Source organism: Cuculus canorus, chromosome 11 (assembly GCF_017976375.1).
Source record: "Cuculus canorus isolate bCucCan1 chromosome 11, bCucCan1.pri, whole genome shotgun sequence".
NCBI classification, from domain to species: Eukaryota; Metazoa; Chordata; class Aves; order Cuculiformes; family Cuculidae; genus Cuculus; species Cuculus canorus.
Window position 1 is genome coordinate 7,560,355 of NC_071411.1, and position 72,089 is coordinate 7,632,443.

At 40.3% G+C, this 72,089-nt stretch overlaps 1 protein-coding gene across 1 annotated transcript; it reads left to right on the plus strand.

Annotated features, from left to right (window-relative positions):
• The first annotated feature begins 25,054 nt into the window (after window positions 1-25,054).
• Window positions 25,055-42,869, plus strand: TXNRD3 (thioredoxin reductase 3). Its single transcript, XM_054076909.1, has 16 exons — window positions 25,055-25,230; window positions 30,342-30,402; window positions 31,934-32,043; window positions 32,228-32,341; window positions 34,133-34,205; window positions 35,088-35,207; window positions 35,629-35,771; window positions 37,107-37,222; window positions 37,331-37,556; window positions 37,787-37,879; window positions 38,319-38,395; window positions 39,140-39,296; window positions 39,502-39,609; window positions 40,837-40,932; window positions 41,198-41,332; window positions 41,611-42,869. Exons 1-16 carry the CDS (start codon window positions 25,108-25,110, stop codon window positions 41,671-41,673), a joined length of 1,815 nt encoding a protein of 604 aa, XP_053932884.1. The 5' UTR covers window positions 25,055-25,107; the 3' UTR covers window positions 41,674-42,869.
• Window positions 42,870-72,089: the final 29,220 nt, after the last annotated feature.

Below are 72,089 nucleotides of genomic sequence, written 5' to 3' on the forward strand. Positions count from 1 at the left end.
AGAGGCTGCAAGAAATCCAGGTCTAGGTCATATTTTTACATTGGTTTGGGTTTCTTCCTATCTATAGTTGTCAATGGTGCAGTGGGAGGTGGTGTAATAGCACCCTGCTGCAGAGAACCTGGTCCACAGCACTATCAACTGACATGAGAGAAATGCAATGGGAGCAGATGCTTTTGGATGGGGAAGAGCTGGGCAGAGCCCAAGTCCTGAGGAACTTGGTGACCTGGAAATGAGGTGACAATCACAAAATACAGGTGTCCACAACTGTCATGGCATGGATCTCTGCAGCAGATGAAGAGAAGGACAGTTTAGCGTGCATTACCTAGGAAATGTGACATTAAAACCATGACAGTAACAAAATCAAGATATTAACAAGGTTTATCCACAGGTTCCTAGTGGAGAAAGAGCTGGGGCAGAGCTCATTGCCTTTGCACTCCTAAACCTCCTGAATCAGGAGGTAAGACAAACCTTTGAGGAGGAGTCCTTTGCACAGAATGTATGTGGAGTATGAGTGGGGAGAAATTCAATGACAAGATGAAGCTGTGGCTTCGTCTGCTGCTCAAAGAACCTCAGCTTTGCAAAATCACATTAGGTTCAGCTGACACAAATATTTGGGAGAGAAAGAGGGTTTTTTCTAGCTTTTTTTTTATGCCCTTACTGTTTTGCTTACATCTGATTATAATCAGGATATTGCCAAGTTTTCTAGACTATTATTTTTAATTCTCTTGTCTTTCCTCTCCAACTCTCTGGCTCCCTTGACCTGTTACCATAATGCACTTGCAGGGAAAAGCAATTGTGGGAACTCTCGGCCTCTCTGCATTGTGAAGGACAGGACTATCTCTGGGCTGCCATTCATTACATCAGCCATCGCTCAGCGAAAGCACAATTTGCTGCAAACCGATAGCAGCACGCTGACACTTAGCGGGATGGGAACGTGCTCCAGCCTGACAAGGAACAATCACACACTGCATTAAAGGAAGAAAGGGAACAAGGGGGAGAGAGGAAAAGAGGTAGAGAAGAGAAGGGGAGAAAAAGAACAGAAGGAATGGTTAGCTATTCAGAAGATGCCCTGTAATTTGAGTGTCAGTACTAAAATGTTAGGTCAGATGTTTTGATTGAATGTCAGTAGGAATTGTATGCTAAGGAGTCATGCTTCCCACTTTACTGACAGTGCAAACTAATGGGAAAATATTCCAAAGTGACTGATTTGGGTGACAAGACTCTTTTACTGATATCGGGAACGGGCACGGGAAATGCCACTGCATGAATAAATATACTTTCCCATGTATTTAAATAAGGATATAAAAAATGGGAAAGTAAACTCAAACTCAAATGAAAGAATAGTTGAGTCCCTGCAGCCCACTAGCAAGGGAAAAGAAAAGAAGCAAGTCTCTTCTCTTTCTTTTTTTTTTTAAACTCTCTCAGTGAGATCAGCTTGATGATCTTCCCTCTACAACCTATGTCTCTTTGGAAGAACAGCACTGTTAATTTGCTCTCTCACATGACTGGATGTAATACAGTTCTATAACCTTTTAACATTTTGCTGCTTGCATGGCATACCTGTGTCTTACTTATTGCTCATCAAATTATGCAGGGAACTCAGAGCCCTGCTAAGATGTTTTAAATACGTCTGCATCAAAAATACGCTTCTGTAATCCAGGCAGCACAAAATCATTATCACAGCCTCATCTGCATGTTAGGATTCATTCTCTCAGCCTGAGAATGCAGCACTGAAATAGCCAAGCATAAAAGAGATGGAGAATTTTCCACAGGTGGCATCTCGTAAATCATCAGTTTTTAATTTACAGGGGTTTTTTTTCCTCCGGATTTCCATCTATTTATTTATTTATTGCTTTCCAGAATGCACAGTAATTAATATTATCTCCTCTGCAGACAGGAAAAAAAAAAAAAAAAAAGATATGTGCCTGAGCACGTTCACTAAGTCTTCTTCATTGTGAGCTTGTGTGGATGGAGACAGTTGTGGAGCAGGCAGAGCATGGTTTAGGTTTTGGCCAAGGACTAGACAACTCCTACCTCTGCTTCATATGCCCCAGGTGACCTTGAGCAAATTCACAAAACTTCCAAGACGGCTTGAATGCCATTAACTTTCAGTGGGACATACTCCTTAATGTTGGGCTCCCAAATGCAGATGTCTAGTTCAGAAGTCTTTACCTTTCATCTCTCTGTGCTTTCACCTCTAACCCTGAGACCGCGCAAGTTTGCCCTGCGTTCTGTGCTATTCAAGGCATAGACTGTTTTTCTCGTTGTACACCTGTAAGGTGCTTAGGATGACAGGCTTCCGATTAGGACCAGTAAGTTTCACTGTATACATGAAAATAGGAGGTACAGAAACCTCAGTGTTGTGTAGCTGGAAACAAATACTAGTATTTTCTACCCTACTGGTGGTTTTCAGTGCCTCTACATAAGGGTGTCCAACCTGAGAAAAGTTAAGGTGACCTGATTTAGCAAGAGTAGATTTTCAGCATTTTCGTTGAAGATGAATGCCAAAAAATCACTACTAGTGATTGAAAATGTAAGGCAAAGCTTTTTACTTGCAAATCCCTAGCTCAATTCTGGCTCAGGCAAGCAGGCACTGGAAGTTGTTCCTGTCTGACGGTTGCATTGGTGGCATCTGGAGAATGAGCTGCTAAGTTTCAGCTTAATTTCTAGTGAATACATTATGAAAACCCATTCAGTGCATACATCCTGGTACCTACCAACTGCAATTGCCTATGAATCATCAGGGATGCGTTTGTACAAATGACGCTACCGCAAAAAACAAATGGTAGTGATTGCATCATTCTATCCTTAGCACAGAAATTGGACACTGAATCATAAAACCCATTTTTGTTTCTTGAGGCCAAGAGCACAGAAGGAGAGGAAACAGGTCCAAATTTTGGAATCCAGATCTAGATCGGTTTCTCTAGCCTACGAGCAGCTCCTGAAATACTGCTGTGAGACGCTTTGCGGACTGACAGAGGCAATGGCCTCCAGGGAAGGCAAGGAGAGCAAATTAATTACAATGTCAAAGTTAAATTGCAACAAAAGCAAGTGGAGGCAGAGCCAGCTGTGAGCCCAATGAACCTCTCTAAAGTAGGAATTTTGCAGCAATTAATACGACTGCACCCTGATAAAGGTTACCCTGTCACTGCTAACAGCGTGTGATTTTTCCCCTATACCCATATCTATATTGTTTGTCAGGAATGAACTTTAATAAGATTATGCTGTCAGATCTCATCACAAGAGTGACCACACACATGGTACAGTAGATGCAGTGCAAAGATCTGCTTTGATTTTCTCCTCTGAGGTGCCAAACTAGTTTCAAACATGCATTAGAGCCGTTGGCACCGAGACAAGTCACGCAACACCAAGGCAGGACTATCTTCAGAAGCCTCCTCACAGAATGCAAAAGAGAGGTGCAAAGACAGGCTGGTAAGAGGTAAGATACAAAGATTCTGGTCCCATCTCTGCTAACAGCTTTTGATAACCATGTCACGCTGTCTGGGTCATGATTTTTCCAATTATGCAGTTGGATGTGTGAAAATGCCCACACAACTGGATTCTCAACTTGACCAAAAAATTGCACTGGTGAAGCATAGTGAGGTGGGGATCCCTATCAAGCCTACACCTGGGTCGGCCGGGGTGCCATTTAGCTTAAAAACGACACCTATACATTCAGTGTCATAAATGTGCACATGCATGAGCGCAACTTGTGCCTTTTATCCCCCTGGGTCATCACTTCCTTTTCCATCACACGCATTTAGAAAATGGGTGAGATTTTTAGCTATCTCACCAGATTACCTTTGAGAATGAATTAACGCCCATAAAGAGCTCTGTGATTCTTGGATAGAAGATGCCATAGGCACAGAGATCATAATTGAACTACCAATCCTGTGCAGTCAGATTTACTCAAAGTGCTGCCACCAACTGCGTGTTGCGCTTTCAAACAGAGTAACACATACACACTTCCAACTAAAGGGACAGACGTGACCCATATTTGTGCCCTCAAGGCTGCTTGGCAAAAATGCAACCAGCAAACTTCATCAAGCTTAGAAGGCCACTCAAGGGAAAACATAAGACTCCTTTGCAGATCTTTGGGGCAATAAACCAACTGAAAGTCACGACCCATCAAAACAATAGTCATTGGCACTGAATAATATTGTTTTATTCAGCACAGGGAACTGAATTTACTCCTTACTTCTGATCCATAAGGGAAGAGCTCAGTAAGGCCATTTTATCTTGTAAAGAGACTCTTGGTAGGCTGGCTCTCTTCTACCTCCCAGTCATGATTTTTCACAAGGATCTTCTTCCATGAAGTCTTCTCCAGCAGGCTGGAGGACACGTGCCACTTGCAAGTCTTCAGAATTGCATCCTGATGATCAGCCCTCCAAAATAATTTCAGCCGTTAAGGAAAGGTGCAGTCACAAATGTTTGTAGACCTGACCCATGAACCCCAAATAATAAGAATGGTATGGATGAGGTCAAGCAGACACCAAAGCATTAAGCAAACCATCTTCCTGACATTCTTTCCATAGTCAGTTACCCACGACGCTGAGAACATTCTTATGACACAAACTAATAGCTGGATCTATAGGGAAAGCCTGAAAAAACTTTAGTTTGAGCATCTTACTATGAGGAAAGTGAATTACAGTCCAGCTTGCATCACTCCAAGGTGAACACAGCAAGGTGAATAGCCACAGTGATGGTCATGGCATTGGCATGACAAGCCTGCTCTGATGCTCACTCCCTCTACCCTGCTATAGCCAGACCTCTAGGAACTTAGCTCCTACAGGAAGAGAAGGACCAGTGTTGCGTGCCTAGCACCTCCCGGCGCTGAAGCTTTACGGGAGTCAGGGATATAGAAACAACAGGAGCCTCAGAAGGATTCATACATTGCAGTGGTAATTCACGGTGGAGGAAGCAATAACATCTGGAGGACACTTATTTATTAACCATTTTGTAATCACAGTGCACGCAAGTACATTTTGACAAGACATTGCCAATGTGAACAACATCTGGAAGTAAACTGGGTTCTTCAAAATGAGTACAGTTTCATTTCCATTATTATTTGCTTCTGCTGAGAGTGGCAGTAAACTGTGGTTAATAAAGAAAAGTCAGCTTTTATGGGCTAGGAAGACAGTAAATATATGCAAAATGGTTTGTTGAATCTAGCAGTGGGGTGCCGTAAGAGGCTTCATAAAGCAGGGATAGAGTTTAGCATCATTCTTCTAGGGCTAGGAGTGATGCAAAATAAATCTCTTGAGTCTACTTACTGACTGGCCCCGTTCAGAGAGCGTACACACAGTCAGTGTTTCTTCCTCTGCAGAGTTTCTGCTAATCACTGCTAATGCCAGTCATCAGATCACTAATCATTTGAAACAAGAAGCTGCAGATAATAAGACAGAGATTCAGAACGAGATAAATAGCACAGATCTCCCCAGGGGTAAGAAGAAGGTCTGAGCCCACCTGCTGCTGATGCTGCCTGCTACCACATGAGGCTATTTGCCTTGCTAATCTTTATTACAATAGAAGTTACTCTACCCTGGCACAGAGAAGGCAGCAGGAAGCTTGAGAAACCTTCACATGGACATACGGTCACAGGAGTGGATGTGGCCAGACCCTGACCATGTCCCTCTGCAGCAGATTGGAAGAGCACAATCAACCTATCTCATGGCCATGCCTCAGCAGACTCAAAGTCCACGTCTTGTGGCAGTTTGATTATTGAGCTGCAAGTGCCCATAGCTATACACTGAATCACTCGAGCAGCCTTGATGGGAAGTCAACTTTTAAGTCCCACATCACCCTCCTAGCCCAACCTGATTCTTTCTGTTGACTACACAAACCTGAGAGCCAAAGCAACACCATTTTCTCATGACTTTGGAGAGGGTTTAAGAGTAGGTGGACAGGCAGAAACTATGGTTCTGCTGATAGCCAATTGTGTCTCTGTTTATCACTTGCAGGCCTGGAAATATGTCCTGAGTTGTCTAAAAGAATCCATTTCTCTGCTCAGAGCAAAGGCAATGAAAAGGTTATGCCACTGTGGTGCAATTTTTTCCTTCTAAATCAAATCCAGAAGTTAATGCCTGGCAGCCACTTTCTCTGACGTATTTAAGATCCTGCATGTGTCTGCAGATGTTAGAATGTGGATTTACATGGCAGTTTTGGGATGTGGGTCTCTGGCTGAATTTGCATGTACTACCAATGTCAGCTTTATTTCATCTAGTGATGGCATTCTGTGTCCTTGACATTTTACGATATAGGATGTGCCTTTTGAACACATGCTCACCTTGGAGGTGTTGGAGGGGGCTAGATAGCAGTATAAATGTGGTCTCCAGTGACTCTTAAAGGCAGGACTTCACAATATAACAAGCAGAAAAAATGGATATGCAGGGGAGGAGGAGAGGAGGAGAGAGCATAGACTCGTGGCTTGATCTTGCCCAGAGCTGATTTGAACAGTCTCCATGGGAGTTAGGACTATTTCATACTTAACAGTGGGAGTTCAGGTAATTGTGAGATTGAATCTTACAGGAGACCATGACTTGCCAAAGGGGAAGTCAAATAACATCAAAGCAATCAAAGGAATTCTTCAGGAATTACTGAGTGAAATTCTCTGGCTCAAACAGACCTCAGGCTAGATTAACTACAATTGATGCATGTAGATCCAAGATCTGCAAATATCGCAAGTCATGTCCATTTCTATTTTGTTCTTTCTTCTAAGTCTTTACCTTGAAATCTCGATCTGGCTGAAGTAAAACAACAAAGAAAAGAGGAGGAACACTGGTAAGTGCTGTCTTTAGGAGAAGGGCTGTCTAGAGACAGGGAATGTGAATGTCTTTGGAGCACATGAGTGAGGGTTAAATCCTGCCTTCATTCAGTGAATACGTGGAGACAGAGCCAAACAGGGTGATGAGATGGTAGTGTAAAGCCTGAATGTAGGTAAGAGATATCTGTGCAAAGAGACAGCCCAGCTAAATTCCTTAGCACAGCTCAGAGACCCAACTCAACCACCAGTGGGGCAAGTTCCAGATGAGCCTCTGCAACAAACCAACGTCATATAACCAAATATTTATCTCACTGATCACAGAAAAACTGTTTCCCCCTGCATCTCACCATCAGATTGTACCCCAAGCAGAAGGCACCTGTGAAACTCTGCAGCCCTGCAAACTCTCGTGTTACTAGTGAGGAAGGACAAGGTGCACCCAACACCGCTGCTCATGCCAACTCAGCACAACTCAGATCTCGCCTTCAAGGTCATTTTTCACAATAGCTCTGACCCTTTTAAGTCCTATCAGAGCTGATGAATCTCCATTTCTGTTCTAAGGATCTCTTTGGGCTGTGCTGATAAATGCTTCACTGGATTGGCAATGAGTCAATAAATTGTTTAATTTTTCTCAGTTGATTCATAGAGAAAGCAATAAGACAGTTGGTTTATTTTTTAATCTCGTTTTTCTCTAAGCTTCTTTAAGAGTTCCTTCCTCTTTCCCCTCTTCCAGCACTCATATGCACTCACATGCACACATTCACCCAGGACCTCACTGCCATCTACCCCTGGTACAGACCAGGTGCTGCGCCACTGCTGGTGGATAACATCTCTGAATAAAAATGTCTGGGAGACGGTGACCCTTTATAGAGCAAATGAGTCATTCGCTTTTATGTTGGGTAAAGTGCAAGCCGATGAGCTGCTATGTTAACTTTATGGGCTAGAGTTCCTCCGTATCCTCCCCAACTGCCTATCAACCCCTCAAAAAAAAAAACCTTGCAAAGCATTTGCATAATACGAAGAAAGGTTGCTTCTCCAGATGGCTAAAGTAGTATTGCAAGTCTCTTTTTAAAAACCCCCAACTATTGCTGCCCATTTCCTAACTCCACGCTACAGCACAGCATGTAAACCTCAGCCTCCTTGGAGATGCACTTTAGCCGTGTGTCGAGTATAGTTTATGCACACTGATAGGAGCACCTGCTGTGAACAAGGTGTTACTGGTCTGCATTATCTTGATGAGGCTAATATCTACATTTTGTATGTCTGCAGCTTACTCTGAACTTTTTTTTTAATTAAGACCTTATGCAGGCAAATAAAATCTCTACCTTTTCATTTCAAAAGCAGAGGGCTGAAGCAAGCCCTCTAAAGCCTTGCTTAGGAACCTAATGAAGTGGTCTGATTTCCAGGAGAGGCTGAGTACCTGGTAAGACTGATGTAAAATCAAGGGCTGGAAATCATACTCTTCAGACGAAGCATGGTTCTTATTAGACCTATCGAGAGGTCTCTTCAGCTTGTCAACGGTGAAGCCAAGTTTGCACTCCAAGGCAGGGTGTAAACCTTCCATCTGCCAAAATTCAGTAGTACTGGATTTAGATTTTAGGTTTAGCTTTCTTCCAGAATATACACACAAACATATTATCAGTAGGTAAATAAAACAGCCTATGGGAAAATACTCATCACAATTTACTCTTCTAGGAAAGTAAAGAAAGAATTTTCCTTCAGTCTGTGCTATTAGAAAACTGGCTTAATGAAACTACTAATTAAGCTAGTCTTCTTTCTCTGAATCATCAGCTGTGTTGTAATCGCTACCAGACAAAAGGGTCCCACGGCTGATCTGGTGTGGCCAGAGAAAGAATATTGCAAATTATAGTTGTTATTTTATAACTGCTTCTGTCCTCCATCCTGTTTGACCACTTCCTGTATACACTCCTCAAGTCCCTCCTGCCTTCTTCCGTTTGATTTATGACTTTAAAGAGTGGGGCCTGTCTTAAAGATATTTCCTAAAATAGGAAATATATGTAACATGGGTAAAATAAGACATACAAAACCTAGGAACTATTCTTATCAGTCACTAGCTCCATCATTATAGGTGTTCTTCCAGTTTACTTATACTACATATGTCCTCCTAATAATCTCCCTCAAGTATAACTAGAAATTATTCCTTAAGTCCCCCCCTCCCTTAGAGACATGTAGGATATTTATGATCAGTGAGCTTCCAAGAGCCCAGATATTTAATTTGCATGGTTAGTGATGATTAAGATCCTCTTGTTTCTACAGTGTTTCTTAAATAAAGTGTAAACACATCCTGTCCAACTCTGTTAAACAGTGAGACACATGGGAATGCTAGTGGAATTGCTAAGAAAGATGCTGAAACTAGCCAGGCACAGACACAAATCCACATGGTCACACGTATATACATCTATGCATGTAGCTGTGCTTGTATATACAAAATAGAAAGCATGCTTACACAGATATAGATATATAGGCAGTTATATGTATTCCTTCTGTCAGGCCTTAACTGCAAGTAGGCTTAATGTCTAGGGAGTTCCACTAAAACTCCAGCTTGATTTCCCACCAGGAAACGTGGGGAAATTAAATCAACCTGTCTGGGTACTCTGTGAATATAATTCCCTATTCACAATTGATGAATCAAACAGATAGGCCTAACCAAACAGTACTGGCAAAGAAGTCACAAGAGAGAAGGAAAGGAACAGAATAATAGCCAAGAAGAAAGCCCAGTTCACAACTAACCCCTTCCCAATATACCCTTCCCGAAAGGCCAGCTAGGTTTGTTCCTCCTGTAATTGCACCACACAGAAGTCTATCAAGTTATACGGGTGTTTTGTGGTAGCCTATTGCACTGCAGGTTGAAGCAGAAGGTGTATTCACATCCGTACCTGGGAATCCAGGAGCTTTCCCCACCAGCCACTCCTTTTAGCTGCTTCCCCCATGACTTCTCTCCTCAGAAGGAGCACCATAGAGGATCTCATGACAGTGCTTATAGAAATCCCAGTTATTTATTAAAAGCCGTGTTTTTCCTCATTCCTTGGTTCACAACTTCTGTTCCTTGTCTGTAAGCCACAGGATCACATGAAGGTTCCCCGGGCTTTTCAAAAATGTGATATTCTGTATTTCTTTGACTGTACAATATACTTGATTTTAGCAGAAATTGCCCCCAAAGGTTGCAGACCACGAAATGTGAATTTTTCACGTGAAGTGACTTTCTATTCAATCTCCTCATTTCTCACCAGATACCAAGGCAATACTTTTATCCTTCTTGTTTTCTGCCCCTCAAGTGCTCTCCAGATGCAGTTGATCTTTTCTCCTAGGCTTCAGTCCACCAGACAAATATCTATATATATATATTTACACACACACCCATATATGTATATACCACTGTAAGAATTAGCAAATAACTAAGTAAACAAACAGATAAACCTGTTACACGCTACAACTGCTTCATGAATTTATAACATATGGTGGCAAAGCACTATAAAAAACAGTAAACTATAAAGAGGGTTACACAGTCCCATTCATTTATCATGTTACAATGAGTAATTTGTGCACTAGGCAGGAAAGAGAAAACCCACACAGTTGGAGAGTGCATATGTATTTCTGAGGCTCACACTAGAGAGCCTTTTATAAAACGTACACATGATTTGAATTCCAAAGTGAGAGCACTGAGAGGCAAAGCACAGGTTAGTATTGTTACAGTGGTATGCGCAGAGCTTAGGAAGAAACGGCACTAGCTGATGTCCTTTAATGATAAGAAGACTTTCAAACAGTCTGGGTTTCTGTACAGTTCAGCCCCTGTCCATTTAGGAGTTGAGCTCCAGCCCACAGCTATAAAATTTCTCCTTAGTGTGGTTATAGAAATGGCAAGACGGTGCCTAAAGAAGAAACCAGGACTGGGTGCACTTTCTGCAGATTTTGATCAGGTTTCGCGCTTTTTTTTGCCTCCCTTTACGTGTTTGGTGGCATTTATGTTGAACCACAGTCCCAGGTGGGTCCATGGACTTATGGTCCAAGATGTGATTCACACTCAAATCCACATATTACGTGGACACAAAACAAGAATGGTGAATTTAAGCACTACATTTCTGTAGAGTGTTTCTGACCAGTGTAGTGACTCACATAGCGTATTATTAAATCACCTAGACTCTCCAGATAGCACACAGCCCTGTAATTCACATCTACCTGTTCCTGACTTGACATTTCTTTTTTTTTTTTCAGTTGGCAAAGAGCTTTTATGAAACATATAACAGATGCCACATGCTCTGTCCTGGAAATGGATTAGTTTTCCCATTGGGGAAAGTGAATGATGTAGGCTGTGTCCCGGTTGTCATGTCCCAGTGCAAATGGTTAAGATCTTCTTTTTGTCTCAGCAAATGCCCCGTAGAAGCTTCAGCTGGGTTTAGGCCCTAGGGTCATTGCTAAGCAGTTTCTCTTTCATCCTTTTTAGCACCAGCAGACACAGCTTGAAACATGTATACAAGATGCTGCTTTACAGCATCCCTTATTCACTGGTACCTTGGAGACTCCAGTTCATTGAAAGTAATAAAACCAGATCATCAAAAAGAATTCTTTTGAACAGGCTTTGGGCTCTGCTGTGCTACTTGGTTACGGATATTCATCTTCCTGGAAACTGTGCTGTTTGATACTGCATACCGGTATGAAAGCATCAGTTGCCTCCCTGGTGCATTAACCCCTTGAGTGTTGAAATCACGATCCTTGAATAGCAAAACAGGTATCACTTATAATTGCTTGAGGGGAGAGGCAGATTTTATTCTCCCAGATGCAGGGAGGCTGCACACTGGGGTCAGAGGGTTTCCCTATCCTCATCCTACTCCGGTGATGCAACAGGTTGTGTGCAAAAGGGAAGAGGGAGCAGAAACAGCCTCTATTGGTTACAGGTACAGGCAGGCTGTAAGGCGACTCCTGTATCAAAGGATACCACAGCACTTAATCCAAACTGGAAACACAGATGTGCTGAAAATACAGGCATTCTGATACTCAGGGCTTTAACCTTCTGTAAACCTTACATATCTCACGATCCTATATATCTTATAGAACTCTGATGTCAAAGCTTTAACCTCTCCTTCGATTTGGCAGAGGGAGAGTTGTTACTGTTGTCAGAGTGGCCAGAGTTCTGGTGCTTTTCCATTGCACCCAAACCTTCCTTTCTTTCATTTGTCTCAGCTAGCAGGAAGAGAGAGTCTACATTGGCTCTATCTGCATATGTCTATGGTTCCCAAGTTTTATTTCTTTAAATGGGGAAAAGAGCAAGGATGGTGCAGCTGGGCTAGTTTCTCCTGAGCTTCCTGTTAGAGAGACTGGCATGCTTTGTTACATACTATTTGCATCTGTGTTTGCAGCACAGGGAGGATGGCAGTCTGAACTCTTGTGTTGGCCTCCATAGGGTTGTCATGTACCTCCACTCTGAGATCTCTTCGTTTTGTCCTAGCTTCACCAGGGCAGCAAACCCAGCCTGCTTGCAAAATTCCTCCATTAGCACATCTACTAGCTCGGAGATTGTCCCCTGAACTGCAGCTCATCAGCTGCTGGGGAGGAGCAGCAGAAAAGGGTCACTCTATCCATCAGACCTCTTCCTTATTCTCTCCTTCCAGACCCTCCAATTACTCGCCAATAGCAGAGACCTCAGTTAGGTGGATATTTGATACGACCTCGTACAGCTAGCTTTGTGCTCTGTATCGTATGCCACTGGTGAAACTCCTGTGCTTCCTGAGGATGGGTGAAGAGAGTCTTACCTTTCCAACTCACTCCTTATTTCACACCTTTCCCCTGTGAGCCCTGACAGCAGGAAAGCATACGGTGCCTTTTCCTTATGGCTTGCGAATAGATGCAAATAAGAGAACATTTAAGGGCACTCTTTGAGTCTTCCTCTCTGTTTCCTGCCTGAACCCGGGCCGTGTCTGCCCTGCTGCACCCATGTCACCAGAGAGGCTGTCTCAGGCTTCAGATCCAGATCACACACCAGCAGTTGCCTTCACAGCATCCTTCTGTTTCCAGAATAGAGTATACCAGGGACAAAGCAGGAAGGAAAATGGCTGGAGTTTCAGATCAGCTCAGAATAAATCAATGCGGGATCCCCCGGAGGTCGTTTTTACAGAATCACTCTGCACTTGAACAGCAAGTGGAAGAGCAGGAGAATAGTAGCTGCCATTGATCACACCTGATTACTTATTAAAGTGTATAAGGAAATATGTTCAAGGAGTAAAACAGGACTCCTTTTGGGGGAAAAGGGAGAGGAAAATGTCACCAAAATGGACTCCTACAATGCTCTCTTATGTTACAGCCCCATTTTTTCCTCTAGATTTCATCATTAGTTCATGTACTCTGAGGCTAAGGTGAATCTGTCACTCGAGAGACATCTGAGTACAGTCAGGGTGCAGGCAATAATATGTGCACACATGAATAAATATAATAAAAGATGCCTCTTAATTCATGTGCATTTATGACTGTTTCTGCACATCTCTGTATGGACACATATGCCTCTGTGTATGTGTCTGAGGACAGGCAGTTCTCTCTCTGCATGTGTGTTTGTACACATACATAAATATCACCTTAGAAGATACAGATCTTTCTTCATGTGGCAGTTTCAGTAGAGGAACTGCATGTATGTGGAGGGGGGGGCATGCATTTACATCCACAGAGCAGCATGTCTCCTGCCACGTGCATGTCTGAACATAGACCCCCCAAAAAGCAGTGGTTTGCACACGGAGAGCCTAAAGCAAATGGGTCCTCTACAGAACAGCTCATAAGCTACTGCGGTATTAGTTAAGAAAGCAACATATCTCCACAAAACCTGAAATAAGCCCTACATCAAAACCAGTACAAAACAACTCTAAACCCCCAGGCTACTGCAGGATTATACAGTTGTGAAATACATTATCCAGCCTTTAAAGTCATCTTTGACTATCTGCCTGGAGTCATTCAGACAGCCCAGATTCTCAGCTACATAATACAAAAAAAAAAAAAAAAAAAAAAAAGTTGAGCTTGCAGATGGTCCCAGGAAGGCAGCATGTCCAGGTCCAAGTTCTTCCTGCAGAGAGAGGCCAAAGGGATTATATTTGAATTCCTTGTTTGCCATAACAATGCCTCAGCAGAGAATTAGCTCCATCATAAACTGCTGTTGGAGAGGAGATCTACTTTGTTTGATGTCAGGAAAAGAAAAAATGGAGAGTTACAGGACTCCTGTGAGTCAGTCATTGCATCAGAGACCCAGAAGCAGATAGGCTATTCCTTAGCAATAAAGAAGCAAGATACAGTAATTTCCAATAGAAGCCTTTGGATGGATTTGCCGGTAGAGTTTTCTATTTTATCCACAGCAGACACACTAACTTCAGCTTCCAGTTGCTGCTTATGGTTAGCCAGTCAAGCTTCTAATTGGATCTCCTTTTGACTTTATCTCTGAGACACACCAGGGCTGGGGGCCAGGCTGCTACCTTGCCAATATGGCCAAGCCACCAGGCATCACCCTGCAGTGAGATCCAGGCAGAGAGACATTGCTGTGCTTAAAAACTCATCTACAGAACCACGTAGCCATCAGTCCACAGTGAGCTGCCTATGCCTCCATCCCAGGGCAGCAGAAGACAGCTAAACGTGTGTGACTCTCCCATACTGTCCTGTTTGGTTCTTACACATGGGTAATCTCAGCTGTCTGTCTCCAGCCTGATCTCTTTTATTCTTCCCAAGCATCCCAGCAGAGGATCTCCAGGGAAAACAAAGCAGTGTGAATTAGCTTGTCAGCAGCTTAACCAAAGGAGGAGCCAAACCAAAGCTGCTAGCACAGCTAATTCCAGCTTCCCTTCACTAGGCAGCTGGATACTTGAAGTGCAAGAAAATAAGTGTCCACGGGAGCTCAGCAGCTCATCTTTCATTGGCATTAGAAATGCTTAGAGCAGGAGGTCTACATGTTGCGGGGAAAGAAGGCTTGGTGTGATACCATGTAGTTGAGACATTTTGTGAGAAATCTCAAGTCCAGAGAATAGAGGTGTTGAGCTGTTCCCAGCATCCAACCAGGATCCTCCAAGCAGCAAAAGGAAGCGTGAGATGAAGACAGAATACTTTTCTGTGAACAGTAATGATAAACCCAGCTTGTTTCAGCCAATCAGAGCAGTTGCTAATCCCAATTACTCATGGCCTTTTTCTTCATGCAACAATGATGCATTTTATAATTTTTACTGGGGCCAACTGGCACAACTATTATCTGTGCTCTACATAAGAGCAACAAACAGTGAAAGAAGGTCAAAATCAAATTTCCATGAAAACAAGGACAAACTCAGGGCCAGACAGGTGGCTCCACTCCTGTGCAACAGGCCAGTGCCAGAACATCTCATCCACTGAGCCGTGGCAAGGGTTTCCCTGCAATCCTTCTTTGGTCTTGTATCACCACTAACATGCAAACGAGTTTATTTAGTGTGGGAACTAAGGAGAGCAACTACTTCTTCTTAAGAGGTGATGATGCCCCTGCCTTGTACACCATGTCTGCTGGTGCTTATATGTCACTGTTGTTCCTTATGGTGTAGAGCTGTGAAGAGCTTGCAGTCAAATTATCCTTCTGTTTGTGGAGATATACAGGGGAAAAAAAGCATAGACTGTGCTTACCAAAGAGCATTGGGGACTGTCCTGCGAGCTGTGTGTTTCTAGAGCTGAAGACACTTGTGTTCCCACAACTGTGCCTGTAAGCGTGTGCAGCTGACCGCTATGGCATCTCTGCTCTGGTGCCCTTGGGTTCAGCCAAATCAATGAGCCAGCTAATAAGTTTGTGTTAACATAAGCAAAGGCAGTGACAGTGGCAGTCATAAGAAAAGACATCAGATATCAAAACAGAGAAAAGAAATTAGGGGAAGAGAAATCATTATTTTCCTCTTTGCAATGGCACATGCTTTCCACTCACATTTTTAAAACGTTTTACTTGCTATTAGTTTACTGTGAGCATCTCCAGTGCTGCCTTCCGTCCTCACAGCCATTTCCCTCAAGAACAAAATTAAATTTAAGCTACTAAAGTCGGACCTTTTTGAAGTAAAAAGAATCTTTAAAAATGGATTTTTTTAAAGGTCATTTTGAACTTTATCTGAGCACACACGGAGACGCAGACCATTCAGCTAAATAATGCCATCTGACCACCTCCTGTCACCATTACTAGGATAAGAACATCATTTATGTGACAGGGAGAGGGGAAGGCTTTCCCTTCATTCCTTTTATTCCTCTTCTAATTTTTTGAGATTTTAAAGCTGCTCAGTTTTATAGCTGCTTCTCCACTTCCCATTTGCCTTAATAACCCATAGGAAAGGTCATGAACTTACAGTGAAATGGGACATCTTGACTTTGACTTTGACTCAAAACAGGACAGATTGAGCTTCTTGTTCCCATGAGACCAAGCTGTATTCTCCAGGGTTCTACCTGCTCCTTACCTTGACCACATCCTGTCATGTTGGCAGTTCCTTGACAGGACAGTATCAGAGCAGTCCATCCACCTCCCTGGGTTTCTTTCCCTCTTCCAGTAATCCAGCTTTATGAATTAAATAAAATATATCTATTAGCATGAATCTAAGCATCTGTTTAACTTCAAGCACAAGAACAGTCTAGTCGACCTACTGAGCCTCTTTTGTGGGTTTTTGCTTCACTGTGTGCAGGTGTAGCCTGTGAGAGCAAAACCCTGCTCCAGAGGGAGCTCAGGGAAGTACAGTATTTATCCCAGCACAGTCCCTATACACCACAGAAACCTTCACCACTGGCCTGAAGCATCTAGAATTGTCTTAATATTATCATCAACGTTACCTTAACAGCAAAGGTTGGCATGCAGTGATGGCTTTGCACTGCCAGCCTCCAGCCTGAACAAACAGGACTCTTAAAACCATGGACTCCATTTCCAGATGTGTCAGCCTCTGGATTCACCTTCCTGCCACCAGCTGAAGGTAAAGGGGCTTGCACACAGATTGCTGTGTGAGGAGCCGTGTGGCAGAGCTCAGTGCTGTGAAAACCCTGTGTGTTATTTACTGTACCCAGTTCCCTCTGATCATGCCTTAAAGAAGGCCATATTTATTGAAAAGGCACTTAAAAGTGTCCCATGACATGCTTTATGTGAATGGGAACTTGCCTGAAATGGAATTACAACGCTCCCCCTCTTCCTCCAATGGCATCCATGTCCCAGTTCAGAGCTGCCCAGTCTCCCTGAACAAGCTTCCCTTTAACAACATTCAAATACTTAATTTGCCGAGTGCTGAGGGAATCCCAAAGGTTTGGAATAACTATCTATTATAAATGACAAAATATGACATTATTATAGGTAGCCTGTCTACTCCATGTCATCTGTGTTCTATGCTGCTCCTTTAATGAGGCTGTCTTTCATATCCTATACATAATAGAAAAAGATTCTGATGCTAGCATTTCCTGGGTACTCTAAAAATTAAAACACCCAAGTCCTTGCAGCATAAAAAAAAACAAAAAAAAGACTGCTTTCTAAACCCTAAACCCCTCATATTCGAGGAAGTGCTTTTAATATTCTGTTATTTAGTTGTACGGGAGGAGGCTACTCCCAGTCACCCAGTGCAAATCAGTAAATGTTCCCCTGAAACCTAACAACACAGTGCCCTCTGCTGCATTTTTCTCTGACATATTAAAAGGAAGGAAAAAAAACCCAACCCTGCCATGCTTTGCAGGCTATCCTTTGGCACAAATTGAGATAAGCAGATGGTTTGTTAGTACTTATCAATGACTCAGTAACATCCAAGGTACTACATAAAACACTTTAGCCGGAGAGAAGTCAAAATAACAAAATGGATTCCATATGAGGGAAAGCAAAAGCAATTGAAAAATCAAGTAGGGAGTGCAGAAGTACTAGCAGCTCCACGCCTTATCCAGCTTTCCCTCCTTTCCAAGCAGAGCTCCAAACCCAGTTATTTCAGTTAAAAACCTAGTTGCCATAGTCTCGTTGCTTTGTCCTTCCCACCACCCTCGCTCCCATCCACCATATCCTCCTGTGACAAAATATTTACAAGAACTAAATGAACAAAATCAAGGACATGCAAGATTAACAAGACCAAAGACCATGATAGCCACACAGTCCTGATGCGATAATCTGCATCAAACGGAGCTGGCTGCGACCACCACAAGCTCAGGGGAGAACAACAGGCTGGGAAGAGGTAATTTCTGTCACCCTGCTCTTTATTTTGACTGCAGTGCTAGGTGTTAACATTTTGGGGGACAGGGATCTTCGTGGATTACTGCAGAAGAGAAGGACAAACAAAAGGAAGCCTTGGGAAACCTCAAGGAAAACGACAGCACTTCAGCAATTCTTACTTTGAGCTACTATCACTTTGGGCTCGGTTAATTAAAATCAATAAATGCATTTGCTTTGATTTGGATTTTAGGCCTTCACTGAACAGTGCTAAGGCTTTCCTTCACAGACTCACCAATGATAAAGTCAATAATTTAAAATTAGCTAGACTGCTGTGAATATTGTCTTGGCAATGTAAGGTACCTCTGAACACAGAGACTCCAGGGAATGCACAGGCATTAGGATTTTAAAGCAGCACCCTGCTGGAGCTGTGGCTGCAGAAAAAAAACATTTCAGATACTCCAAAAGACTGTGTTCAGACCTGACTAAAGACCAGTGTTTGGGGATGTTTCATTCTGGTGTTTGGTTACCCTGCTAGAAAAATAGGGACCATCTGCAAATTGAATCAAGGATCCATCAAGTGACAATCTCCAAAGAGCCAGCTGTTGAGTCTTGCCACCAAACTGTACAAAAATCACCAGACTGGCTTTAAAATTGTGCCATTGAGAAATGTTTAGTTCTTTATGCATCAGCCTGATATTTGAGATTCCAGACCCATGTTTCCAAGCCATTGTTTGCAACAGAAGCTGAAAGAGAAGGTAGTTTCTCTCTTCATAACTGTTTTAAGCAAAACACAAAAGAGCAAATTTAGAGATGCATCTTGAAATGATGAGATTTGACAATAGTCCAGGTTTGTCTTTGGGTTGTGCTGTTATCTAGCAAGATCATGAAATCTATTCCAGCAGAAATACTGGTTTATCTGATCCCGCCCTGAAATTTAAGCGCCATCCATCTCTAAATCTTTAGAAAATGCAGGACTGTTACACCTTTCTCTTTCCACACTGCCTTCTCTAGTGCTTCCTGGGTCTCAGCCAGGCCTGGCAGCACCGCATAACCACAAGAAAGATTGCTCCTTGAGATCACCACCCAGGAGCAGGAAATATTACGAGCCTTTTGGGCGGGCCTGTTTTTACTGAAGGAACCACCCTACCTAGCAGACGTGAAACCTTGAATAGATCCAGAAATTCAGCCAATAGCTTATCCCCATCAGCATCAGTTATTGAGAATCAACTCACTTCACTGAAGCAGGGAAAATCCTGACTTACGGCATCTTTGAACATATGCACATAGCAACCCTATTCTGATCAGAGAGCACAGTACGTGTGAACCATTAGGAACAATAGGTAGAGCTCTCAAATCCAAGGATTCAAATATGTCCAACCTGCTTTAGTCCGCAGAATGGAAGAAAAAACTGAGAGGGCAACTACAAACGGGATGGGAATGTGGATGCACAGAAAGATCCCCTCTCTGATGCAGAAACCCCAAAGGTGAAAAACTGGGTGAATTCCTGCTCTATTCATCACAGTATTTAACTACGTAAAGGAAAACCCATGTAAATAGACTTTAAGAGAGTCACTTGATAATAAATCTATGACAAAAGGAAAAGTAGAAATCTCTGAGTTTGAATTTATTATCTGACCTCCCCGCTGAGCATTCCTGTGCAGCTGCAGGATAAAATAAATTGGTCTAGCTAAAGAATCTGTAGGAAACATTTGAATATTCCCTGTTCAGAAATATTAACTAGTGATGCTTCTGACTACCTCTCTCTCAAGTGGAGAGTGGTACAGTCACAGTGGACTGATCAAGACACTAGGAATTTCACTGAAAGTAAGGAATGCAAAGGGGAGTAGACACCAGGCCAAGACCCCTGCACTGCAAGTGTAGAAGAGTTGTCTTGCTAGAGCTGACTAGAATTAAAAAAAAACCCCAACCTTCATTAAAATATTCTCCTGGAAAATGTGCAGCATATGACTACTTAAAGGAACTGATTTTGCTTAGAAATGCAGCCAAGTTCCCATATTTCTCAAAGATTAAAGAATTTTTTTTTAATCCTTTATCTCAACATTTCTTTTACTTTTTCTTTTAAAAAGCCCTTGTAAGAAACTTAGCATAGAAAGGTGACTTCAGTGCACAGGAGACAGACATCATGCTGTTTGTTAAAGCAGACAAATAAAGGGCTCATCCTGTAGAGTAGCTGAGCACCAACGCTTTCTGTCAGCTCTAGAAAAGCTTCTGGCTTGCAGCACTTAACCCAGTTGAACTGTGGAAGTCATTATTCTGCAGGTTTAGATCCAGCCTGAGTCCCTCTGACTTCATTAAAGCTTTAGCTGGGCAAAGGAAGACCCCGGTCTGCATGAATCCTTGGTGCCTGACAGCCCCATTGCCTCCCCTCTCACTGCAGCCTCCTAAGGAAGATGACCTGGCACTCTCTATATCCCTGTTTATTGTAAAATACATACAGCGTCATCAACAAACCTTATGCCCTACACCTATGGGAGGAAACATTTCCTGGCAATCTAATGATGATGAATCAGAAAACCTCATCATAACTTTATCATAATGATATTAACCAAAATTAAACACTGTTCAAAGGACACTAACCATACACTTTAGATTGAAAGTGTAACGGGTAAAGTTAAATGAGACACATTCTGCAGACTCCCAGGGACAAATTTTGAAAGAGAGGGCCACCATCATCATGTCTGCAGAAAAGCAGATTACAGACATCTCTCATTTGCAGGCACAAACTGGCAGATGGTTTGCAAAACAAGGAAAGCCAACTTAAAGCACCTACTCCGTCTTTTATGACTTCCACAAGCGTGAGTTTTGCATGGAAAAAATATATGTGTACATCATTAACAGATACAGGTCCTAACTCTTCCCCTTTGATTATTTCTCTTTAACTGCCTTGTTTCTGATGCTCTTTAAAAAAAGAGCACAACGGCTTCTCACTGTTTCTTCAAGATCTTGAAGAAAAATTATTCCTCATGGGTCTTGAGCTCCCCCCATTGACTTCTCAATAGCAGCAAACATTGAGGCCTCATTTCAATGCTCTGCCACTGTCCAGACAAGCTTTTCTGGGTGGGATGTTGAATCTTTACAACAATGAAGATGTGATTGCCCTCTGCTGTGTGTATGCTCACTGTATTTTAGCACTACCACTGCTAAGCGAAGTTATTGCTATGCCAAGTCCTTCCCAGAGAGCACTGCTATTCAGCTGAAGAGTTTATTTTCCTCTTTCTGCAGTGATAGAAGAAAAATCATTTCTCCCTAAGCTCTTCCTCCTCCCTCCCTGGCCAAAGTCTTTCATGATCTCAAAGACCCTCTGGTCTCAGACTTGTAGCACAGGGTTGTTACATACTCTGTATTATGTTTTCTGTCAGCACTCCAATGAGCTGATGGTAATATGTTTAATGGTGCCAAAATCTGTGAATGTGCCAGGCTTTTGACATCGTTTGCGATAAACGCTAATCCATAAACTCGGAGCTGCAGGCCATCTGCATGTCACCCAAATGACTGGCTATCAAATCAGGTTTTCAACAGCCTCCAGCATGGCTCAGTCTCCACTGACTCTCCATTGCTAGTGTTGACAAAGGGCGTAACCATGCTCATGGCTAAGGACTTTGGCTGTCTCCTGGCTTATGAGTGATTCCTATGGTAATTCAAGAGCCAACAGTTGTTATTTTTTCTGAAGAAATAACCCGTCTCTCTTTTCTTCCTTGTACTCATGAAAAGCTTTTGTCTTCAGGGAGATCTGGAGCTCCTTCTCTAAAAAAAGTAAATGCAGTTCTAAAACACAGCACCCTTATTCTTCTCCTGGTGCAGACAGGGTAAGTTCCCAGAAAGTCAGGGAATAATGTGAGAAAGAATTATGCCACAGTTTAGGGCTTTTGTCACCTACTTGATCTTTAAGACATATTCTCTACTCTTTCTTAGACGTGTCACAGTATTCTGGATATATAAAAGAGGGAGCAACCCTAGGGAATATCATACCATAGGCAGATCTGTAATGGAATATAAAACTGGAGATAGGTCATGCTCTTTCCTTTCCCGTACTGTGACATGAGGACTGAGTCATGAAACAGAAAGATGTGGCTGAGAAGGAGATCTCTGGCTCTTCTTCACTATTAAATCAACTCTGTGCAGCAGCATCAAGGCCGACAGTTATTCAAATGTACCTGAGGAATGGGAACAAGAATTTGATTTTACATGAATTTGATACATGAATTTGAGAGAATTTGATACATGAATTTGATTTTAGACAAAAGAATGGCTAAAGAATTTCAAATTGTTAATTTTAAAACAGTTGCTTAGTTCTTTTTCTATCAGCCATTTGCTCCTTTTGCAAGAAATACCTTCTTGCAAACAACTATTTAGAAATGCTTCTAACATCTGCTGTCTGCGTCAATTTGTCTTTTGAAGCCTTTCTTTAACGGCAGACTGTCTTATTCCTTGTTTTTCAGAATGGTGTGTAGCTTTAAACTTCTAAATATGGGAACAAACCTTTATGATGCCAAGAGCTCTTCAGTCCTGTGCAAGAGTTGTGGAAATGATGCATCTTCTCTTCTCTTCTCCCTTCCCGAACAGTTTCTAGCTCAATGGCACGCTATGGTACATCATTATGAACTATTTTATGTGGTTTGGTTTTTACTAATCCTCAGACTAAGGTGAGTAATGCATAGCAGAGGACTGTCTTAATGAGTTTACTTACTTCTATTCTATCTGTTTATACTAGAGAAAGCAGACCAAGGCCTTTCATGTGGGAGGTGAGAAAGTTTGCTGTCACCCTATAAGTTCTTTGTATAGGTGATGACTGGCCCACAGGGAGCCACAGTTCAAGTGTGCTTAAACATTTACTAAACAACACTTTCACATTGCTATGTTTAAAACACTTTCTTTCCACAAGCCACTTACCCTTTCCCCAAAATCTCTTCTTGCAAACCACTTAATTCAGAAATGTTTACAAAGATCTACTTTTCTGGAGCTGAGGGATGTCAACTTCAATATGAAAACCTACCTACCTTTAGACAATGACACAAACTCTTGAGCTTGCAATATTAATTCCTGTAAGAATACTAAGGTTAATGAGGCAAAAGGAGTCTAAGAAGGAGGGAGAGCGATTAGACAAAGCTAGGAACAAAATAAGCAGTTTTAGCTGGACTATGAACAAAGCACAGTGGCTAGTTCTGGCCTCTAGATGTTATGTCAAACCTTAGTAAGTGCAGGCACAGTATCCATTTTCCTGCATGCTGGTGATGAAACAGGAGGCTGCAAAACTGAGAGTCATTTTTCTCTGTGGGCAGTGTAGAAACACTCTTAACTCCTCCATTGCCAACATTTAAATAAATGTAATACATGTTTTTTTGAGCTCACTGGGCAGTGAACATCACAGATGCGTGATCAAAAAGGAATTAAGCAAGTTAATTCAGTTGTCTCCCAGCAGGCCCATTTTCATCTCTGGTGGCATTGCAGCTTTTATATGTGATTATTTTTAGCATTAATAAATAGCAGTAGGTGGGAGGGAGCACTGGATTTTATTACCGGCTTTGTTATAAACTTCCTATTAAATGTTTCTAACATTCTTCCTCTGTCTCTGGTCTTTCCTCACCTATGGACAACAATTCCTGGAGGCTCACAGGGTTCAATTTATTTACATTAGTGAAGTTCTTACACGTTAAACCAGGGCAACCCCATTTACAGAAAGCTATTGCTGCAAACAGTAAACATTGGGTTGCTCTCCATGGAGATGACCAGATTTTGGGACTTCAGCACACAGCCTGCCATCTCCCAGCCAAAACCACACCAAAGCACAGGAATAACCAGACATGATTCCCCCAGCACTATGCCCTGAGCCAGGCTCTTTCCACTGTCCAGGCACAGTGCCCACTCACCTTTCAGCCCTGACAATTACTATGACTCTCAGGAAGAGAATAATCAACCTAAACAGTGATGTGTCCAGTGATAAGCAGCACCAGATGCTTCAGCATCCCCTTGCTTTAATCCTGGAATGTGAGAAGTAAGGGAGTTTCTTCCCGATGTCTTGGCAAATATTTTCTCAGGGTATAATCCATTTCATTACAGGAGAAGCTCCCCCTGCACCCTTGTTCTCCTCCTTGTGCATAAGAGGCTCAAAGTGCAGGTAAAGGCAGACAGGAGAGAGCTGCTCCTCCTCTGTAGAAGGTAGTTCGCCATCCAGACTGTGCCCTAATTTACTGAGCTCTGAAGGGGGACAAAGTCCCCACCGTGGTAATTGTTCCACGCTGGGACATGGGGGGATTGCTGCCACTGCTACAGTAAGTAGTTACTATTACAAAAGGCGGAGTCAGCTCCAAATCAGACATTGGAAAGTACTAATAGAATATGCATAAGATTTCTGGGAAAATCTATCCACGTGCATGTCAGTGAGAAACACATTCTGTCCCAGGTCTTGTCTTGCTGCACATGGTTGATGGAGATCACTGCTTCGCGTTGCCCAGCCCTGGTCAAGGCTGCTTGATTTCTACAGCTCCAAAATGAGTCTTGGAGAGTTTTATTTGCCGGTGGTTTTGGTATCACCACCTCGAGACATGAGAACGGGAGGTGGGATAGACAAACTACCCCCAGCGCCTGTCTGTCCCGCCCAGTCGCTTCTCAGCCTCTGGAGGCGCAGTGGGACCAAGGAGGACCAAAGAGGACCACAAAGGGATCAAGGGGGATCAAGGGGTCCAAGGAGGTCCAAGGAGGGACCAAGGAGGACCAAAGAAGACCACAGAGGGATCAAGAGGGACCAAGTAGGGACAAAGGAGGACCACAAAGGGACCAAAGAGGGATCAAGGAGGACCGACACCGCCGCTCCCACCACAGCACCCCCGCCGCAGGGCAGGGCGACGGCCCCTGCCCATGCGCCTTCTCGCGTGCCGCTTCTCGGGTTGTTCCACTCCTCCTCTCAGAGGGGAGGGGTGGCTTTAAAAAAATACAACTTTATCCCTCCCTACATCACCTTGATGTAAATCGTAGAGTTTCTATCCATAATTTTAACAGTATTTTTATTACTTTGCAATGATTCGTAGTGAGTGCGGCTAAAAGAAAGGGCGAGAGTCGCGCTTTGACACTCCGCTCCCCCCCTCTCCGCGGGTGGTTCGGCCCCGCGGGCCGCCGGAAGGGGCGGGACGAGCAGAGGGTCAGAGCGGGCGCCGCGCGGTCGCCGCTCGCTGCCGGCCCCGCCATGCCGCCGCCCGGACAGACCCAGCTCCCGGACTGGGACGGCCTGAAGCTCCGCGTGCGGACCCTCATCGCCACCCACCGCGTTATGATCTTCAGCAAGAGCTACTGCCCTTACTGCAATAAGGTGAGGCGGCGACGGGAGTCGCCTCGGCGCGGGGGGCTCGGGGAGCCGCGTCCGTCCCTTGGCCGCCTTGACGGCGGCGGCTCGCCACGAGGGGCGGGCAGGGCGGCCTCTGCCCCGGGGGCAAACAGGCCTGGCGGGGATGCTCCTCTCAGTGACAGCGCCCGGGAGGTGAGGCGGTGCTCGTGTAGGGCTGTATCCCTCCCGCCGAGCTGAAGAATGAGTGAAGCGCCAGGTACCGCCTCTTGGAAACCCCTGTAGGAGGCTTGAAGTGAGGCAAAGGCCCGAGTGGGCCCTCTGAGCCCTTCTCCCCTTTCTCCACGTGAGTGAAGGAATAGAAAAACGTGTGAGAAGCTTGGAACACTGCGTTTGTTCCTCAGCGAAACAGTTTTTGTAGCTGGTACCCAGGGAAGTTGTGTATGCCCCATCCCTGGAGGTGTTCAAGGCCAGGTTGGTTGTGGCTTTGAACAGCCTGACTTAGTGGGAGGTGTCCTTGCTCATGGCAGGGCGTTGGAACTGGGTAGGCTTTAAGGTCCCTTCCAACTCAAACCATTCTATGATACTTGGAGATTAGGATGCTGGTTGTGTTGTTTTCTTATTGAGAGTTTGACAAAGTTGCATCTCTGGAGAAGAATATGAATTTTCTGCTGCTTTTGAAATTTGAGGGAGCAGGTCAACTCTATAGTTCTACATACTGGTCATCATACATTTAAAAAAAAAAAACCACCCAAATACTGATTATGATGTTTAGAGAGAAATATCTTTTTTTAGCCCTGGTTTTGCATCAATATCACAGGGTAGCTGCAACTAGTGAGGCTGAGTCATTAAATAAAACCGGGATCCTCATTAGAATTTTAAATACCAACACGCTATAGTCACAGCCCATACAGAGTCCAGGCGTTTGTAGGCATTGTGATTCTTAGATGCTTACAAAGAGTGTCTTATGAAGCGTCAGTTAAATCTCGTAATGTCCTATTTGATGTGGCCATGGTGGAAAAACATGATAGGCAGTGTGGGATTGAGTCCTGCTGTTCCTCAGTGGAATAAGCAACCAGGAAAGCACTGAGAAATTGCACTCTCAGGTGTAAATTAGGTTTATTTCCTTTTGTGAGGGAGATGTTATGACCCTGTGGTAGAAAACTTAAATGAATATATGCTGTCTCACTTGCAACTTATTGAGATCTTGGGAAAGGAAGCTTCTCTGTATTAACAAGGTAGCAAACCCAGTGCCTTCTCTCCAAGAGAGTTTTGGTGGATAGATAGTATCGCATAGTAGGCAGTGCAAATCCTTCTAAAATTTGCTTGATTACTAACTTAGTGGGAGTTCTAACAGATGAAGTAATGATAGGGTTGAGTCTTGCTCAGACCTAGTCCAGTTGACAAAAATATTTTCTGTTGAGGAGAAATCCTTCTGTTGGGGACTTAAGTACTGTCCATTGAGAAATAATTGTGTCTGTGTTGCTCTATGTGCTTTTAGTGATTGTGATTGCTCAAATGGTGATGTATGTGACACTCAGTCCAATGTGTTTGAGATCATAGAGTGGCATAGTGACTTTTTAAACCTTACAGCCTTTTCCTTCATCTATTTCTGGTATTGCAGCAGGGCTAGACGAATTCAAGGAGCTTGAGGCAAAAATGAACTTGATAGTAATCTGCTAGTTAAATTCCAGACTAATGTTCTTTTCGGCATTTGTTCAGAGCTGCTTCCTAGGCAGAATTACTTGCTTCAAGGAAGCAATCAGGTATGAGGAGTATTCTGTTTATTGTCTTGGAAAGAAGGAGTATCAGGAGTAGGAGGGCCCTTCCTTAGAAGGAGTGTTGAAAGACCCTATATGAATCTTTGTGAAGGAAGAGGTGATAAACTCAGAAGGGAGAAGAGATGATTTTTCTAGAAGGCAAATTTACATTATTTACTTTCCTGCTTGGAACAGGAGAGAAAGGTTATATAATGAAGTAAACGTGGAAGAGGTACATATTGCAAAGGGACAATTAGAGTAAGAAAACTGATGAGAGAAGGAAGCCACACATAAGACATCAAGTGATAAAACATAGGAATATCTGCAACAGTATGGGTATTAACACCCCCTCTCACTGAAAACTTAAACTAGTAAAAGGAGTAGGGGAGCAATGGGTCACACAGCATTCTTGCTAGCTGGTCTAGTTTGTAGAATTAATGAAGTGGATATAATTTGAAAGCGTCGTTACACTTTGGTGCTTAGCCTGTAATCGCATATTTTTGGAATCTTAGACAGATGTGAAGAGTATGCACTGTGTCTGGGGATGGTTGTTAGAAATGTGCTTTTGGTAGGATTAATGAAAAAATGATGTTTAGCACTAGTGGAGAGAACTTGTGCTCTAAACGGACCTAATGTAGGGGTTGGAAGAATTATTTATTTCAAATGGGTATAGCCATGCTGGAAGAAAATTAAGACTGCACTTTCCTTCAGAAAAGCATTGTAAATAAATTCTCTAAACTGATTAAGTAGTTGAATCTGTTCAGTTTAGTCAGTAGCATGGCTAGGCAATTGTGCAGTTCTTATTTCTGCAAATGCAATTTATTGCTCAGTTGCTTTAGGAAGGCAGTAGTGGAGGGTGGGGGTTAGAATGACTTCCTTGTCATAATGTAACTTGACTGTTCTTCATTGTCTTACCACCCTGAAAAGATTGATATTAAGGAAGATAGAAATACACAAAGAAAACGTGAGGTTTTAGCATGAAAAATTGCCAAGTCTAAACACTGCGTAATGTTGAAATTAAAAATTAAACTGTGGTTGCATAAAAGTTGCTGATGATTCTGTTTATATGTTACGCTATTAATGATTACGATCTGTATCCACAAGGGTTTCTGGTCAATTCAGCTGTAGCTGTTACAGAATGGTAGCTGACATGAGAAACAGCAGATATAGGACGTACCATTGTTACTTTACTGCATGAAGCTTATTTCAAACCTGCTTAGCTAGCCTAATGACAGAATACATCTCCAGGAAGCATTTTCTAGTGTGTTAGACCAATTTCTCAGTTTAGTGAAACTGTGCTGTTTAGTAATATCTGGAAATTTTTCTCATCTCTCTTTTTGTGAGAACTGGAAGGGTTTATTAGTAGATAAGGCCATTACTTTGGTCAGAAGGGAAATAAATGGTTGTGTCAGTGGCTGTGCAACCTATAATCCTGTCCCATACACTTGTTGGAGAAATTATGTTTTTAGGGCATAGGGAAGGAAACTTCCCAGTGTGCTGTTGAAGTTTTCAGCACTGTGTGGCTTTGGAGTTTCTTGACCTGAGTTTGTATTAGTTTTTGGTGGATCTTTCCTTCACTAATTGGTCTAATAGCTCTTTTTTCTCCTCTTAGTTTTGCCTTTTACAGTGTCAGCTGGCAGTAAGTTCTCTGCTTAATGGTACATAGAATTTTACTTCCTTTTCATTTCAAAATTGTTTTCTGGTAAATGTTGTTGCTGGCTCCAGTGAGTATTTCTCAGAAATCATTTCCTGTTCACCTTATCTAGATATTACTCATGATTATCTTTCCTACTCCTCCTGATTGTTTTCTTTTCCAAACTGAAATAGCGCAGGCAAGAGACTGAAGATCTCCTAATTGATTGTATGCTTGTTACTTCTGTTTCATTAGCACAGTGCAAGCATGATCTATTCATAAGTATGAAGTGTAGTAGCTACTCTTAGTTAGGATGCTGACATTTGTCTGGGTTTCTTTTTTCTCTTACTCCCTATCTTCAGTAGAGAATAAAGATTGCCTAAATGCATTGCCTTAAATCTGTCCTTTCTTGTTCTACTTATGGTCTCTATCCTGTCTTTCCCCCTGCCAGCTGCCGTTTGGGTTTTGGTTTTTTAGCAGTTAAAAAAAAAATACACAGCACTCATTCTCTCTTCCCCTCAAAACAATTTATTGCTGATTCCTGGATGCATGAACCCTGTTTCTAGGACATGTTCCAGTGAAACTGTATCTAAGTTTATTCATGGTGATGCAGGAGAAAAGCAACCTTTTAATGACCAAGCATCTTTATAATGCTTCTTCTGTTTAATGGAGAGGAATAGCAGTTTAAAAGGTTAAAAAATGTAGCTATTGTGTTCTGATATTAACTCTTGGTGTTTCACAAGCAAGATACAACTGAGTTAGTAAAACAATGGCAAACAAGTTAGAACTACTGCATGCTCCTGGAGGCTGACAGATGTTGTTAAACAGCAAACCAAAAATCGGAGCTGGCATAAAAAAAGTTGAGATTGTCTAGTCTTTCCTCTGGCTCAGAGTAGAAGTAGTTCAAACAGTTTTGAAATGTTCTTTGAAGCCACTTGCTGATGAAGATTATAATCTACCGAGGCAATATGTTCCAGCGTCTTGCTATTAGGAAGAACTTTTCCTACAGTCTAATCTTGCTTTCTTGGTGCAGCTCAAGACCATTAGTTCTTATTCCATCCACCACCACTTCTTGTTTCTTGAGGTAGCCAGTTATTTATTTAAATACGGTTATTTCTTTCCCCATCTTTTCTTTATGTTAAACACAAATCATTGACTCCTTACAATAATTGTTCTCCTCTTGTTCTGAAACTTCCTTGAAGTACATGAACCAAAAGGGAAGGCAGGGCTTGTCGGCAGGAGCTGTCCTAGTGCTCAGTACACTTGGAGATTATTACCCATTCTGCAGCTTCTTATAATGCACTTGTTGTTTTACATGTTATCTTCTAGTCCCTTTTCCCCCTTCTTTCCTTAGTATTATTAAGGAATTTGGTTGCTACTTTTATCTTCTTGATGTTTTCATGTTTGGCAGTTATTCTCGTGGCTTTTAGTATCTGTCAGGGATAGAGCAGTCTGCAGCTAAGGAAATTGCATGTAGAGACCTTTTCTTGAGGTAGTGAAACTTGGAAGGCTGCTGTGATGTGCTTAATCAGAGTGCTGTTAAATAGCCTGGCTTTGAGGGAGGAACCTGCAAAACATAGAAGTAGTGCTAAACTTTAGCAAAGGTATGTAGAGCTAGGCCCTCAGAGCATAATGACTGAGCCTTAACAGTTACCCTTGCATGTCTAACAAACAAGTTTTACCCTGACCTGTGTATCAGATATTGTGAAAGCTTTGCACTGGAGTCATGTCTGTTTCTGTTGTAGGTGAAAGAACTCTTCCGCTCTATCCGTGTGGAGTACTATGCTTTGGAACTTGATGTAACTGGTAAGTAGAAGAAAAAAATCTATCACGTGCTGCTTAAAGTAATTGAAAATGGGTGACACTGCATGACTTCTTAAGCTGTCTTCAACTAATTGGAGGATATATGCAACAATTATATTATAAGTAGAGATAAAAGCAGTTAGGCTTCAGTGTGGATTTTAATACAGAACTGTAATGTAACTAAAGGCTTTGACTCTTCCTGTGCAAATCATCAAGTGACAGAGGATGCAAGATCTGATTACTATCTTATAGCTCTCTTTCACAGGAAGAAAACTGACATTTTTCTACTGCCTCAGGTTCTTTTGTGGCTTTAAAGGAATTGTTAATGTTTGACTTGGTATGTGGGTGACCTTCGTAGGAGAAGTTGCTGAGTCATTGGAAGGGTAAATTCCAGTACCTTGGCTGTTGCTAGTTCAAGGGGCTTTTTTTTAAAGCCCAAGCTGCTTTAGTTTTAGCATGTGTAGTGCCTTATGCATATATGTACATAATGCACATAGTTCTTAATGTAGTTTTAAGAATAAGTAGTTTCTACCATAATTCTTGGCAACCTTTTCATTGCACTGTTGATAAACTGTTGATTGTGTATTATCATCAGGTTTTTTTCTCTACAAAACTTAATTTCCAGTACTTTTTTTGAGGTATTTTTGCTTAAGCAGTGTTGGGAGGAAAATGTGCTTATTTGTTGCATCTCTTCTTACTTATTTTTACTTTGTTTTTAGAGTTGTGATACTCTGAACTAATTATAGTCCAAAACACAAAGTACAATACACCGTAATTTTTTTCTGGAATTAATTCTAATTAAGAATGGGGTTCCTTTGCAATTGTTCTGATTACTGGCACTAAATCTTCAAGCAAAAAGATGTTAGTCAAAGTGACTGCTGTAAATTGTCATGCCCGCATTTACTACTGGACAGCTGCAAGATCAAAATTGACCCTGTGCAGGTGCTGGTGATTCAGATGACAGGTCAGGTCAGGCAATGACAATCTTAACACTGGAAGATTTAAGAGTGTGGTGGGTAGAAAAAGTCTGAAAGTAGCTTTAGGGTAAGTAGAAGAGCATGTTCATTCTTCCCATCTGCATGTTATCACAGTACAAAGGTTATGGGCAAAACTGCAGTAGCAGAGAACATACTCCAAAACCAGACAGTTCTCATGAAAGAAAAGCTGTCTGTGTGATCTCCTGTGATATCTGGAAAAACATTTTTGTGTAGTGCCAACTGTGACACTCAAGAAGAGACTGATAAGAAACCAGGAAATACAGGCACTAAACTCTATTACTTCAGCTTTGTTCTGTCCTGTATAACTACTGCTTGAAGTACCAATTTATTCTCAGTATTAAAGCATGCTTATTTGAGAAGTAGTTTCTGAAGCCTTGCTTATGTCCAGGAAGTCTACAAAAGCGATGGTTAAAATAGAATTATTTTCTTGGTAGGCCTACAGTATATTGCAGTCCAAACTTTTAATACTTCAGGTTGTTTTAAAAGCTTCCTTCCTGAAAATTGTTCTATCATATACCTGTTTCTTCTGTTCTTAGATGATGGGCCCAGTATTCAGCAAGTATTAGCAGAGCTAACTAATCAGAGGACAGTGCCTAATGTATTTGTGAATGGAACACACATAGGTGGCTGTGATTCAACTTACCAGGTAACTTTTCTTTAAAAATTAGCTGGAAGTATACAAGTTACTGAGTAAATTTGCTGTTTGGTCATAATTAAGTTTTTGTGTGTTGTAATAGACTGGTAGTCTAGGTCAGAGAAAGTAATGTCATTCAGTTCTTCTTTAGTCAGAAATGTGCATAGTAATTTGATCTTTTTTTTTTTTTTAACAGGCTTATAACGACGGATCACTGCAGAAACTTCTTGGGGATACCAAAGTAGCAGAACCCTATGATTATGATCTTATTATTATTGGTGGTGGCTCAGGTGGACTTGCATGTTCCAAGGTATGACATGAAAATTACATTAAAGAACAGGTTGTGAATGAAACGTCTTCAAAAATTAGTCTGTGTTAATCACAGTAGTATGAATCATTTTGATTATTATGTTCAACTTGTTAATTAATCAGTCAGCAGTGGTCTAGTAATGTGCTCACTCAGGAGATTGTGGTCTGTGTGTACCAGTTTCTAGCCAATGCCTGTTCAAGTCTTGATCCTAATAAAAGCTTTAGGTTCCTGGCTGAGGGTGAGCCAAAGGGTTTGTTTTTTTAAGTATCTGTTCTTTGTGTGTAATATGGAAGCATGTTAACGCTTCCAAACAGTAGTCTGGAAAACCTAAAGGCTATGCTAGAAGTAATTCTGACTGTTGAGGATTCAGGATCACCAGTCGGTCTAAAATTAAGTGCTTTCAGCTTTTGTCTCAAGGAACTGGCTCACTCTTAGTTCTCTTTCTAGCTGCTTTTTCAGAGTTATGTATCTCTTGCACAAATAGCTGTTGGTGAGAATGTCTTGGGACCTAAGATGCAGGTTGAGTTTTGTTTTCTGTTCGGCCAGGTATCCTAACCATCAGTTTATGGTTTAGGCATGGTGATGCTATTCTTGACAGCCTTGGCAATTGCTGTACCACAATAGTTAAGTGTGCAGTTTTCACTAGATAAATAGAAGAAAGGCAGGAGAAGGTGACATAGCACTGCTTCAATTGGCTAATCTTAACTGAGCATCTTCAGAATGCTCCACAACTTCCCTTACAGTGCCTTCTGGGACATCAGTTATAAATTTGGTGATTATTACCAAACTTTTCAGCGTGGGAGAGGTCAAAGTTTTCAGAATACAAGATCCTGGCATAATTGAGCCAGGATTGCAGTAACTGTGCAGGAGTTATTAAACAGTTTTGAGACACTTGAACATTTGTGTCCAGTCCGTGAGAGATGAAACAATGAGTAGATTCAGTAAAGTGCTTGGTAATTCCTTGAATAGAATGTCATAGGATTATTCAGGTTAGAATGGACATTAGGAGGACATCTAGTCTAAGCTCCTGCTCCAAGCGGGGTCAACTGTGAGGTCGAGCAAGGTTATGCAAGAGCTCATCCATCTGGGTATTGAAAATAGGCAGGAGTGTAGATACAACGGCTTCTCTGGGCAAATTTGTTTCACTGCTTGAATGTCCTCATGGTGTGAAACTTGTTCCTATATCCAGTCTAAAAATCTCTTGTTTCAACTTAAAGCCATTATCTTTTGTCCCTTTACCACTTCCCACTGTGAATAGCCTGGTGCAGTCATCTTAATGACTTCCTTGTGGCTATTGGAAGGTTGGTGTTGGGTCTCTCTCAAACCCACCTTTTCTCCAGGCTGAATACACCAAGTTCCCTTACCCTTCTCCATAGGGTGTGTGCTTAACTGTCCTGAGCATCGTCACAGTGCTCCACTGAACTTTCTCCAGTTTATTAATGTCACTTTTCGTTCATGAACGTGCCAAGTCAGTCATGCCCTCCTTAGAGAAAAGGAGAGCTAGTGCCTTAAATATTTCTTTGGGTGAGGTAGATGAGAATCATAGTTTGATAAGCCCATCTCAGACCTTCATAGCTTTTGCCAGTGTAGGATCACATGGATTAAGCATTGAATACAAGTATGCATTAAAAGTTTGTCTAGTGAAAGTGGTAGAAGAGCTGTATATAATAACGGACTAACTAGCAAAGGAGCCTACTATTAGTGCTAAGTATATTGTGACTGTAAATGAATGGACAGGCTTTCTTGTTCAGGCAGGAATTCAGTAATGCTGACTTGTCTCCCTTTTTATAGGAAGCTGCTGCCTTGGGAAAGAAAGTAATGGTATTAGATTATGTTGTTCCAACTCCCCTTGGAACATCGTGGGGTAAGCTTCTGTTACCTTGTATTTTATGGTGTTTGAGTACCAGTAATACATACTGAGTTGTTAGATATTATGGATTAGTATTCTTAAAAATTGTGGATGAATTCTTGTGGTTCTGGAACACAGGAGTTGTTTTCCTGGTGTGCCTGCTTTTCTGGACAGTTATTTCTGGTTTGTGCTTTTCTAACTCAGTTCTTTGTTAGATGTTCTAGTTCTATTCACTTTCACATTGCATCTAGAGTGTGCATGTGCATGTGTTCATTCTCGTGTTTGTGGGGGCTTTTTACCTTTTAGTTCATCGCTTTCTATTTCATGGACAGCTGACCTAGGCCACATCTAGAACAGTGTGACCGTATGCTTGTACATACCTCACCTTTCGATAATTAAAGACAACTGTTGTCTGACCTTATTAATGCTATTGGCTGTTGACAATGAGTAAGAAACTTTCATTGATCAAGTTTTATTGAGTTGAGGTATGAATGTGCTTTCAATAGCTAAGATTTCAAACAAATACATGGTTCTAATTCCACGCATTAGGTGATACTAAACTCTAGGAACTATGGGCTTTTTGTCTTGCTTGCCAATCTGACTAAAATCTGAGGCACTCTGGAGTAAATATCCTGAGCGTATGTTGAGGACTACGCACTGTACCCTTCTGGGCTCAATATGAGAAGTAAATAACCTCTTAACCTGAATACAGACTTGTAAGCTTAGTGTGTCCGTTGTATTTTAAAATGTCTTTTCTAACAGAGGTTTCATGTTACTTGTGTTACTATAGCAAACATTCCCAACTGATACGTCTAAGGGTGATTATATAAAGCACGTAATAGAAAAAGCATAAATATCATGTTCACACAGGTAATAATGTGTTTCTTTCCAACTTAGGACTTGGTGGCACGTGTGTAAATGTAGGTTGTATTCCTAAGAAGCTAATGCATCAAGCGGCACTTCTGGGTCAGGCGCTTCAAGATTCAAGGAAATATGGCTGGCAGTATGAAGAGCAAGGTTAGTAAGAACATGGAGTACGGATGGAGGCAGTGTACAAATGAAACTCTGAGCTTAAGATTGTTCTTGTACTTTGGACTTAGTAAACTGGCGTCAGAGTTCAGTAGTTTCCTTAGGTGAATTGAAAGGCCTCCTTATATGACTCCTAATTGAGTCATAGAAACCTTTAGGATGGAAAGCTAAATATTTTTTACTTGCTATATTACCTGAATTAAATGAAAGAACTTCTAGAATAGGTTTATTTCAGGTAGTCACAAGTCAGGTAAATATTAGCATAGAATAGCAAGACTTCAGTATGTATCTTCCCTACTGATAATGATGTTTTCTTAGCATTATATGCAATGAATAAGACTTAAGTTTTTTCTTAAGGATTTGTTGCACTTTGATTTCTTTTAAATATGAAATTAACATCTTGTTTCAGTTAAACACAACTGGGAGGTCATGGTAGAAGCCATTCAGAACTACATTGGTTCTTTAAACTGGGGCTATCGAGTGTCCTTAAGAGAGAAGTCTGTGACATACCTCAATTCTTATGGGGAATTCATTGAACCACACAAAATTAAGGTATGTGCTGTGTTTAAATCATTTAGTTGGGAGGGAAAAACTCATGGTCTAAAAAGGCATTGTCTTGACATTGCCAACTTAAGTCAGCTGAAGTAAAAAACTCATTCATGAAATAAGTTTTTGATTTAAATGTACTTTAGCATATGTCCCTGTATTTGAAAACCTAGTAACTTTTATGTAAGGTCAACGTGGGTGCCTGTAAACTTAGGTCTTGGATGAGTAGGATGAGGTGGTCTTGGTTACTAACTTCGTGACTGCAGCCTGAGTGAATAGCAAAGGGGAGAAAAAAGAAGAGCTTTAAGCTGTACGATTTTGCTACTTGGAAAATCTTCATACTAAAGCATAAAAACTATTGAAATTTAAATTCAGATGAAGCACTTGCGTAACAGCACTGCTAGAATCTTATGCTGTATCACCACAAGAATTAAACTGTCAGTTTTGCAAGACAAAACATGTGCTGGCAATCTTGCTGTAAATAATCATACTGTAGCAAGGTTAACTTAAGAGAACTGCATATTGAAGACGACTGTTTGGTTCAGTGGGTGTAATTGTCTGTTCTCGGTTTGAGTTTACGAAGACTAAACTCCATGTGTTTCAAACCAAGAGACTAGCACTGAAAAGATAGTAGTAAACTTAACTTACTTTGTCTGCCAACTGTTCTAGTATCCAGGTATGTAGGTCATCTACCGAAGTGTCCTTAGTCTATAAAGGAAGTAGAAGACTTCCAGCAGGAGATTGAACTAGGTGATCTTCTGTGATCCCTTTCAACCTGAACTACCTGATGGCTTGATGGGAAGGAAGCTTCCCTTCGTCTGTATTGGAAAATAAGTAAAGAGCAATAATGAAGGTTGGATTTTGAGACAGATGCATTGGACCTTTAAAGGTCAAATTAGTTTGAATTCATTTAAGGTTAGGCCTTAGGCCCTGTGAAATAATGTAACTAGATACTTCAGTTTCTACATTAGCCCCAAGAAATAAGCATTGTATTGGTCTTTTATTGGAAGTTGGGAGCAGGAGGGCTTGATTTGTTGTGGCTCTTTGTAACTTGAAAGTGAAGTTGTTGTGAACAATTCAGTCTAAATGAGTCATTGGAACAGGGAGGATTCAAAGTAAATGATTTTAAGTGCTTTAAATAATGAGAGAAAAGCCTGATAGCTTGTGATTTAAACCTGTTCTTCAGTGACCTGTGTGGCTTCTCCAAATGCATTAACCTTTTTTGAAACTGCTTCTTCTTGATCCTTAAACATTTTCACAATGTTTAGGGGGAAGCTTATGTAATTTTTTAATTGTTTCTGTTTCTATCACAAAGCTTTTTAACTCTGTCTATATAAACAGGCAACTAATAGAAAAGGACAAGTAACCTATCACACAGCAGAGACTTTTGTCCTGGCAACAGGAGAAAGGCCTAGATACCTGGGTATCCCCGGAGATAAAGAATACTGTATTACAAGGTGAGATGAAAATGTGTAACAGACTGAGGTTTGTCTGATATAGTGCTTGCAAAGACAAGCAAGGTTGTGTTTGAAGAATCTTGTAACTTCTACTTCTTTTCATTTTAGTGATGACCTCTTCTCCCTGCCTTACTGCCCTGGCAAAACTCTAGTCGTGGGTGCTTCCTATGTGGCTCTGGAGTGTGCAGGATTTCTTGCTGGTCTAGGTCTCGATGTCACTGTAATGGTGCGTTCCATACTCCTTCGAGGCTTTGACCAAGAAATGGCAGAAAAAGTAGGTGCTTACATGGAAACACACGGCGTGAAGTTCATCAGGAAGTTTGTACCTGTTCAGGCAAGTGCTTTCTTTAGCCTTTTTCTCTCCATGCAAAGTTACTTTGAACAGCACACATAGAATGAACGTGCTGTCTGGGAAGGCTTTCACTCTGTACAGGAATAAATGATTTATGAGGTGAAGTTGGTTTTTACTGCTGAGTGATAGATTAGTAGGTCAAGGTTTGAAGTGACAATGCAAGTAAGCTCTGCTGCTTAAGGTAATTCGAAGCTTACATTATATTTATACAGGTTGAACAGCTGGAGCAAGGCATGCCTGGAAGACTGAAAGTGACAGCAAAGTCTACTGAGGGACCAGAAATCTTTGAAGAAGAATATAATACTGTAAGCCTTTCTGGATTTGAAATAACTGAATATAGTGGCACATGAAAATGCATTAAAATATTTTTAAAGTTGTTCAGGAAGGGAAATTTTGCTTGAAAAATCGTTTGCATAAATTACTCACTGAAAAAAATACATGATTCCATATTCATCTTCAGTAGAGCCCTGTCAGGAAAATGGCTGAAACTTTGTGACTGGAATTTAGTTCACGTGAACAACATTGTTGCTTGTTTTCATTCTGATACTGATGTTTTGTTGTTTGTTGCCTCTCTGAAACAAGTTGCACGTGGAGGAGCCTGAACTGTTGGTGACTGAAAAAACTTTTGGAAAAGTCACTTCAATTATATGCTTCACAGTTTTTATTGAGTAAAAGACTAAATGAAGTATTCTGCTGATTACACTTTTCTTGCATAAAGTTATAGTACTTAATTTTTTTTTTTAGGTTCTGATTGCCGTTGGTCGTGATGCATGTACCAGAAATATTGGTTTAGAGACAATTGGAGTCAAAATCAATGAGAAGTGAGTATTGCTCAACTTTATTGAACCACAGAATGTGACAGTTGGAGTTTTCACATGTTTAACAATAGCTAGTGATACTGGTGCTGTTGGTTTGGTTTTTTTTTTTAAATCCTCACACTTACACCTGGCAATCATGTGACCCTTTAAAAACTTTTCTCTCCTGGATTTGAGTACAGTCGTCCATTAGCCTAATTTCTTTAATACGTATACAATACTAGCAAACTATTTGCTGCTTACAGATTTTACTTTTTTCTTGTTTCTACCTCGTGTCAGTGCAAAACTGGTGCAAAGGAAGAGGCAAGATTATGTTGTTCCGGAGAGAGAAAAATTAAGATGAGGTTGCAGTAGCTAACAACTCACTAAGCCAGCTTAGTTAAGCATGTGCGTGATATTGCAGCTCTTTCCCCATAGGGAATAATGTATGTTGCAAGCTGTATAAATAAGCCATAAAAGATCATAAGTCCAAAGATGTCTGAGTAACTTCATTGTCATCAGACATGCAGTGTTGCTGAGGTCAGAACTGGCGTACTGAATATTGGCTTTAGCCATGTGTCAGAGTTGCAGGTAATTGATGCTTTGAAGTGTTTGCAGTAAAAAAAAAAAAGGGCATAAACATATTCAATAAAATGTGTTCAGTACTTATAATAATGTCTTTGTAATACTTCTCTCCTGTCCCCTGTTTTTGCTTAGCTCTGACGAAGGTTATGATACTGAACTCTATTTTATTTTCCGCTTGTTTTAAAGGAACGGCAAAGTACCTGTAAATGATGAAGAACAAACCAACGTGCCTTATGTTTATGCTATTGGAGATATATTGGATGGAAAGCTTGAACTTACTCCAGTTGCGATTCAAGCAGGGAGGCTGCTAGCCCGCAGGCTTTATGGTGGTAGTTCCACAAAGGTAAAGCTATAAGAATTCAACTTCAAATTATTCCTATGCTTTTTGCCTCAAAATGGCAATAAAATGTGTTGCTTTACCCACTTGACTGTGGGCACTGCAAGTGTTTTGTAGAAAAAAAGTGATAGTACAACTAATAAAACTTTTCCTGTTCTGTACTGTATAGAACTTGCATAGTCTAAATATAAATTCTGTTTTTTATTTTTAGTGTGATTATATCAATGTACCAACGACAGTGTTTACTCCTTTAGAGTATGGTAGCTGTGGGTTAGCTGAAGAAAGAGCCATAGAAGAGTATGGAAAACAAAACTTGGAGGTGAGAGCACTCAAGACTTGTTTAACTTGTAGCTTGAGAGTTTTTCTTGGGCCTTGCTGCTTTTCATTCAAGGCATAGTGTTAAAACAAGAGTTAAAAGTTAGCTAGTAGATAGTGGAAGTGGTGACATCTGGCTAATAAGGTATTGGATTTCCAGAAATCTAGGACTGGGCTTCATAATGTTAGAATTGTGTGTAGCTATTAGTATGCTGTCAAAAAGCATTTGACTTCAGGAGGCCAAACTCGGCTTGCAGAGCTATAGGTGTTTTTTTTTTGTAGTGAATTGGACATTGCTGAAGTATCCCAGACTCTTGGGGGAGGAACTGTCTGCTTATTCACTGTACTTGAATTGGGAATTTCTTCCTGACTTTTTCATACAGCTGTAGAAGTATTAGGCATAACTTCCCTGTTTTATAGTAACTTCTGGCTTCTGCACCTTTCTGGAGAGTTTCATTAAAGCTTTATGTGTGATAGCAATTTTATACTACTAAAGCACTTCTCTTTCTGAAAGTATGATCTTAAAATGCTGTGTCTTGCACTGTTTTAATTGGCTATATAAATGGGGGGCGCTTGGTTTGAATCAAATCTACTGACTTTTTGTAGGATGGACTGCTTGGGCCAGGGGTAACAAAAATCACTGTCTTGTCCAGTGTATGTTATGAAAGTCTACTGAGTTAAATGTCAGACTACCTCTTTGTAAACACATGAAAAATTGGAATTACGTCTAACATTGGGATGCTGGAGCATGTCCAGAGAAGGGCAACAAAGCCTCGTAAAGGGTCTGGAGCACAAGTCCTTAGGAAGCGGAAGAGGGAACTGGGGCTGTTTAGCTTGTAGAAAAGAGGGCTGAGAGGAGGCCTTATCACTCTCTACAGCTACCCAAAAGGAGACCTTATCATGCTCTACAGCCCCCTGAAAGGAGATTGTGCTGACGCAGTCTCTTCTCCAACATAGCAACTGATAGGACGAGAGGAAATGGCCTCGAGTTATGCCAGGGGAGGTTTGAATATTAACTAAAAAATTCTGCACTGGAGCTGCCCAGGGAAATGGTTGAGTTGCCATCCCTGAAGATATTTAGAAGACATACTATTTAGGGACGTGGTTTAGTGGTGGACCTAGTGCTAGGTTAATAGTTGGACTTGATGGTCTTTAAGGTCTTTTCCAATTGAAATGATTCTGTGAATTAATTTATCACATTCTAATGCTCTTTTTCTTGTCATCCTCCCAGGTTTATCACAGCTTGTTCTGGCCACTTGAATGGACAGTACCAGGCAGAGATAACAATACATGTTATGCAAAGATCATCTGCAGTAAACTTGACAATGTAAGTAGCAAGCTGGAATGAATATGCTGTTTTATTTTTGGAATTGTCTTTATAGACCAGCCAAAAGACTAGTATCTTTTATTTGGCATGGCTGAGGACTGAAAAGAACTGCAGAACTACTTTATTTGGAGTAATTAATTTTTCATTAAAGACTGTGCTATTGACCTTATTGCATAACAGTTTTTAGTGTAGTGGGAGTTAGTGTAGAGCTTTTGTTAAACTTTACCTAGCACTAACTCCTGTTTTGTTTATGCCTGTTTTCAAGAATCGTGTTATAGGACTTCATGTTCTTGGACCTAATGCTGGTGAAGTTACCCAAGGTTTTGCTGCTGCAATAAAATGTGGTCTCACCAAGGAATTACTTGATGAAACAATTGGTATCCACCCAACTTGTGCAGAGGTAAGGGAGGGGGATTTGATTTAAAATGAGCTTGTATTTCAAAACCTACTTTTGAAGATACTAATCTAGATGTGAGGAAAGAATACTACATTGTGCTTTGAGATTTATTTAGTATTTGCTTAACTTCTAACCATAAGATATTGACATATGATAGAAGATAATTGTACACTGCAACTTGTTTTCCATTGTAAGGGTTTGGAGAAATCTAGTATTACTTCACAAAAGAGGATGATGATACAGAGTAACAGTAAATAAGTTGTTCTTTTGTTGTCTTACAGGTGTTCACGACAATGGATATTACAAAATCTTCAGGACAAGACATCACTCAAAGGGGATGCTGAGGTTAAACCTGCTGTTTTACATGTTTTCATGTTGCGCACGCTTGGTTGTATGGAAGCCCCAACACTTCCAATTGCAGCAAAATAAGCATTTGCATCAGTACCTCTGTGTGCACTGCAGCTGGGAGTGGTGCCTTTGTGAGGCTTCCTCCTTAAACAGTGTTGCAAATGGAAACAGTAATACAGCAGGGAAATCCTGAACTGTAAATCCTGACTTTGCTTGGAATCAGCACTACTGTGCTTTTTTGATGTTCTGGCTCGGAACCTTATTGTGAGGTGAGCCACGACTGATGACTGCCATGCAAGGTTGGGAGATTTCTTCATCCAGTCAGTTGACTGAACTCCTCCTGAAGGAAATTCTTAAGTTGCACAAATTAAAGCTAATGCTTCTAGCCTCCAGTGTCTTGTATAAATGCCTGAGATAGAGGACAAGTATAATTGAATGATTCTTGCCAACAGTTTGCAGTTGGCAGACTTATCTTTTTTGATGCATTTTGGTTTACTTAATTGTATATTCAGTTGCGGCAGGATGGCACAGACAGGATGCAGTGTTGAGCAGTGCCGTTCAAGCACTGGTCCCCCTTCTCAACCAGTCTAAGACTTCAAAGTAATCTGAGACATTGCTGTTGTTGACATTCATAGTTGTTTGACCTCAGGTAACACCTTGTGTGTCAGCATTGGAGTGCATAAAGCGCAACATCTTGTCAACTTGCTCTTGCTGTTTATGACTATATTTAGGGATAATAGTCTCAAATCTGGTTTCGGCTCTATAGTGTAAAACGTCACAGAACCCAGAACTGTAAGTCTGTACTCTTATGTGGAGTATTGGAGTCTCGGAGGAGCAAGGTCCAAAACTACTATGTTCCACTAATATGGTAGGGTTTTGCCCATAATGGTAGTAAGCATTGTGTAGAATTTTTCTTTGAAGCATGTGTTGCAGCAGAGAGCAATGATGTTGTGTACTATCATGCTTCATGTAGGTGTTGTGTACAGTCAGTGCTCTGAAGCTTTCTTCCACCCCTAGCATTCTGCTTGGGGGGGTTGTGCTTGAATTTGACTCTTAGTTTTGTCCAAAGAGGTGTTTTGAGAGACTTCTGAACATTGTATGATAGTAAACAAGCAGTTTTTAACTATTTAATCTATGATATGTACCATGGAATTTGAATTTGAATAAACAATACATTCAACACTTTGCCTGACCTATGGTTTATGTTATTGCATACTTGAGATTTTATTGTGCCTTCAGTTATATTGTTTATCACATGTAATACTAAAACCTCTGGAGACTTGTGTATGCTGTAATCTTTCAAATGGAGGAACAAGTTTTCTTGCCTCTTCTGGGAGCTTGCTCGAGAAATCTGACGCGCTTCTATTCCAGTAGGCAGAAACTGAGAGCAATTTAATCCACTCATGTATACTCCACAAGATTGTAAATACGTGTGTTTTAGCGTTTAGCTGCAAGATAGCTGAAAGATGGTCAATAGAATCTAGCTAGTGTGTTAGCAACAAGTCTTGCTGGTGCTCAAATTTAATAAGGCTTGGAGACTTTGAAGTTTTGGTTTGAGTGCCTAGTAGTATTGCAAAATATATTCCCTTGACAATAAGGATACTTTTCGAGCTTCTAGTGTTGCTTTGTTGCAGACCTCTGGGAAGTTACTTGTTCTGGTCTCTCAGAAATACTCATCAGAGCCACCTGCTTGCTATCACTTCCACAGCGGTGACCTTGAGTGGCACTGCCAAAACTTGTGTGCCTGAAAGTTTGCCTCTTAATAGGTCAGATGTTACACTTTAAAGTAGGCATAATAGTAGTGTAGAAGTGACCTCAATCTCTTAAGTTGCAGTAGATGAACTGGAGACTCAGCTGTTTCAAAACATCAGGGAAGATTAGGGTGGATGGCTAGTAGCAGGTAATACATTACAGACTTTGCACAATCTAAACAGTTGAAATAAAACTTAGTAAACAATAAAGAAGTATTAAGAAGGCTTTGGATCATGAGAAACTGACCGGTAATGGTGAAGTTGACCTTGTGTAGCTATGTTCTAGAGGAAGTAAAGGGGGAAACAAGTCAATGAATGGTAACTTCCTGAATTTACTATTAGTAAGCACTAATTGTGTTTTATTTCCAATTCAGATTTGATTTGCAGGTTCAAGTTAGTTGATCAATAATTACTACTTGCTTATCTGTAACAGTGTGGTAATTGTGGATGTTCCTTATGTCAAACTTGCCCAGGCTGTCAGCTCTTAAGGGATACTTTACAAGCATTGAGCAGTAATTGGTCTGTGAGTGAGCTATTAAGTGACCCTAAACACTCAGGCTGTCAGTTATCCAAAATATTGGGGCCATATTAATTCTCATTCTCAAAGCCCTCTTGCCCAGTGCCTTTTAGGCTTGTTGTATCTTAGTTATTTTCAGTTCTATAAATAACAGATCTAAAAAAAATTGCAGACCTGCTATGGAGAATTTCCTGACGTAGTTCTGAAAAGACTTTTGAGACAGCTCTTGCATGTTCTCTTGCATTACAATATCTAGTTTCTGCAGGTCTGCCCTCTGACGAGAAACTTATGGAGTGATTTACATTCCGGTGCAATGGGGTGTAACAGCTAGGTTGTTAGCTTGATAACTGTGAGAAACAGACATTAGTTTACACAAGCTGATTAAATGATCCTTTATAGGCCAAGTAACTGCAGGTAGTAAGCACTAACACTTTCTCTATATGTATTTGCTTGAGTGACAAGAGTAGACACCTAAAACAGAGTTTTGATTTTTAAGCTATATAAGTAGCATTTAAATTATTTGCTAATATTGTCTTCAGTTTTCAAACTTGGTTTGTTGGAAACTCTGCTAGTGCAGCTCTAACTGGGTTCAGAATGCTCTAAACCAGTCTTCCCCCTAGCTAATGAGGAACAGGTGCCTGGTCCTGAAACGTTTGCTCCGAATAGTGACTTTGAGCAGTGCAGGCACAGTAACGCTAGAAGCAAAATGGTGTGTTTACATTTCCATTGACATAAATGTCATTCATCAAATACTGAAGAGGTTTTTTGTGTCCTTAAAGTACTGTGATATTTATTCATACTGTAATACCAATGTTGTCTCCATATCACTGACAGTTATGGCATTCTGTATCTGGACTGTATTTCTTGAAATAGTGAATACATAGCAAAGCTGTGTTTTGTTAACATACTGGTGAAATTTACCCTTTCCTGGTCTAAGAGTGGCTATGATTAGAGTTATTGTAAACATGGAAAACAATCATCAAATTAGTTGATGGCTTTCTAAATAGCATGAACTTTAATTATATTTTGAGCACAGTAATTTGTCTTGAGTAACATGAGCAGCTAGTTGGCCTGTGCAGGAACGGTGGGGGCAAGCCTGAGACAAAAGGGGGAGCTAAATTTCTGTATTAATGCCAGAATAAGACATGAAAGGTTTTTCCTGTGTAATTGTACTATTTAAAGGTTGAGATTCTCACTATTCCCCTTGGAGTGGCTTTTGACAAAGATTTGCAGTGTTTACTGTTCTTCAGCACATCTCAAATACTGAAAGAAAACTGAAAAGTAGATTCTTTTAGGTCTAAAATGAAGTTCCTCTATATTTAAATCTTGCTCTTGTCAAGTGTCTGCTGAATATTGGCAAGGAAAAAATTCCTGGATGTGCCTTGGAAGTGGTGGGAACAGAGGAAGGAAGAGTCAAGTATTTTTATTAAAATAAATCTACAATGGATCTAATGAAGCAAACTACTTTTTTTGGAGGGTTTGCAGCACTATGTAATCTATTCTTGAGCTTGCAATTCAAGTAAATGAAGAGACAACTCAAGAACTCCTTAAATGTTTTTTTCAATTGAAAGTACACAGTGAGTGTGTTGCCACCATTAAGGTCTATGAGCTCACAATTTGGACCTGATTTGTGTAGTTTCCAGTGCTGCCTCTAAAAATAGCCACCATCCTTTAAGATAATTTCTTTGCATGGTAAAACCAGGAGCAGTTCTGTGCTGAAAAGTGCTATAATGGCAATGTGTTTGGGAGGCAGCACTGATTGCCTGTGAACTGGAAAGCCAGGAGAGAAAGTACAACTTGTTTATTTTGCAGAGCCAATATCACTGGTCTGCTGGTTATTTGTACTTCCTTTTGGATTAGCAAATAAGACAAAGTCTTGATTGCATGTGCATTGTGACGCTTGCTTTGCAAGGGGAAAAACACTAGCTGTGTATGTGTTTGCAGCAGATGTATCTGGATAGGGAAGAAAAGAATGACTGTCTTGCCTAGAGATCCAAGTAGAGATAGCAGAGTTTGGAATTCTGAGCTACGGTATTTTCTAGTAGCTTTTCTTTAACTTGCCACTCTTAAGATGCTTATCATATATCATTATGATGCTTATCATATCATTATGATGCTTAAACTTTATGGTGGTGAAAATCAGAAATTTACCTTTGATTTCCAAGTAGAAAAAGTTGTCTTAAAAGAAAAGGAGTGAGATTTGTATTAAAATAAGGTCTGTAATCATTTAGCAGCTTTTTTTGTCCACTGAAAGGACAAAAGTGCTATTTCTATGGTTAATTTTGCTAGACATGACTTATTGCAGTCTACTTTTTTTCTGAAATGAGTAGGGGAGTTTGTAGGTACGATGTCCTATAAGGGACTTTGTCTCCCTTTCCTGCTATACCCTCCTGAGTCCCCAGCTGTGATTGATTCGACTTGTCTGCTTCTGCTGCCCTGAGCAGTGTGCCTGCTACCTGTGTCTGTCAGCTGTAAATGACTGCGAACTGAGGCTTTGTGAGCCTTAGAGTGTCAGGACAAGAAACTCTGTTTAAGTAGTACAAACTCTGGTTTTGCAGTTTCCTTTTAATGGATGCTGATAGTTGTGAGTAGGTGCTGGCAGGGTTCACCTTGCCTTGTAAGAATGTCACTCTTGGAAACCTGGCACTGACTTCATTACGTAATCTTCCCTTGACATGCTCTGACTTGGGGCTTGCGTAGAATGTGGGCGAAGGGCAATTTAGGGCACTGATGTGTCTCAACTACTGCGGATGATGGAGTAGAAGTCAAGGGCTGGCATTGCAGTTGGCAATGAGGGAGCCCATGCTGGCAAAGGCAGAGTGGAAGAGGAAGGAAATGGTGGGGGTGGGAAGGATTGGCTTCATCTGGGATTTTTCACCTATCGTTCTTCCTTTTCTCCCTCGCTTCAAGCAGGAAGAAAAATAGTGGTTGAGTTTCTACCACCTTGCAATTAAAACCATGTGCTGGGGCTGTGTCAGCCAGGTTTGTTGCCAGGTGATGTCTGCTCAGTCTATCCCATCTTTTCTAGGTGTGGATAGTGTGATTCCAGGAAGTGAGCAGACTGAGAAGCCAAGATTTCACTATGCACCGTTTACTCCTTTTGCAGGCAGAATTTCCCTTGGCCTGATTTCAACCTATTCTTCTATTAATACCTCTCTATTCCTTCTTGACAAAAAGATTATTGCCTACCCTGTGGGATTTGAGAGCTTCTTAGTCTCTCTTGCTACAGTAAGAGGCCCCATACTTTCCATAGTGCAAACATCTTTACAAAACTTCTAATTCTCTTACCCTTCTTCTGTCCTGAGCTTTCAATTACAGCTGTCACCTCCTCATTGTATTTCTGTTGTTCTTAAATGTTAATTTTACTGACCTTTGGTAGTCCCTACCCTCCTCCCAGCTGAGGGACAAGCCTTAGAAGGATTATTCCTCACTAAGGTACTTAAAAGTGCTCCTTGAAGGCCAGATTGGTATCTTGATAACATTCAAGGTCTCTGCTGAACCAGGGAGATGGAGAAAAAACCTTGGGAAACAGGCCAACTGCCTCCCATGCTGGTTGAAGCACCATTGAGCAGCCCCTTCTCTTCAGGCTCCAATTTGGGTCTCCCCTTTAGTTAAAGGAGAGTATCTAAATTAGGAAGCTCACGATTCTGCTGTTGAGATACTCATTTTTAATTTAGTTCACATTCTGCAAGGGCTTAAGTTCATCTCAGTGATCCTGACCTCAATCATCAGGAAATGCTTGCTTTTAAGGTATGTTTGTGTCTTGTACTTGGGTTTGCTTATCTGGGCAGGGAGAGTAAAGGTTAGAACTTTGCTTTGTCTTGCATCTGTGGTATGACTGTGTTGGTTACTTAATATCTCTGAGGATAAGCATATATTGCATGAGTGAGAGGATTAGTTGCTGTTTGCATGGTATTTTGAAGTTATAGAATGAGATGTGTTAAGAGCAATGTGACTGATGGGATCTGTTTGATGCAGATCTGTTTCTGGCTGATCAGCGGCTGTTGTTAGGTCACGTTAGGGGCTCTGTGAGAAACTGGATTCCTAGACCTAGGAATTCAGACTTATTTAGATCCTTATAAATAAGGTGAGATGGGCCTACCTTGCCTGGCCACCAGGTACCCACCAAGCTGCTCTCACACTACCACCTCAGCAGGACAGGGAAGGAGAACTCAATAAAAGCTCATGGATCATGATAAGGACAGGGAGAAGTCTCACCCATTACTGCCACAGGCAAAACAGACTCCAGGAAAACTAATTTAACTCACTGATGCCAGGTAATGACAAATCAAAAGAAAACTAAAACCACCTTCTTCCGTGGCTCAACTACACTCCTTACTCTTCGGCTTCCTCCCCAGTGGGTGCAGGACAATGGGGGATTGTGGTCAGGTTGTGACATCATTTCCACAGCTGCTCTTGACATTATTCCCCAGCTGCACTGTGGGCTTCTTCCCAGGGAATGCAGCCCTTCGCAAACTTCTCCAGCACAGTTCTTCTTGCAGATGCTTACGTTTACACTTCTGCCTTCAATGCGTTTTTAAATATCAAGTACAAATGACTAATTAATGCTTTTGAGCTGGGATTTTATGGTTTGGCACTAGGGCAAAGCAGTTCCATTTAGTACTGCAGCGTCTGTGCATTACTCCAGTGTTTCAAGAGTCTGCACTTAAAATCAGTTATTAAACTATCTGCAGCTCATCCTTGTGGCATATGTTAGCAAACATAGATTGCTTCTAAAAATTGCAGAAGGCTGTTGAACCTTGAATTCCTTCCAGTATTGTAGGAAAGACAGCTGTATTTGCCAGACATTGAGACATCAATACATGTCTTAAAGATGAGAGGAGTCTCTCGGTAGAGTTTGGGCATACTTTCTTTACATGTTTGTTTTCTTCTGCACCAAGAATGCTGGATTTTGGCACACTTGTTACCACTAATGCTTTTTTTAGTGATATTTTATGTACGACAAAAGATGAGAAAAACTACTGTCATCTCTGGCATAATCAAATGGATTAGTTGCTCACGTTTATGCATCCCCTGATAAATGACTGTTACGTTGTTTTACTTGTGGTCTTGTTTTAAAAAGAAAAATAAAATTAAGAGCTCAAGGAAATGGAAGCAATGAGGAGAAAGCAGATGGTGAAGAACTGGTTTGAGTGCAGCTATCCTCCAAAGCTTTCTGATTTTTATCAGGAAGCAAGCAATACAATGTACAGTAGGGAAGAGCTGTGTCCCTCTCTGACTTTGGTCAGCATTGTGGCCTTTTCCATTGCGGCTGGAGGCAGCACAGTGGAATTGCCCATTGCTGCCACCTCTGGTAGAGGTGACTTGGTGGGCTAAGAGATGGAGTGCTCGCCTTGCTGCTTTTTCATAGTTTCTGTGCTGTAAGTAGATGATTAATACCCTGGAGATCAAAATAGTTTTTCCAGCTAGCCCTAAAAATAGTAACATACATTTAAAAACTTAATTATCTTCAAAGTGAAATCTAAAAATGTCAAGGTAATTCTTAATATAAATTGGTTTTCTTGTTATTGCGGTTTCCTAAGTCATCCTTTATTAGAGTGATGATACTTTAAATGTATTCATTAACTATTACAACATGAAAGATTATAACCTTTAATTTAAAGAGTTCTTTCTTACCAGGAAAGAAACTAAGTGATAGTCTAGTTCTCATAATTGTTAATCTGTGTTATGCAAAAATCAGGATGCTGGAGCATAAGCAAAGATAAAATTAGGATGGAGCCCTCTTTCAGCCTCTGTTGTAGCTTTGTTTTTCTTCTTTTCCTAGGTGAGCTCAAGTAGCCATTAAAAAAAAAAAATCTTTCTTCCCAAGCTGTTTTTCTTCAGAGATCCAGCAGTCAAAACAGAGAGTGGAATAAGTCTGCTTGGAAAATCTGCAGTTCAGAGATACAAGCTGTAGAAGGCATCCTGAAGGAATGTTCTGCTCTCATTCAGTCCATAGCACTCGGGTTTAAAGCTTTGTAGAATTAGTGTAGAATAAATAATCAATGTTTTTGACTTAGGAAGCCATAGGGCATGGCAGACTGCATAAATTAGTCCAACAGCTTAAGTGCTAAATTGTAACGTAGGATTCTGATTTTTTTTGTCTTGGTCTCACTGAAAGTAAAACAGAGGTGTGTGTTTGCCTTCCCAGTTTCTAAGCTATGCCTGAATTAAACTGAGTGTTTGCGTGTACTGAAAATCTTTGGTACAGGAGCAAAACACGTAAGCAAAATTTTGTCTTACCAGGGTATTTTTGCATGGCTGCTATAAAAACAGCAACAAGCCTGGATTAACACACGCCATGGTCCCAAGCAGGGATGGGAAAATGACTGAAAAATCCCGATGGCGTAGAATTAGATTGCTCCCCCAAACAGTTTTTCTCTTCACTGTGTTTCTGTGAAGGTTTCTGTAGCCTGTAAGAGACATCATCTCCCTGAAGATGGGAAAACTCCAGTCTATTTAATCAAAAGCGGGGCAAATTCTTGATATTGTACTGCTTTGTGAATGAGTTGCCATGAAAATGAGATGAGTTTTTTAAAGCAAGGGATAACATAGGCTGCTTTTTATAATTAGGAAAATAGTAGGTAAAGTGCTTATATAATCTTTCGTGCTCAGAAAGAACATAAACTTACTTGAAGTGTGTTAACTTGTGAATTTTGAACGTTCGGTTTCTGAGTTAAAAGGCAATCGGTTTTCCGTGAGTACCAAATCAGCACAGTGAGATACAGTGTCTCTGCAAAATAGGGTGTAAATTTTGCAACAAGATCATTTGCTCTTGGTGTTTTCTAGGCTTGGTGGTGACATGAGCTGTGATTCCTTTTCTGTATTGTGTGCTCTGAACCTGAGATTAATTTGCAGATGTCAGGGAAGCCCATGAATCCTGTGTATAGGACTGCAGCATCCAGCCTTTAGGCACCAGGAAAATGATAAGAAATAGCTTCAACCTTTCTGATGAAAGCCTTCTCTTCCGTTTTTCAGAACCAATAGTAGCTGTTTGGAGAGAAATGCTATTAACCCATCTTGCTGCTGTCTGTTCTGCTTCTGGTTTAATGCTAAAGGTTTTGCATATTTGCATTTGTGCCAAAGCAAAGGCCAACAAGGTGAAGATAGAGGGTGAAATTTGGATTATTTTTGTGGTAAAGGATAATGTTAGTTTTTCTCAGTTGATTCATCTAAGATTTCTCGCATCATAGTTCCTTAAACTTCAGTCAAACTCACTTATTTCTCCATGTTTAAAAAATAATGGAAACACAAGAGATGAAGAAAGGCTCTGTTCTTCTCGTGTGCAGTCTGAAGGAAAAAAAAGCAGTAAATGTGTATGAGGTCACGATGAAATTTCCTGGACCACTGTGCATGGTGTGCTTGTCTGGGGCAGCTGGAATTGATCTACTGTGTTTGGCATTCATCTTATTGTCTTTGAATGAGAACAACTCTTAAGTTTTATTGTGCAATTAAACACGATTGCTACTGTAACAGTGCAAATAGGAAGCAGCCTGTTAGTAAAAGTTAGGCTATTCTGAATTGTTGGTGGGAGGTGGTGGATTTAATGGTATTTCTTAAATAATACATTTGTCTGGTCCTAAAGACAAGCTTGTAATAACGGTCATAGCAAGACTTTTTGGAAATGTGTATGGAATCATGTTCCTACTTCAGCAGTTCTCTCATCATGAATTAAATGCTTCTTTGGATCCAGGTCCTTATCCATCCACCCTTTTTCTTATTTTTGGCATAGTTTATGGCCATAAATTTTGGGCTATTTAGTTATATTGTGTGGAGTATAAAGAGATCCATTTACACAAAATGATGGTGACTTGTATTGATGCTAATTGTATTCAATCTAGTTAAAGATGCTCTCATTACAGCAAATTTGAAGAGTAAAGGTAAGGCAATATCTTGCATCTTAAGACAAAAATCTTGGGCTTTTTATGCAGACTTTGGGAGAGCTGACGATCAATGACAGGGTGGGAGACTGTGTCTTCACAGATCTTCCTGTCTTGTGTGGCTTTCCTAAAAGCCATAAGGCAGTTCTCATTTTGGATCAAGCAGTCATGGGATAGTAGTTCTTATCTCTATCCCATAGTGTAGTGACACAATCTCAAAACATACATTAAAGAGACAATCCTCAAGCCACCACCAAAGCTATCTTTTTTGGTATGTAGAAATGTCCTGGTTTAAAAGCTATTAAAATATGACCAAATTAGTTTATGTCTTTGGAAAGTGAGTGTTTCAAAATATTCAGTGAATTGAAGGACTTGCCTTGGAAATTCCTGAAATGTTACTATGTGAAGCACAAAATGAGTGTTTTGAAATAGTGCTATGCCTTCTGGAGAGTTGTGGATTAGACTCTTAATTGGGGTATTTGGTTTCAAAAAAACAAGTGATAATTCAGAAACTTGTGCATTACAGCTATTTTTCATGTGACGATTTCAGATGTAACGGTGTATTGAGTCCTCTGCTGGAATTTGGGAAAATGGGATAGACTAATGGTGGAGACAAAAGCAAGTTCTATTGCCACCACAAAAGGTATCAATAAGGTCTTTAAAGCTGATGTGGTTTTTTACACATTCCACTGTATTTTGCACAGATCTGACTTTACCAATGCTATATTTTAAATAAAACTATTTCAACACTTGAACATCTAGGGTATGAGCATAGCTCACTGTCACTGTCTTGAAACTACTGGTTTTATTGCATCACATGTGCTATGAAAGCACAAGGAATACGCTGTTCCAGCTTGTTTCTGCCCATTAGAATCCATCCTTTTATGTGCCTATTCATCATACTCTGGTCATCTAGGGAGCCTGAAATGAAAAGGAGACATGCTGGTCCATGGGTTGCACTCTTCCATATACCTCACATTTTTGAGGCAACAGTGACACGATTTTGCTGAGCTACCATTCTTTTAGATTGATCTGCTTTAATTCTACATGTAACTGTAGCAGGGCAGCAGGGGTGGAACTGGATGTTCTTTAAGGTCTCTTCCAAATCAAACAATTCTATGATCATATGCCAGATGACCACTTCAGCTGCAGTCAGCTTTTTCAAGAGGGTCTGGGCAGAGGAGCGGGTGTTGGAATAGGTGATCTTCAGTCCATTTGTCTGTCCTTCTAATTTTCAGAAATAAAGCTCCTGTATCTATAAATACTTGAAACCAAAATGATGTATGATGTTGACTTCTTATGAATATGGATGTTGCTAGAACCTCTCCTTCAGCTGCTAAGCAACTCAGATTCTTCTCTGTTGTGTATTAACATTTGACCTTGCAAAATTGCTGTTACAGAAGGATATCCTGGATTCATTTTCTGGGACAACAGCAAGTTACTAAGTTCAGGCAGTGAAGGCGTTTTGCTGTTGAATAAGTTGAACTTAGTGTGCCCTAGTTCAAGTAAGTTTGTATTTTTCAATTATCTTCTCAATTACTTATGATAAGCTGTCAATGTTTTAATTGCTCGTCATCTCCCAACAATCTCTCCCATAAACTTATGCCTCTCCAGTGTCTAAGGGGAAGTGTTTCTGACAAACTTACCCTTAATCTGGCCCGAACTTTGCCTTTGCTAGTAAGCAGGAACATCTGGTTGTTACTGTCAAAACCAATGCTAAACATTAGAAAAATGTCAAGACTTTATAATTTTGTTGTGATCTTTAGCAGGAAAACAGGTCTTGGGCATTTTTTTAAAACTTCTATAGAGGTTTAAAAAAACCCTCTGGCTAAGAGCCAACTTCAGCTTCTAATTTTTTTTGTCAGTGCAGAATGTTTTCCTATATCTTGTGATTTGTCTGTTTTCTAATGTTGTTCTTAAAATAATGGGATGGAAATATTTGTTATTCTCCTTGGGATTTAATCTTAACTTGTGTGTTTTGATATTATTCTTATTAAAAGCAATGAAATCCTGGAATAAAAAGGACGTTTGCATGTATCATGGACATACCTCAGCTGTCACACACCTTTTCCACCCAAATACTTCGTTTCTGTTTATCTTTGAATCCTCAGGTGAGGCAGTGAGATTAAAGAATTGTGTTCTTCAAAGAACACAATGCACACATTTTATAGGTATTGATGAAGAGATGAAATATTTGGTTGAATTTCAAGGGACAGAAGGTGATTTTTAGGGAAATATGTTTATATAGTGAACTCATGAATTTCAAAGTTAAAGGAGGGTTTTCTGAGGGTTTTCATGTACTCCTTGCTCAGTAAGGGTTTTAAAAAGCTGACACAAGGTCTGCTTTTCAACTTCTACAGTCAGATTTGGTGCTGAAGTTGGGAGATAGCTCCGCTTGATCCTTCTCAGCTCACAAAATCATCTTGGCACTATTTCCGCTTTTAATTTGCACGTGGGTTTTTGCTAAACTGACCTCACTAAATGTTTGGTGTCACACTGCCAACAAGGTCGTCTGCCTTTCAAGAGATATCTTACCATATCTGATTGATTGTTTCTTCTGGCATTGTGAAAGTTAACTTTTGAGCTTGTGTTGATGGTATCCTCTGGTCTGAAAGTCAGTATCTTTCATTTCTGAAACAGAAGGAAAACAAAACCTACTTTGTCCATGTGAACAGGAGTTTTCAGTGTATTACTTATCTAAAACTGCTCCTGTTTCAAAATTGGGAAGCAGAAATATTTTGGAGGGAAGGAGGTTATTCTAGGGCTGGTTTTCATTAAGTGTCAGCAGAGTAAAACAATGCGTGGCTAAACAGAGTTAATGGAAAGAAGCCTAAATGTTTTCTGTGATATATACAGTCAGAATCTGCAGTCTTGTGAGATTAATACACACTATCTAGCTACATGGCAAAGATTGGAAGCTTCTCCGACTCATGAATTCTAGCAGTAATGTTCTTTGGGCATAGACGAGCAAAACCAAAACTGCATCCTATCCATCATTTAATCATTACTGATGCTTTACTTATGCTAAAGTTCAGCATAAAGTGAGGCCTCTCCCATTAAAAGACCTCCCTAACAATTTGTGAATGTTTGTGCTGAGGCCAAGATACGCAATTCACTTTTAATTCCCAGCAACAACAGGAAAAAAAATCTAGTAGAGAGGCTTGTATCTTATTTGCAGTGTATCTTCTTGGCAGTAAAAAAAAAAAGCTGTTCCTTTTCTGAAGCATATGTAACTCATAAAATCTGAAAATTGCTTTGAAGCATTGGCCTTGTACAGAGCTCTATACTGTGTAATTGGCTTTTTCAAGAAATCTCTGCTTCATATGCTTTAAGGTATGTACTAAGTGATTTAATAGGGTATGTCATTTTTAATTACTGTGGAAGAGCATTCATAAGGATAAAAATGCAAGTCATGTCCTCTCGGCATTCCCGCTTCTAAAAGCATTTTTATGTAACCTACAGGAACTAGCACAGTATTTTATTTTTTTTATCCTCTAAGTGCATGATGGTTTTACATTTTTGTGATCTGCAGCATGGGTTCAGTACATGATTCAAGGTAAATTAGTCTTAACTGAGCTCTCAGAAGAACTACTGCCGGTTTCTGAGCTTAAGTGGTCTAAAATTAGCTCATCCAGCTCTACAATACATCACTGTCTTAGAAGCATTGTATTTCTCTTCACCCTCTTAGTATCATTTAATGCAGTATAACCTCTAGTAACAGAAGGTGAAAAGCCATGTCATTGTAATCTCCCCATCCATACCGCAGCTGCGTCTGAGCCCAGTGGCCAGCTGTAGTAAGTAATTGATTTGGGGTTTTTTTACTGATCTTGAGTTCTCAGCAAATTATTAGAATTTAAAAATGACCAAAGAACTCCTTTATAGGAGAAGATGATTTGCTTTGAAAAAGTGTCATGTGCAATTTACCCGGCGCTCTATTGTAACTGATCTTAGCTGCCTTTGACAGTTATTTCATTATTTTCTTTGCTGTGTCTGTGCTCTGGGCTTATACAGTCAAAGAATACTGATGCCTGACAAAGGAGAAGCTGCTGTGCTGCTGTTCTCGTTGCAGCATCCAAGGCTTTGATAGGTTTTATCCAGTTCTGGGTTTGTCAGTAATCCAGTCCACACAATACAGGTGGAAAATCCAGCAGAGTGGTAGTGCTGGGAGCTGACAGCCTGTTTGTGGATTTAATGGCAATTGCAAAACACTGAAACATCCTGTTCTAGAAAGGAGCATAACAGCGGTGCAGTTGGGTAAAGCTCTGAAGTTTCGGATGAGCACTTTTCAAAGAAATGAAATGCCTGGGAAAAGCCTCAATCAACAAAGTCAGCTCTTAGTGCTTCCAGTAAGAAGCGTGCCTTCCAACGAAGGTAGAACTGGCCATCTTCAACTGGATTTGGTTTTCATCATCTGCAGCACTTCTTTCGATATTTGAAAGTTTCCAGTACTTAAAAACGTATAAAAATCTCTGCTGCTACTCATTGAATTGTGTCAGTCTGGCAAGCTTTTAGCATTAACTGGAAAATACCAAGCCCATCCTTCAGCAGAGAACTAGTTGAATGGAAGCTTGCAAGCACAGGTTTAGGTACTCCTTTTCCTTTAATGAAACTTAAGCTTTACTTTATAACTTTCTCTTGCTACTTCTTTTCATGGCTAAGATTAAAGCGTTCTGTCTGCACCCAGATGTGATAGCTCTGCCTGTCCCTGCTCCAGTCCACCATCAACCTCCTGTATAATTACTCCAGTGGAACAATTCACTTTGGATGCTGTGGGACATCAGACCCTACACAGCAAGGTACTGGGTTTGCTTTTGCCCTTTCACACTGCACCTTGTTCAAAAAGTTCCTTGTTCCAAATTCTGCCCTTAGTTGCTGAAGTATCCTGTTTTGCTGTCTGTTTCTCTTATTTTCTTGACAGAGGAAAAACTAGAAATATTGATTTCTAGCTGAAACCAGATTAGATGATGTGTGTATATATATGAATGTAGATAATATGATATATCTATCTTGATGACTTATAGATTTAAGTGACTTCTGGTTGCAATGTCAGTATTGGTCTTCTTCTACAGGAAAAAACAAACAAACAAAAACCCAAACCATGAAACTAGAGAAGCAACAGAAAACAAAACAGACACCTCTGAAGTTCATTTAGTGCATCTTCTTCATTTAAGGTAGGTACAACTATTCTGAAAATTATCTTGCTTGATCTATGGTTAGCCTTGAAAAGCCTCTGCTTCTGTTATTGATTTTATTTACACGTGTATTGTGAGAAAGTGGTGAGAAAAAGCTTAAGGAGAAAGAAGAAGACGACATATAAGAAGGGTGTGGATCGGAATTTCCAGGCCATCTGCTCATAACCTGTAAAGCATAGACTAGTTATGCAAAACCCACTTTTTCTTACCTGGAACAGGTAAATGTAACTATAAAGACAAAGAGGGTGAATGAATGCTTGAACAGGAATGTAAGAGTTGCTGGTTCCACGCTGCTGCTTGCTTTCTCTGTAAGCCCTTGTTATGTGAACCTGTTTATGACAATGAAGTGTTGAGTCTCACATTAACTGAATGCTTTAGCATCCCTGTTTTTATGAACCTCACATTATAAAGTTATTCTGTAAACGCTGTGACATGACTATAAAGGCAGCTGTTCTATTATAGCCTTATGTTTTCCTTCCTAATACTATTAAAAATACCCAGGCTTTTATGCCTTAATATAAGCTTTCACCTTCCTGATACTGCTTATTTTGCTGAACTAAATAAGAAGCTACAAATACCTAATGGCAACTTCACTGAAAATGAGGGAAACAGGAAAAAAAAAAAGTTTTGATAAAAGAATAGGAGCCAGAAAATTAATTTCCATTTTAATGGGATTTTAGTTATGTTCTGAACATGCTTCAAGTTTAAATCCAGCGCTTAGAAAGCTCATATTACAAGTAGGGTTGTATTTTCAGTGATATCATGTGTTTTGTGTCCAATGTGCCCCACCTGCAAAATAGGACTCCAAAAGCTGACTTGTGTATGCAAAGAGGATTGGGTGTGTAGTTGTTTATTTACATACATTGCTGTGGGATTTGAAGTGTCAGTAAAGGAACTTTTACAATAGAGAGGAACTTGGAAAGTTTGTTTAGGGTTATGTGAGGATGTATTAAATGCATAAAACCAAAAAATATCTGTGGGAATACCACTGATCAGAGAGCTGTATTTGCATCAGCTGCAGTCACAGGCATCCAGTAGTCTTGTCTGGTGCAAATACTCAAGCAAGCACTTCTTAGTTTTATTTTCATTTAATTTCAAGTCTAAATTGATAATTTCTCCCATGATCAAGTCAGAAGGAAGAAAATCAGGTAGCTTGAGTCTCACTAAAAAATAACAAGCAATGTTTGTTTCTATTCAACCTTTTAAAAATATCATCTCTCCTAGGAGACAAAGAAATATTATTTCAGATAATTGCTGATTTTTAAAACAAGTAGCATTTCCAGGGGACTATTTTACTGTTTAATACAATAACTCCAATTTTGCTAAGTTGTGGTGCCCATTTAATGCAGTAGTGACTCCTAGATACCTTAATTTGCTTTGTAGTGGAGTCAATTACCAAAGGCTGTTATTTTAATGTGTTTCTAGGGTATCACCAAGAGCAACAATTCTATTATTTCATTTGTATCTCAGAGAGGAAATATATGTTAAAAAGTCCACATTTAAGATATAAAAGATAGACCAGATTGTTACAGCACTCACAGTATGGACAACTGTTTCTGCTGTCTCTTTCTGTCACACCTTTTCGACAGAAACACTGCATTACAGCTTTAATTCTGGCCAGGAAAGCATTACTTCTACTGGTGTGCTCTAAATGAGTTGCAAAATCTCAGTTAAAGCATCAGCCTCAGTTAATAGATGTCATTCATCCATAATGCCAAGGATTAGTTTGGATTAATGCTCCAATGATGTTTGTCTCTGGTGACTGGGTGCCTTGGGCAGGTAATGTGCAAACATTTCGAAGCACGCAGGAATATGGGCTGGTGAGGTGACCTACTCTGTTGCTTGTGCCTGCATCTGTGCACGGTGCCTCCACTTTGCAGTATCAAACCTATAGATCAAGACCTCAAGCAATGAGCAATAGGCTGTTTTTCATAGTCTGATTTTCATATCAGGAAGCTGTTATTCCGATCCTTTGGCAAGGTTCATTCAGGAGTGCCATGGAGCAGGTGGAGGAAAAGCTGATGCTTTCTGGATTATCTGACGTGTCCAACTGCATCTTTCACTCCCAAGGAATCAAAGGCATTCCAAAGGTACACAAAGTTCTTTTAATTAACCATCAGAGGCAAAGAAACCTACATCTTCCTCCCAGAGGCTAAGCTGCCAAAAGAAACCAGGGCAGGTTGGTCAGCTCTTCCTGGTTCTGATAATCCTGTTCTCGTGGTTCTGATACAGATCTGTCGTGGTAGAGTCAGAGCCTTTCTCTTGATTGAGAGCAGAGATTGGAACCAGGAATTTGCAAAAACAACTCCCCTCATCACTGCATTTTACAGTAACGTAGGCTGTGAATTTCTCTAAATCTTTCCAGATAGAATTATTTCTATTTTCTACTTTGTTTTAGAATACTTACGCAGTTATCTGAGAAAATAAGACAGTTTTTAGGCTACACTTCAGGAACTGGGAAATCTGACTCCATTCTTCTTCTCTTGTCTGGCTTGATGATGTTAGCCTTTTCATTTTATATTTTAAAAGATGGAAAAACCCCACAATGCAGGGGTCTTGTCTTGACCCTGTATTGAAGCCTGCTTAGAAGGATGTCCCAAATTCTTGCTGAATATGCAGTTCTTGACTAATGTTTTAATGAAAGATAGCAGGAAGAAGTGAGTCATAAAGAGTTTTGATGGCCCATGTCTAGTAAATTTTAAAACTCTACTGTTCTTCTGTGGTCAAGAAATTAAAATCTAATGTGAATCTAGGGAAATGTAAGGAGGAGATAACTAACAACTGCTCAAACAAAAGAAATCCAAGGTGAATATTGGTAGCTTTGCCTTAGGAGTAAAGTGGCGTAAAGTAAGCGAAAGCTGGCTTAGAGTAGGAATTTAAAGGTTGCTTTCCTGCTCTAACTTCAGTAAATTAAGAACAAAGTATTATTGCAGTTTTGATTCAGTTTAGGATGCACAATTAGTGAGATCTGTGGTTAGTTCTCAGTAACCACTCTATCTGCTAGATTTATTAATAAAAACTAATCATAGATTGTTAAATCTGACCAGTTTAGCTTATAGTATATACGGCACTAAGTGAAAATCCTGCTAGACAAATTCCATACTGTGCTCTCAACAGTTTCCACTGCAAATTCATACTCTGCCCTCAGTAATAACTCTGCAGCACCAGAAATCTCAGCCGGTATATAAAGGTGTAGCAGAGGGTAATGAAGATTAGTGCTGTGTCTGAAAACTGCTTAAGAATTGTATTGAGAGGCAGTGAGAAATTACAAAATAAACTAAGTAAATCTGTTCATAAGAAAAGGTTTTCACTAAAATGAGTGTGTAGAAGTGGATTGCAAGTACAGGACAGATCTGTTTCATTGTTTGTTATTCCTCTTCAGTAGGGTGGTGTTTTAAACTTTATTGCGAAAACCTCTACCAGTGAATAGCATCTTCAGACACACACCACTGAATTAAATATTTTCGTCCAGAAAACGGTGAGAGAACTACCTACGTAGCAGTAGGAAAAAAAACCCAAAAAACAAACCCAGAATAATTCTTTGTTCTTATACACATGTACTCATATACATGTGCACTCATACACCAGAGGTGTAACAATCCTTCTTCAATTGCCAGAGCTACTGGGAGACTAGGAGTGGCCCCAGGCAGAGATTAAGGGGTAAGTGCGTTCAGTGACTCATCGCATTATCTAAGGCAGCTTTGTGGGGTCTCTGTGGGAGCCTTGAGTAATTGTTATCTGACCCTGCCCTCTGCTAGAGCCAGTATTAAATTCAGAATCGATAAAGGAAGCTACGCCATAGCTTTGAATGAATAATGCGGTAGTTTTGGAGCACTGTGTGGCTATTGAAAACCAACAGCTTGTTGTGACTCGGTAGGTGAACAGACATTCATGCAGTGCGTGTTGTTCCCACAGCTTGGCTGTGCGCACAGCTGAACTTCAAGTTAAGTTACTACATCTTCATGATGAGATGAATGTCGGGAAGATTATTACTTTGCTAATTTATACGTGGATGTGGATGAATGGGTGTGACCCTGTTGGGATCCTGAAGGTACTGGGAAGCACATTGTGCAATCTATGGGATCATTGCATACGAAAAACATTTCATAATACTCAAACCAAGAACTCGGATTGAAGAGGGCTGATCTCTCCAGGCATCACAAAATGTTTGCTTTCTTATACTGAGTACTCCTGAACATTATTGCAGCAGCAATTTCAGGTGTGAAGATGAAGATCTGAGTTATAGCTGCAATTATAGACACTCCATTTCCCTGAAAAGTTTATGGAGAGAGAAAAATCACAGCGTCGCAGCAAGACCATGGGTGTGCAGGAAATGAAGTGCCTGCACAAAAGTTATACTGAAGTTTGTAGCAGAGCATAAAATTAAAACACTGAGGTAGAACTAAGGAGATTTTAACTAGAGCAAGATGAACATTTTTCGACTAGATTAGCACTGAGGAAGATACATGGACTTGTCAAAACTTAAGTGTTTCCCAGGAGCATACCAGCTATGTCGAAATTGGTGTCAAAAGAGATCCTAAATACCAGGATGCTCTTTTAAATTATTTTGTCCCAAGAAAGAAACTTCCCCAGTGGTTAAGGTTTCATCTAAGATGTGTGAAGTGCAAATCAACACTTTTGCTTTTTCTTATTCAGACCACGTGCTTGAGTCTGAGTTTCGCTCATCCCAAATTGTTAGGAAATTTGGGCTATCGTGGTTTCCAGGCACTGGCCTCATCCATCTTTGCCTTTTAAAGGGACATACAAATATCTTTGGAGCCATTAAATTTAAAAGAGTGAAAATCCTCTTTTTCCTTTAAGTGCAAAAATGAGTTTCATTGTCCACGCCACCTGTACTAGGAGAAAAATGTCTATGCTTTTATGACTAAAAATCATCTGTAATTAAGGATAAATTTAGTCATGGCCAATTTATTAGACTTATTTTTTCTTATGGGAAGATAGTCTTTTAGAATTTCTTTCCTCTCCATGGTGAGTTGTTCGTGGCAATGTTGTTACGTATTATTATTAATAGTAATAATATGTAATAACACTTCAGTCAAGGCATGAGAAGACAGCAGTGTAAAATGTGAAAAACACATCAAGCCAAAATGTGTTACAAGCATTTACTCAGCCCTCTATTGTTCTGTGCTTTCCAGTGTGTTGCTTTATTTTTGTTTACCTGTTTGATTTTTAAGTACCGAGTGTGCCAGGGCTTGCAGTTTGTTTGCTGAATCCATTCCTATCCCAATACAGCACCCAGTGGAATGCCCAATATAATGGTAGATCGCTGAACTCCCTTCATTTGTGATTTATCCTCTATCTCTGGAAATGTGCAGAGACTGTGGCCCTCTCTAATGACTAAACCACAAGAATCGCTTTTCCCTGAGAAGGCATTCAACTATTTCGTTCAAACACCAACAATAAATACCCCTACGTTACATGGATTCTTCAAAACGGAAAGTCTTAAGCAGTTAGGCAGCCTCGTCCTCTAAATCCACTGATGGATGACCTAAAAGATTCTTCTGAAGGTTTTGCTGTATGTTTCCAGTTTGCCAGACGATCAACAACTGTGCTGCAAGAGCTTCTACGATCAAGATTGCATGTTTGGATGAAGTAGCAAAGGATGTTCCTGCTTAATCTTTTCTAGGCAGACCCAAGCTCGCTCTAATTGGGACTGTGTAGTCATTGGAAGCTGAAGCTGATACCTTCATCCTCTAAGCCCACCTTCTTCACTTGGATTCACTATCACACTGGCATAGTTCTCTGGCTCACAAAGGGGCTGGAGACATGCAATGCTGCAATATACCCAGTATGAGGAGGAAGGAATTACACCACCAACTTCCTGGGGCTGTTGTCTATCTGAAAATATGCAGAAATACTTTAACTGCAGCAGGAGCAAATGGACATCCAGGATTCTGAGAACACTACTTGAGTAATGTTCCCATCTTCACAAGGGCTTGAAAAACTCAAATTTTCTGGGCAGGTGCCAAATGTGGGTAATGAATGGTTGTTTAGCACTTTGGAAATGTACAAAGTAAAGCAAATGCTAAACACCAGTTCCATTCTGCTACCCAAGTCACAAGACTGCCTAGAGAACTGCCAGTGATAAATGTCTACAATTATAGTATATAAATACCAACAGGAATTATATAGGGTGGAACGAGGCAGGGCCACCCACAAGTAATTACATGGCCTTAAGGAGAGGAGAAAACTTCCTTGAGAGAGAACTTTTGGAACTGACACATTTGACCAGAGAAATGCCGACTGTATGGGATGAAATACTTCTGTATAAGCCTATAACAGGTTAAATATAATTCTAGTATGGAAAGTATAACAAATTATTCATAGAACCACGGCATCCAAGGGCCAGATTAAACGCTTCCCATTGCTTACAAACTTGGAAGTGCGGGCCATTTTTTTAATTGATGTTTTTGCTTATCATAGCATTTGTTTGTGTAAAGCACTTGAGCATCTGCGAGAAGTTTAGTGGTGCATGGGACGGGGAGAGGTTCAATATGTATGAATAGGCTCAACTACATTTCCAAGCAGGATTTTCTCCATGCACAAAGATTTACTAACAAGCAAGTATATTACAGTAATTTCTTTCATTTGTCTGCCTTATTGCTTTATTAGCAGTTCCAGGATAATCTGTAGTTTCAAACTAATTTTACCTTCATTTTGCTGGATTAGTGATAGAACTACTATAATAAATCAGCTAAGGACGTTGAAACACTTGGGGTTTGATCTCCGTTTGCACCTGGTGAGTGGATGTACAGTGTATGTACAGAGCAATATAGGCTGTAGAAAGAAATACAGCAACATCTGAACAGAAGGCATTCCTTATCTTCATGAGTTCCCTTAATTAGCTTGGCATGGAATTAAATTGCCTTCCCCTGTGGAAAAAAAGTTTCTGCTCATTTACTTGTTTTCTGAATACTCTTGAAGTCATACCACTTATGTAAGTGTGGAGGGTATTTTCCCCAAAGAGCCTTGAAATTGGGATGAGAGACAGGTCAATGAGTTGGAGGATTCTTCCTGGGGAGAGGAAAGAACTGTCTGGTTTGCAACAACACAAAAGTGTGTGGAGTGTTTAATAAGAAAGCAGAAAATCTTGAAAAGGTGAGTGACGATGAATAACAGAAGTGAATGAAGAGATGACAATGAGAACAGAAGGGGGGAAGAAAGCAGATATGTAAGGCCGTAGAGAAAAGTTGTAGGAACTAAATTTGAAATGGTAGAGAATGGGAAGTCAGACACAAATATATCTGCTCCTTGACAGTAAATTGGGTGCTGGTAAGATGGTATAAAACAGACGTGCTAAATCATCATATACGGGATTACAATGGAGAAGCATCCAAAGCATGGGCTGCTGCCGGGGGTGTATACACGGGACCGGCAGAGGAAGAACACGGATCTTGCATTCAAGGGGTCGTATTCATATTGGCAATTCAGTTAGTTATCTTTTATGAAGTCACTTTAGAGCCACCTGCAAGTCCTTCAAATATGATTGATAATTCCTGTGACTTTTTCCTTTTCCTTCATGCGGATTGTGAAACTTTAATCAAAATTACTCTCAACATAATAAGTTTGCAAAAGCTGAATTCTTAATGGTTTTTTTTCCAACACTTTTACAATTTGATCAATCTTTAATAATGAGAGCTAGCTGAAAAAAAATAATTTTCTATTCAGACAATGCAATTTCATTAAAAATTAATCATCTTAAGTGAATACATTGATTTAGATTAAATTTGATGGGAAAATATCAAAATGAATAATTTTACCTTATTTCATTCTGGCAATGTTGAAGTATTTTATATTGGCATTTTATTCCTTTCGTTTCAACTTCTATGATATTTACATTATTTTGATATTCCTATACTATTGCATATAAGAGTTTCAGTGATTCCAACGCAGTGTGGTTTTTATTTGCACTGAAAATAAATGTCAAAATGTTGGAATTTCCCATAGGGTAAGAATTCCATTTTCTGTTTACAGTATGATACAAAAAGAAATACCGTGCTCCAGAGTAAGTCTGATCTTAGTACTTCTCAGCTCCGGAATGCCAGTCAATCTAACATGTGGATCGGGATTGTGCAATAAGATTTCTGAATGATTTATGCCAATCATCTTTTCATTATTTCCTCACCAATACTGATAGTTGTAATTCCTTGTATGCTAATGTATTTTTTCCATCCATCTAAATACAACTTATATGAAATAAGCTACAAAGGAGTCTCCTTGGACTATGGCTTCTGCTTTTAAAATTGTTCTGATATCTCATCTTCTTCTGCCAAGTTAGGTCCAATGCAGCACAGTGTATGATTTGAATAATCTCTAGTATTATCATTGATATTTATTTTTACAAAATGTTCTGCAGTGTTGATGAGTTTCAATCCATGTGGAGATGACGGCAACTGTCCTTATGTGCTTGTTCATAAAGCTTGATATGAAAGCAGTCAATGCAATGGGGAGATTTTCTTTAAAACACCAGAATGACAGTAGGCGAATTTTTTTTGTCAAGCTCATAACCAGTCTTATAAAGAAAGTTGGCTTCAGCTTGCGTTGAGGAAGTAATTAACACATTAGCTGAAGTTTAGCTTATTCAAATGGTGTGGCTGAAGGTAAAGGAAACTGAATATATTGTAAGTTTGTTCATCAGAAATAGGCCCATATAAAAAATTATCAATTTGATCCTTTCCTGAAACAATAACATGGTGTAGAAACTCTTTCATGAGCTTGTCTGTTGGAGAAACCTATGCGAACTCTATGCAGAACCCCCTCTGACACTGCCAACTGGAGTAAACTTTTTCATTAAAAAGTTTTACGTGTTGCTGTCTTCATTCATGTCAGACTACCCTATTTAAAAGACGTAGGTTTTTGGTCTCTTTATAAGCTACCTTCTCTAAAAACACAGTCAGGGACGTCAGATAATAGCCTCAAATTTTCTTATGCATCATTAGCCTACTTGTTTTCCTGCCTACGGGATATACTTGGAGACTAGTCATGCAATAAACGTAAGCGGGCTTATACAAAGGACAGATGGTAACTAGAGCTTCCATAATATGCTATGTTACACTGTCTAAATGTAAAGCAACACACAGAGTAAATTACCTAGTTATCAACAAAATCTGCTGGCGATCCGAAAAAACAGATTTTTTTGTGTTTAGTTTCTCAAATACGGATTTAAGATATGCCTGCTGATGCCTGCAGAGGGGGGTACCTGGCAGAGGGTTCCAGAGAAACTTACCCATCCTACTCCGCCAGAAATACTGCATGAAACCAGTTTGTAGAAACCTACGGGGACAAATGGTGACTAAAACCTCTGATATTCTGTCAGAATCAATCAAAAAAACCAAAGAATTTTTTGCTTTTCTGTCATCTAATTCAGAATCAAACCTAAAAATATTCAATTTACCTTATTTTCTTTTATCAGAGTAGTCCTAACCTCTATCTGCCTGCAGGGCAGCTGCCCTGCCTTCCAAGGAAGGACAACTATGTCTCTGGGAAAAAAAGTTTCTGGCCTCTTCTGGGTGCAGATTTTGTGTTCTACTTTTTAATTTTCAGATACTACAACCCAGAAAGTTATTCCAGTGACCAGGGACACCACAGGGGTTCTTTTGCTTTGAACAACTCCATCATGCTCTTTCCTCCTTGTTTCATCTCTACTGAGCACCTGCCGGGATGAGCTGGTTCGTGGTCTTGGCTGGGTAAGAGCAGCTCTATTCTTCCTCAGAGGGAGGTATTGGTGCCTGGTTGTTTTGTGAAAACCTGCTCCTGAAAAATGTATTTGCTAGATTAAAAACATGTTACCTTAGATTTTGTGCTATCTGACAACCTGATCTCATAGTAAAAACAGTGCAGGGAAGTGGGTTAGTAAAGATTGTGTGTTGTCGGCTTTTAATGTGATCCTTAGTATTTATTATTTTACTTTTCTAAGCAGAATATGGTAATTTATGTTGCTGTGTTCGAGATGTAATATCTGCAAATATCTTAAAGAAATCAAAAAAGTGCCGTCTCTCAAAAAAAAAAAAAAAAAGCCTCTAAATTCAAGTCATGCATTTTTGCTCCACATAGAGCAAAATTTTGCAGCTAATACAAACACATTTACTCGTCCCAGGTTGTTTGCCAAACTAAACCATCCATTACATGACATGTCACTTACATAGACAATCCGTGTTTGAACTGTGGTTTGTAGGTACCCCTTTGGGTTCTGTAAAGAGAGAATTAACTGATTGTTTCGATGTTGTTTTCGTTGTCAAGAAGAGTTTAAGCCCCATCCTCTGCTGGCAAGCTTCCCTCCTAATTGCAGTGAAGTGGCGTTGTCGATGCCATTGCAATGTGGCTGATAGCGGCAGTGTTTTCAACAGCAAGCTCTGTGCAAGGTGCAGAAGAAAAGCTCCTGCCCTCTGGAACCTGCTGTGTAAACAAATAAATGTATGTTGGGCATATAACTACTGAGCCAGATCTTGCCGAGTAGTGGTTTGTGGGTTTTAGAGGAAAGAATCTGTCTTGCGGGGCTGATTGAATAAAAGAGAAGGGGGCAGGGGATGTGCTTAATGAAGGCGAAACCAGAGGCTTGCGAGATGGATTGACAAGCATAAAGATGCAAACAGACAATCTCTTAAGAATCCTAAGAGAGCGTTTGCGTAAACATAATACAAGATACCTAGTATACAGGCAGGGCAGAGGCATAGAGGTCTGGATTTGCTGCCAAAGATGGGAGGTGGGGAGAAAAATTGGAGTCTGATTACTCTTGAGCTGGTGGTTGGGGAGGGAGCAAGGGAAGTGTAATTATGTTGTTAGCAAAAATTGCAGCTGACGGATGGGGTTTACCGGGGAAGTTGCGATAAAGGAAAACAACCAAAGGACAGACAAACATTTTAGACACAAAATTTTAAAAGGAAACTAAGTATTTTTTAGAAAATTGTAATGGAGTTAAAAAGTAAAAGGAAGCTGTATTACCAGCAGTGTAATGCTGGTATGCAGCAGGGTATGCAAAAAAAACCCCCCATATCGGGAGTCCTGGAACTGTACTGAGATCACGAGCCTCAATAACAGGATAAATGTTTTATTTTTCTCATGCAAGCTGACAGAAAGAATAATCACACTTAATGTATGGTTTTCATTTGAAGATGTATTCAATAGTTCTCGAAAGACACTCCTATGTCCGAAAGTACATTCCAACAGCTCCCATCTCCTCTAGTGGGTGTAATTGTTCTGTTTTGTAACTCATAAAAACATGTTCGGTCTCCTTTTTGTATCTGCCTTTGGTACACAAGTTTAGCTAATGTAGACTTTACTGCACTGTTTGTTTTCTGGCAAGGTGAGTTATGATTACGACATGGGAGATGAGCATCTCGTGCTGATAAGATTTTTCTGCAAGTCACCATGAGGTAACGGGAAGTGTCTTCTTTTAATGATCTTCTCTGTTTAAAATTTTATTGTACTGAGCTGGGGTTTTTATAGCGTTTGATTAAAGTTCACAGGAAAGATGAATTTAAAAGACTTGAGATTTGTTAGATCTGCTATAGCTTGCCAGTCACTCTGCCAAAATTTTCCACTGTGTACTACTTATAGTTCTGCATGGTGTAAATTTAATTGACTGAAGATGAGAAGCATTATTACAGATCTGTCATTGCAGCCACTCTTCATATGTTTCACTAGTTGGAATGAGCAGTCACTGGGTTTGTTTCTGACCTATTTTGCAATGATGTAAACCAGCAGTGATTTCATAGAAGAGGAAACAGATTTAGCTGGTGAGAAAGCAGAACTACACTCACTGCCGCTCCAGTAGCGCTCATTTACAGGTCAGTGGAAGAGTAAAGCTCATTGTTAAAACACTAAATTTCAAGTATGTGGGAGCAGAGGTACATTACATAAGCTGTTCAGCTGATATAACAACATAATTCCTATTTTTGTTTCACTGACTCTATTAAGACAGTACTGAAAAAAAGAAAAAATAGTCTGGGCTTTACAGCCTCTTTATGATGCCTGATTTTCCCACCAGAAGCACAGGTCTAAAGATCAAAAATTGGACAGAGATATATTTAACATACCAAGTTACTGGTTATGTTAATTTGGTGTACTGAAATACTTTAATTCCTGTAGTCTCGTTTTAGTAAATTAATGTAAATTAATTCATATGTTGATGTCTGGATTGGTCTATGTATTGATTTGTCAAGTATGTCTTGTTTATTAAATTCCCCTTACTGATAACAAACAATTACTAGTTCAGGTAATTGATTTAAAACATGGTGTACACCATTGTCAGCTGACACCATGCCAAGAGTTATAGTACAAATTAATGCAGATCAGAAGTTTGCATGCCTTATTGTTGCTTCACCAAATCAATATCTGAATTAAGACCATGGCATCCACTAGGACTGTAACAGAAATTCATTTGGAATACAAATGTACATTACTGGCAGGACCGGTTTCTTTATGCATATGATTTGTCTTAATAGCTGACACTGAGGGAACAGAAGGCACTGTGATCTTGGCAGGAGCATGCACGGAGAAGTTGAGACTGTGATCCTGCCTCTATTAAAATTGATTGTAATATGATGGATTGGGTGTCATTCTAATCTGGAGCAATCTCAAAAATTCCTGAGAGTCTTCCTGCAAAATGCAAATATGAAATTGAAACGAGGAATCTTGTGTGCATTGCCATTAGCAATCTTCTTAGGCATAAGATAGGATGTAAGATGGACTCAGACACCTTAAAACAAAGACCTTCTCAGAGCAGAAATATCCAGCTTCCTGTCGACACCAACAGTTTAATGACTGGAGCTTTTAAAACAATGGCTTGGCCTGGAGACAGGAGCTGTAAGCATCTTTGCTCTTCTAGTTAAAGAAAGCTCTGAAGTCCCTGGAGAAGGACAAGAACAAACACGATACCTGTATAACAGAGAAGTGAGTAGTTGTCCTCTGCCCTCACACACTGGAAATGTTGGGCAGTGATTTACTGCTGAGGAAGAGAAACAGAAGTGATATGACATGAAATGCTGCTTTTCAAATTCAGATTTTCAATATTATTATATAAGCATTATTAAATGAATCACTAAAAGGGACAAATTAAGGTTTGGAGTTCTCTTCCTTAGTTGTTTTGTCCCTGGTTACTTGAGTAGCTTTTACTGGACTGAGGTCAGCAAAAAGTTTAGTTGTGTATATGGGATTGTTTCATTCAGAATCGTGAAATGCCTCTAACTTTCTTTCAGAATTTGGGCTTATTTTGCATAGTGTGTGCATCATATCTCCTTACAAGGTTGCTTCTCCTACTTGGAATATTTCAATTTGACAGACAAGATCCACATTAGAATTTGCAAATTAAGATTTTCAAATTTTGGTCCAAATTCTGACGACAAAGACTTAGACTTCTCTTGTAACTGAATATGTGTCTTGGGCCTCTGGCCTCAGTGTTTGTAGAAGTACAAACCAATTCTCAAACATTTCTTGCGCTGAAGATCTCCAGTTCACTTTAGCTTTTTTGGCCTTTAAAAATGTGTTTTCTACTGTGTTTTCTACTAATGGTTTGTTGTTTTTCTTCACAAGAGTGCTCGCAGAAGGCAAAGTTTAGCTAATAAACATGCAAATGTGTTGATGGGAAGGTTTGTGCCAGAAATTTTAATGGGTTGCTGTTCCGCTCCGTGTTGAGTAAACCACAGTGCTTGCTCTAACTTTCTTCCTCTTTTTGGATTTGCTTAACCAGTGACAGAGCAGAAAAGAATTAGCTGAGAGGAAGGTCACCAGCTAAACACCTACAGCTGGAAACATTGAAACAAAGGTCCCTCTGACTTTGCCCCGAGCTGCAATCTACCTAACGTGACTTTTGTTGTCTAATTTTACATAGCCAGTTGGAAGAAGTTTGATTTGTAAGTAATTAATAGACTTTCAAAAAAATGTTACTGTGGTACAGTAATATTTGGGGAGGTTTTTTTGTGTGTGAATATTTTTTTTTCCAGTTTGATTGCAAGAAATTAGTGAGCAGATTGTGTAATAGTGAAGCTTTACTAAAATTTGCTTTCCCATTTCAGGCTTAGTTATCCTATATACTTGTTGCTTCTCTCAATAGTATACTTCAGGTTTTTTTCCTTCTCTCTCTCCCTCACCTTGATCTTTGAAAGAAATACTACCTGTGACACAGAGCACTTCAAGCATACTGTAGTCTCACTTCTAGATTTTGAATAATAAGAAAAAGAATATCGAAAGACAGTTGTTACCCTCCTCTGTTTCCTTCCACTGGCAACATACAGGATCGATTTAAAAGGCTAAAGATGTGGACTGTGTGTACTAGTGCTGACCCCAGCATCACCTCACCTGCCCTCAGTCATGAACTCAACCTTCCCTGTGTGTTATGTGTAACGCAGCATCCTTAATCTGTGTGGGTGCTGCTTTAGGAGCCTCCATGTGGCTCATTTACTGTAGGCCAAAACCATCCCTCACTTGTATTGCTCCCCAGGACAAAGACTGAGCGCTCAAATTTACTTCTTATGTCTCTGTTACGCCAGAGACGGAGATAAAGGATATTTCAGAACTAGTTCAGCTAGTCAGCTGGGAGCATAGCACAAGTTACATCAGCCCATGTAATATCCTCCTACTACAAACACAGCCTTTGCCTCCTTCATTCACTTAAAATCAAATGAGTCTTAGAATCTATATTGCCAAACATGCGATTATCCTGCAAAGAACTAGAATGTTAGGTCTGTATTCCAAAAAGAGTATTAAAGAAATTTGGGGAAAATTCAACAGAACAAGTCTAAATGTCATTAAGAAGATCTAATTAGGTATTTATACTTTTGTAAAGGATCCTTTATTTCCGAAAAGGCACATGGCTACTATTACATGTCTCAGCAACAGTGTTTACAGTGAAAAAACACTCAATTTGTGTATGATATGGGACAGAACACAGAAATCAAAAATTTTAAGAGCTATTTAGGCTGCACAGCAGGCCAAACAGAAAGACATCGTTTCTGTGACTGACATACAGAGTAATTTTTGGTAAAGAAAAATTGGTGTATTCGTGCTTATTTTGTCACAATAAAAAGAACAAACGGAAAACAAGGCTGAAAACCT

Coding starts and splice junctions, on each gene's coding strand:
- TXNRD3 (XM_054076909.1), top strand. CDS start 25,108: ATGCCGCCGCCCGGACAGACCCAGCTCCCGGACTGGGACGGCCTGAAG. Junction 35,772..37,106: donor TTGAACCACACAAAATTAAG/GTATGTGCTGTG, acceptor CTATATAAACAG/GCAACTAATAGAAAAGGACA. Junction 41,333..41,610: donor TCCACCCAACTTGTGCAGAG/GTAAGGGAGGGG, acceptor GTTGTCTTACAG/GTGTTCACGACAATGGATAT.